Here is a 60,948-nt window from a genome sequence, read left to right as displayed (position 1 = left end):
GACCGTTCCTACTGTAGGTCATTTTTTCACCTACGTTCGCGACCTCTACATTCAGTCTAGCCATGGCTTCGAGTAGTGTCCAGCCTCTCGCGTTAGTCGATCGGCTACCCCACTCAATCGCCCAGGCGTTGAAGTCTCCGCCGATGACCAAGGGACTCAACCCTACTAGCGCGTTTGTTAACGCATCCAGCATTGCTGAGAACTGGTCTATCGGCCACCTGGGTGGGGCATAACAACTACAGTAATACACCCCATTTATCTTCGCTATTGCGAAGCCCTCGTGCAACCTAGAAATTACTTCCTGGATCGGGAAACGACCGGTTGTACAGATCGCTGCTAGCTTAGCCTTATCCGCTACCCAGTTCCCGTTGTCGGGTGGGATGCAGTAGGGGTCAGCTAGCAGGGCGATGTCTGTACTAGACTCCGAGACTGACTGCCACATCAGCTGCTGCGCAGCTTCACAGTGATTCAGGTTTAACTGTGTAACCTGCATTATCGCCTAACACTTCGACCTCCTCGCGTGCCTGGACATTTAGGCCCGCCCGTCATGTGGTCCTTGTTCGCCGTGCAAATCAGGATTTTTGGTGCCGAGTTGCACTCCCTGGCGAAGTGGCCTTCTACTCCGCACCTTCTGCAGAGTTTGCTCCGGTCCGGGCCTTTGCAAGCCCAGGACTTATGTCCTTGCTCGAAGCACTTGAAGCACGCCAGCGGCGGCTCGTGTATGCTGAGCGGACACACTGACCAAGCTAACTTGACGCTGCCGACTGTTACCGCCTTGTTCGCCTCCCCTACGGGGAGTTTGAACGTGGAAATCTGCGTACCAGCCGGACCCTTTCGCATGTGGATCGATGCACTTGGTACATCTACATCGCACTGCTGCTTAAGTACGGCTGCGAGCTCCTCTGCGCAGGCGATTTCGTCCAGGTTTTTACACTGGAGAGTTGCCTCTGCAGTTAGAGCCCTTACCTGTACTTTTTCTCCGAGTACCTCTTGGGCTAGTGCCTTGTAGGATGCGCCTTTCTCGGCCGCATCCTTCTTCAGCACTACCATCATCTCTCCCGTCCTGGTGCGTCGGATGCTTTTAACATCCACGCCCAGCGGTGAGAGACGGTTTTCGCCCCGCATGGCCTTCAGCACCTCGGCGTATGTATCCGCCTCGGCTTTGATGACCAGCGCGTCGCTCCTTCCGCGCTTGCGGGCTGTTTTCCCATTTCTCGGTTTTTTTCTATTTCCAACCGTGATCCAAGGGTTCTCTTTCCCTTGGTCTGGTTGGCTACCACCTCTCTTGGGATTGGCCTTACCACGTGTGCGTTTCGCAACCGGTTTGGCTGCCTGGTTGCTCACGCTGGCCGCACCCTTTACCTCCCTCTTTGGTTCCTCTCCTGCCTCTGCCTGTCGTTGCTTGGGCCGTGGCTTACCGACAGGCTTCGTACGTGCAGCTTGGGTCGTAGGGCGGCTTGACCGCTCCGCTACTGCCCCGGCGAGCTGCATGGTCTCGTGCTGCTTCGTCGCGTTATCCGCAAAGAGGAAGCTGTCCGTCTGCGTGGACCGTTCCTCCTTGCTCGCGTCGGCAGCACATCGCTCCTCTGCCAGGAGATCGAACTCCTTCTTGGCCAGAGCTAGCGATTTTCGCAACTTCAGAAGGCCCTGCTTCAGTTCCTTACTGATGTTGTGACGACCACTCGCGTAGCCGATCAGCTCGTCTAGCTGTTCGGCCACTACCACCATCTTTGGCAACCCGCTTCGGTTGCGGTTCAGCGCCCGCGTGAGGTCTGCACCCGTCATCTGGGTTTCCTCAGGCACTGTACCGCTTTTCCCTGAACTCCCCGCTTTTGGGTCGCTGGTGGATGCACCAGCCCCTCGTGGTGGCGATCTCGCCAAGCCACCACTCGCAAACGGGTTCAGTTCCCCTTCACCTTCAACGCTCACGGTCACTGTTTTGAATTGCTTAGTATTCATTGCTGTTGGGCCCCCCTTAGAGCCGCTATCCCTCGCTGTAAATGAGGTAGTCGCCAAGGATCCTGGTGGTTATCTATGCAAGCAGGGAGGCCACCCGAGGGTTGGCCCAGGCCCTTATGGGGACTGGGCTCAGAGCCGGATCAGCGCTAATCAGGATACTTCAACTGAACCTACTTCCACCCAGTTAGTTGCCTAAGCTGGGCACAGGTCGGGAACGTACTCTAAGGCCATGCCACGGTTTTACGGGGCGGAAGACAGCGTCGACATTAGCCTACCCGCCGTTTCAAGTCAGTGTCACCCGACCTTACTAAGAGGATAGAATGCCGTCACCATCAGCTCACTAGTGCGTAGTTGCCTAAGCGTGTACCATCTCAAACCAATTACTAAGCGTGACCAGTATGCCGTAATCAGGAACTTACTGGCATCGTTCCTGATGTGCCCGAGGCACTCCTAGCTGGGCTGTGACACTTTGGAAGCGGTGTCAAGTCGCTTGTACAGAGCTTGCTTCCGGATGTGTGGGATTTCTGAAGAGGACCAGCAGAGCCCACTGCAGGTCCCCCCCCCCACGCCTAGGCGTACTCCGCTTGAGCAAATCGTATTTCCCGGTGCTCGGTCACCTTCCGGTGCCAAAGGTGGTAATCCACACTGACGTGCGTATATGGTTCGCTTAGGAATAAATCCTAGGCTCCCACCTACACGGCCACCCCGGCCTTAGCCTGACCGGTGTGTGTGTGTGTATCTAGATGCTGCCAATCTAGATATGTGAAGTCTTTATTTTACTTCAAAACAATGAAAAATGGTATACATGCTGAAAAACGGTTTGGTGATAATGGTAAAACGCATTTGAAATTTTGGTGCCTTCGATACCAGCATACGCAAACAAAAAGGCTTAAACTTTTTGACCCAGAGTTCCACTTATTTTATGTGCTGTGGTCCTTCCTCTACATGTGTATAAAAACCGATGTCGAGAATATTGCTCCGTTATTTAAGGACAAACATCTATCAATCCCGCTTCAGCAGTGCATCAGAACTTCAAACGCACAAATCTCAAGAAGCCAGCAGTGTCTGTTCTTGCTCAGTTCTTATAATAAGCTTAAAATAAGAAGAAAACGTGCGCTGGTTTTGTTTACTAAGAAACTTGTGCGCTCGAAATCGTGAGTAGGTTGCAAAGTCGGCCATTGTGGCGGCCATTTTGGGATTTTAACAAGTCTGTCCTTGATGAAAAGTCCAAAACAAAAGAATTGTATCTAGTTTCGAATTAAGTATTTACTTTTTTTCAAAGTTTGTTGTCAAACTATCCAACGCAACAGAAACTACATCATGCCAGTCAAACAAATGTTTTCAACACTATTGGTTTATTTCATTCTTGTATGATTACAGGTTACAAGTATAAATATGAAGTAAAAAGAAGAAAAAAAAATGAATAAATAGTGAATTTGTGTGTCGTAAAGTTAACCTAAACTGCGAACCTATAACTGTTTGTTGCTAAAAGAAGCCCGGTACAGGTGAAGTATAAATACAGTGTAAGTGACATCATAAACGAATATTCATAAAAGCTGGTTACATATTGTTGCGTGTTCTGAAAGTAAACAACTAGATTTTGTGTGACATCTTCAGGTTTGCTTGTTGTTAATTATATTTCATCTTGTCTGTTGGTTTCACGAGGAACATGAAATAAAACGTGGGTGTGACTCAGGGTTCATCAATCTCAGAATGCAAGGATTTTCGCTTTATTAAAATAGATTATTGTTATCATCTTGCGAGAATGTTCACCTTGGTCAAAATTTTCAATGTGAGTCATTGTTTCAGTATTTTTTTTTTGCAATTAGCAATTCTTTATTTTTAATTTGCGTTTCTCGACGTTTGATCTGTCTATTCCTAACGATAAATAATTCTACGCTTTCTCAGCTCGATTTTCTCGAGTCATATGGTGCCAAGGGGAAAACCTTGTGCCTAGTGCCAGTTGAAAAATATCTATAATGCGAATGTCTTACATCCTAAGAGTTATGTTCTTTTCCCTTTTAATTTCAAAAATTTATACATTATAGTAAACGATAACGGTTAAGGTAGGAATTTAAAACAAAAGTATAAGGTAAATTTATTTGTTTCTAAACACTAAAACACGCACACTCTTAGAAGGAAACCACCTTCTTTTGCGTTTTGAATCGGACCATGCCGGTGGTTACTTTGGTTCCTGCCTGCTCGGTGGTGGTGGCCGGGATCAGTTCATCGCATGCCGTTTCGGCGAGCACCTTCTTCAGATGAGCCGCACGGCGGGCGCGGGCTGCTTGCTTCTCCTCGAAATCCATCATATCCTGGTCCAGCTCGGCTAGGCGTGCTTTGGTAGCGCTAGCTCGCTTGGCCGCGAACGACTCCGCCGTTTCGTCCTTCCACTTGAGGGCACTCTTGGCGTTCAGGGCAGAGCTGTTGTCGGTTACTGCTCTAATCTACGGTGGGCAAGGGGGAAAAGGTGTTTCAAGGCGGGCAGGTTCTCGATTTTGGGAAGATCAACAACGTAATCAAGAAAGCCACCGGTTTAGTAGGTTTCCGGAGCTTGCAGATTCTGTAGCACTGATTGGTATTTCAGCTGCAGCGGGACAAATCGGGGGAGAGGGAAGCAGAGTAAGCAAATGGCAGAATAGAGAAGCGTAGAATTAGTGTTATTAGCGGCCAAAGCGCGGAGTCGCAGGCGTTTGAAAATTAGTACGGATTGTTTGATTAGGCCCTTGCTAAGCAGTACTTTACCTTGAGCGTTTTCCTCACGGACTGTTTTTCAGTGGATGCGAGATCGCTGGAGTCGTCGTAGCTGGACAGTTTTTCGGCCAACTTTTTGGCGCTGTGTTCGCTCAGCTTGGATCGGGTTTCACTGCGAACCTGCTCCAGCGTATCATCGCTCTGCAGTTGGTTCAGAATGTTCTTGCTAGCGCGGATTCGGTTCAACGTGGCTTGGACCTGCGAATGTGCGAAAATGGTTTCGAATCAGCTGTGAGTTTAAAAATAAGAGTGCGATTAGGCACGGATGGTTGCTGGTTGACGACGAGGAGGTACTGTTTTAGAATCGAATGTGATTGAACTCTCATTTAGAAATACGGTCTTCTGTGTTGTGATTCGGTTAAACAGTGGCATGAACCAAGAATGCGTGAAAGAATGCACGTACGTGTTAATCGTGATCAAAGCAGGAAGCGGCCCTTCGGCTTAGCGATAATGACGAAGAAAGTGAATGCACATGCTATGTTTTTGATGAACTGAAAACATTTCGGTAATCCAAACCTGGTTTGAGTTACAGTGGGCATAACATGGTCTGATTGAAATTTTGATTGAAAATTCACAGTGAATAATTTTAAAATTTATACGACTTAAAGTTCCAACACTCTGCATTTAGCTAATGAGTAATTCAACTACTAATGGGTAGTACGCTGATCGCGAGAAATTTCTTGGCCTATCTCGATGCGTGGAAAATTCAGGCAAGGAATCGCTCAAGAAATAATAAAGCGTCGCTTTATTCCGGATCCTAGTACGGAGCTTTTTTTTTTTGTTTTTATTTATGTGTATTTTAACTTATGCTAATTCTACACTTTGAGTACGGAGCTGAAAAGAAACGTTAAATCAAATGGGGCTTGCTGTGTTAAATTTCTTGACCATTCCGGTCACGGAAAAATGATGCACTGAACGAAAATTACTTGAGCGATTCCGTTTGAAGTGCATACCTCCCATAAACAAGAAAAAAGAGGCTAAGCGGCTAAAATTAAAGAAAAATACATGAATTTCTCAATTTTCAGCTCACATCCACAATGCAAACTAAACAATAACAAAAATACCATCGTTGGGAGAGAGAATGGGTCAAAAATACATACTTCCACATTAATTGCTCAATAACTTTTGCTTATTTGTATGAAAAAGTGCTTTGATCACTGGAATGTGATATTTACAATTTATAAATGATGAAACAATATTTGAAGCTCATCAACTTTCCTTGAAACTACAAATGTATTCATTCATTCTCACCCCTTCGAAGGGGTGATAATGGGTGAAGGGAACCGAATTTGTTCCACTTTGACAACAAGTTGATAAAGCTCCGGTCATGATTTTACCAATAATATATTATATGATGGATATGACTTTGAGATACTGAAAAGTATCAATCCACCTAAAAGTGTGAAACTTCGAGCCTTAAAAAATGGCATTCTAAAAAAGCCTCATTTTCAAGCTTTTTTGGATGATTAAGCATTAACTCAAGAAACCTATTTTTAGACAGAAACCACTATAATCGAATAGCTGTCTATATATAAGAGAAACACTCCTGAATCATAAAAAAACAACAAATATGTTTAAAGTATTACTTCAATCAAAAGCGCATGAACTAGATAACTTCTATTAATGTGTCTGTCTTAATAACTTGAGAAACAGCAATAACATTAAATAAAAGAGAACCTGGTTCAGAGAAAAGCAATTGAAATGCTAATAATAGCAAACAACAGTTATAGCAGTTTCAGGAAAATATTATGATTCCACAGTATTTTTTCCAATCTTTGACAGGAATCATTCAAAAGTGTAGAATTAGAATTATAAATATAAACAAAAAAAGGAATGATTCAAGCGACAGAAGATATGCAATCTGAAGATCAGATTGGAAGTAAATTGATGGTTGTTTGGTAGGAAGCAGTTCGAATGCTGATTATTCAGCAAAATGTAGGAAAACTTTTGATAGTTTCTGTTTACCGAACAATGTGGTACAAGAAACAAGCTGTGTACACTGTACAGGCATATCTCAATAACGAGCATTTCCAGCCCAAATCAGGAAAAAAATGACTTTTTTGACTCGTTATTTTTCAATTTGAATGAGATGATATTCATGAACTGGATTTTGTGAATCATTTACTTTTGCATCAACACATAACCATTAGCTTGAAATAGTTATTTATGTGACAAGTTGCAAAAAGTTGATTTTTTCAGCACGTGTCCCATACAAAATTTTATGCAACGATTTTTTCATAATGCAACTCATTTGAGTTGCATAATGTTCATAATGCAACTCAAATGAGTTGCATTATGAACATCATGCAACTATTTTCTATTATGCAACTCATTTCAGTTGCATTATGAACCGGTACAGAAAAGTTGGTCATTATGATACTGAAATGAGTAGTATAAAATAGAAATTATAATACTGAATTGCATAAAATACATTTCACTCCTGTACACTTTTTGAGTTCCACTTCGGCACCATATCACCTGTACAAAATTTCAGCTCTATCAGAGGAACTATATTTTAGCGACAGCCATTTTAAGTTTTCATACGATTTACTATTGGGAAAATCACTTTTTCAAAGAAAAACCGCCACAGATTGCCCCTTAACCCCTAAAAATAAATCGATGAATGATTTCTGTTGGAAATTTTACGAGAAACCTACCTTCCGAAGACCGCAAAGCTATATACGGCATGTGGAAAAAGTTATTCACTGACAACCGAATGGCATGCCAACGCTGTTTAACATGTAAGGAAAAACAATAAATAATAAAATCTCCTAATTTTATCGATCGGGTGAGGCTTAATAACTTTTTCCACGAACGTCGCATCGGTTTGCGGTCTTCGGAGGTATGATTCCTCGTGAAGTTTTCTTCAGAAATCATGCTGTTTTTTGTGTTACTTGAGTAGAGATATCAATTGAGATCTATCTTATTTAACCTTCCATTGTTTTTATATTCTAATATATTGCAATTTTCATATAAGGTGGTTTACACACACGGGAGGGTTGGCTAAGGGAGATGAATGAATGCCCGGACTTAAGTTCGTGGAATACAGTGATAGACATTCGTTTAGCCGAGACCAAAAAAAGTGTCAGAAAACCCATACAAAAGATTTTATGATAAAACTTTTTTATCGTACTGATAGTATATCTAGTACTGTTTTATAAAAATGTGATACATCGCACTTACATATACACTGAAACAAAAACGAGGATAAAACCCTTCAAATGTCATTTTTTGCCTAGATATTCGCTTAGCCGAGGTAAATGAAAAATTGGTTTTCAATAGATTTTTTTTGCAATTTCGTGAGTATATTTCGAGAATTTACTCTACGGCATTTAGTTTATGACGTGTTAGCAAGATATTTGACCTTGAAAGTTTATTTATTTGTGAAATTCAGAGAAATATTATAAAAAAATGTCCCGATAAGGAGAAGCGACGATAAACAAATTTATTTAAGAAAAATGATTTCTGTAAACATTCAAACGTAAGCTAGATTAGCAGTTTTGAAAATATGGCACAGAATTATTGTTAGAAATGTTCAAATTATTGCATAAAATGTCATGAAAAAATTAAATATACTAGTTTTTGGTTGTTTAAACTTCAAAATAGGATGGATAAAAGCTTAAATAAATAGTTTTGCATTGAAATAAATCCGTGCCCTAATGCCTGTGAAGTATACCTGTTTGATACTACCATTACTAAATGAGTTAGAAGACTGATAAGTGAATGAACTGCAAGTAGTGTCAGAATTTTTGTACCCTGTTTATTTAAAAGCAGATGCTCATACAAAAATGCAAGATATGGTAAACAATTGGCTTATTTCATTCAATCTGAAGAAATATATTATAAATGAGTCTTAGTTGTGAACCACATTCATTTTTAACATGATTTATTTGAAAAGGATGTCTAAATTATGAAACAAGTAATTCATGCTAGAAATTTGAATACTTTCGATGCCATTTCTCGAAATATGAGCCGTCCAATGTATGTTATTTCAGCCAGAATACAGTCTGAAAGGTATTGGGAGCTATTAGAAGACGTAATAGTAGTAAACGCTGTGATTTATGCAAGTGAAACCATAATATTTCATCAAAACAATACTTAAATACGTGATTTTTTGATGGTTTGCGTTATTTTTTTCTGTTAAAAACATTGTTTTTCGTAAATTTTCAACCCGCTTTGGTCATGAAACTTTCATTGCATTCTTTTGAAACACATCCGATAAAAATAACTACATCAAATCTCAATTTGGAAACATTTACAATATTATGACATATTTATATGAGATGCATGCAAAATTAATATGGCAACACTTCCAAAAATGGCCTAATTCATGATTTACAAGTCGATCTATAATGCAGGTCACCATATAAAATGACTTTGTTGGATATTTTTCGAAATTTGTTAGTTTTTTATTATGGACTTCTAAAAAATGTTCAATTCGGCTAAACGAATGTCTAGGCAAAAAATGACATTTGTAGGGTTTTTACCCTCGTTTTGTTTCAGTGTATATGTAAGTAGGATGTAACACATTTTTATAAAACATTACTAGATATACTATCACTACGATAAAAAAGTTTGATAATAAAATCTTTTGTATAAGTTTCCTGGCACTTTTTTGAAAATTTTTGGGCCTCGGCTAAACGAATGTCTATCACTGTAGCCATACTTTTGTCATAAGTTAGCAACTTTATGTGGACTACCGAAGGAATTCAGCAATTTTAACTCACCCTGCTACAACAAATCATCAGGTAGATCATTCCCTCCCGGAGTGATTCTGCAGAGGACCGCGGGTTCAGAATCGTAGCGCTGCAGGAGGTGTGTTGGACAGGATGTATGGTTTGAGGTATTAATCATACTATGGGGCTGTCCATAAACCACGTGGTCATAAGGGGGGGGGGGGGGGTTTCGGCCAATGACCATTTTGTATGGATAAATAAAAAAAATTGTATGGACTAATGACCACGGGGGGGGGGGGGGGGTGGTGGGGGGTTGAAAAGTCCCAAAAAAATGACCACGTGGTTTATGGACAGCCCCTATCTACCAGAGTTGCGGCAACACACGTGAGCTGGGAACAGCTTTTATAGTGATGGGCGACATGCAGAGGCGCGTGATCGGTTGGTGGCCGATCGACGAAAGAATGTGCAAGGACAAGGACGCATTTTACGCGCAGCTCGAACGCGAGTACGACCGCTGCCCAAACCACGACGTCAAGATCATCATAGGAGACCTAAACGCTTTGGTATGCCAGGAGTGCCAGGAGGAGAAATTCAGACCGACGATTGGAAAACTCAGCGCCCACCGGCTGGCGAACGAAAATGGCCTACGCCTCATCGACTTCGCCGCCTCCAAGAATATGGCCATTTGTAGCTCCTTCTTTCAGCACAGCCTCCCGTATCGTTACACCTGGAGATCACCACAACAAACGGAATCGCAAATCGACCACGTTCTGATTGATGGTCGGCACTTCTCCGACATTATCGAAGTCAGAACCTATCGTGGCGCTAATATCGACTCTGATCACTACCTGGTGATGGTTAAACTGCGCCCAAAACTCTCCGTTATTAACAATGTACAGTACCGGTGGCCGCCCCGGTACGATCTAGAGCGACTGAAGCAAACGGATGTCACCACCACATACGCGCTGAATTTCGAGGCTGCGTTGCCGGACGAGGGTGTGCTCGATGTGGCCCCTCTAGAGGACTGCTGGAGTACAGTCGAAGCAGCCATCAACAACGCAGCCGAGAGCACTATTGGGTACGTAGAACGGAGTCGACGAAACGATTGGTTTGACGAGGAAAGCAGAACGGTTCTGGAGGAGAAGGATGCAGCGCGGGCGGTAATGCTGCAGCATGGAACCCGACAGAATGTGGAGCGATACAGACACAAGCGGAAGCAGCAGACCCGTCTCTCCCGGGAGAAAAAGCGCCGCCTGGAAGAAGCGGAGTGCGAGGAAATGGAACTGCTGTGCCGTTCACAGGCAACACGCAAGTTCTACCAGAAGCTCAACGCATCCCGCAAAGGCTACGTGACGCAAGCCGAAATCTGCAGGGTTAAGGACGGGAGCCTCTTGACGGACAAACGTGAGGTGATCGAAAAGTGGAAGCAGCACTTCGACGAGCATCTGAATAGCGAAGAGAATGTAGGCACGGAGGACCAATGCAGCGGAGGAAATGACTATGTTGGTGCAGCAGAGGACGGGAACGAACCAACTCCCACGCTGAGGGAAGTTAAGGATGCCATCCACCAGCTCAAAAACAACAAAGCGGCTGGTAAGGACGGTATCGCAGCAGAACTCATCAAGATGGGCCCGGAAAAGTTGGCCACCTGTCTGCACCAGTTAGTAGTCAAGATCTGGGAAACCGAACATCTACCGGAGGAGTGGAAGGAAGGGATAATCTGTCCCATCCACAAAAAAGGCGACAAGTTAATGTGTGAGAACTTTCGAGCGATCACCATTTTGGATGCCGCCTGCAAAGTGCTATCCCAGATCATCTTCCGTCGTCTTTCACCTAAAGTAAATGAGTGGGAAGTTACCAAGTCGGTATCATCGAAGGCCGGTGGACAACGGACCAGATCTTTACCGTACGGCGAGTCCTCCACAAATGCCGTGAATACCAGGTCCCAACGCACCACCTGTTCATCGGCTCCAAAGCGGCATACGACAGTATCGACCGCACAGAGCTATGGAGAAATATGGACGAGAACAGCTTTCCCGGGAAGCTTACCAGACTGATAAGAGCAACGATGGACGGTGTGCAGAACAGCGTAAGGATTTCGGGTGAACTATCCAGTTCATTCGAATCTCGATGGGGACTACGAGAAGGTGATGGACTTTCCTGCCTACTATTCAACATCGCCCTGGAAGGTGTTATGCGACGAGCTGGGCTCGACTGCCGGGGTACGATCTTCACGAAATCCAGCCAATTTGTCTGTTTTGCGGATGACATGGATATTATTGCTAGAACATTTGGAATGGTAGCAGAACTGTACACCCGCCTGAAACGTGAAGCAGAAAAAGTCGGACTGGTGGTGAATGCGGCTAAGACAAAGTACATGCTGGTAGGTGGGACTGAGCGAGACAGGAGGACAAGCCTTGGCAGCAATGTTACGATAGACGGGGATACTTTCGAGATGGTAGAAGAATTCGTTTACCTCGGTTCCTTGCTAACGGCTGACAATAACGTGAGCCGTGAAATACATAGGCACATCATCAGTGGAAGTCGTGGTCGTACTATGGACTCCAGAAGAAACTGCGGTCAAAAAAGATTCACCCACGCACCAAATGTACTGTGTACAAGACGCTAATAAGACCGGTGGTTCTCTACGGACACGAGACATGGACGATGCTCGAGGAGGACCTGCAAGCACTCGGAGTTTTCGAGCACCGGGTGCTAAGGAAGATCTTCTGCGGCGTGCAGGAGAACGGTTTGTGGCGGAGAAGGATGAACCACGAGCTCGCTACACTTTACGGCTAAGGGGCTGTCCATAAACCACGTGGTCATTGGGTGGGGGGGAGGTGTTCGGCCAATGACTATTTTGTATGGACAAATTAACAATTTTGTATGGACAAATGACCACGTGGGGGGGATGGTTTGAACAGTCCCAAAAAAAATGACCACGTGGTTTATGGACAGCCCCTAACCCAGCATTCAGAAAGTGGCCAAAGCCGGAAGGATACGATGGGTAGGGCATGTTGCAAGAATGCCGGACAACAACCCTGCAAAGTTGGAGGTTGCTAACCATCCGGTTGGTACAAGAAGGCGTGGAGCGCAGAAAGCACGATAGGCGGACCAGGTGGAGCGTGATCTGGCGAGTGTTGGGCGTGACCGACGTTGGAAAGCTGCAGCTGCAAAACGAGTATTAGGTATGACGGCAAATTGTTGATTCAGTATTATCATGAGTTTGATGTTAACTGAATAAATGAAATGAAAATGAGGTAATCCTTGCGCAGATGGTGGGTACACTTCAATCATCTTTATCATCATCATCACTCTATGAAACGTTACAACTTATTGTGAGAGAAAAAAATGTTGCCAATTCCAAACATTTTGGTGACCCCCTGTATGATCGGTGAAATATCCATGTTTCTTGCATTGGTTTTTCTTGTTTCAAATTTGTGAAAAATTTCACATGAGAAGAGAGGATATTCTTGAAATGTGGGGCCCGGGGTTATGGCCTGTTCACTCCCGCTTGAATCTGGCTTTGATGCTCAAGCAGTGCCATGCAATTATGTTAAAGTAGTGTCAAGTTGTAAATTTTCTGACTATATAGGATCTGAAAAAAAAAACTTGCTTTTGAGTCATCAAATCTATAAGCGCAACTAGTGATCTCTCGCTCGCTGTATGACGAATAAGGTTTACACTCACATATCCAAGTAACCACGACGTTGAAGCCTTATTGAATGCAGATATACGGTGTATCAAGAGCAATCATTATTTTACATGACCACTTAAGGTTGATTTAAAGTGGAAATGGGCAATAATAGAATCAAATTAAGATTATACTGATATAATCTTAGAATAGTCGCATAATTGCCAATTCCACTTTAAATCAACCTTAAGTGTTTATGTAAAGTAATGATTGCTCTAAATACACCGTATTTCAGCATGCAATTAGGCTTCAGCGCCGTGGTTACTTGGGTAGTCGCATACATATATGATTTACCAATTTCCCACTCAAGCTTCTAAGAAACCCCTGCAGTTGAGGCACTCGTAAACTGCTGTTTAGCATTTTTTAAACCCACTGACATCTCTTAAACCGCTTAGATTTGAACACCTTTGAAATGTCTTGAAACCTTTCTTGAAGAAATGTCCCTTAAACCACTGGGAACACCTCTGAACAACCCCTGAAACCTCATGAAAACTCTTGAAACCCACTCACTGAAATGCCTTGAAAGCATTGAAACGCCTCGAGATCATTCTGGCCATTGTAGCTCTTATTACGCCCTCTGAAACCACTGGGTGGGTACACCCTTGAAGCCCCGTAACCCGGGTAGAGGAAAATAGCTCGATAATAGCATATTATGATATTGAGATCAAAATGTGATATTGATTTGATTGATATAAGAGATAAAAGATCTCAAAATAATATCTAAAATTTACTCCTGGAACATCATCATCAGATCATATTTAGATCTTGTACGATCTAACCAATAGCAGCAAGCTATTCGTTTGATCTTGAAATATCACATTTTGATATTGTTCAGATGTTCCAGGAACATTTTTCAGATATTATTTTCTGATCTTTTATCTCTTATATCAATCAAACCAATATCACGTTTTGATCGCCAGTACTTCACCTCTACCCGGGAATCCTATTGAAACGTCATAAAATGTATTTAAACCCTTGTAATTCCTTGAATCTCCCGAAACTGATTTAAATGTCTTGGTGCCTCTCTGAAACCGTTTTGAACCCCCTTCCCCTAAGTATTTTTGTCTGCATTAACGAGATTTTAAGCCCTAGCCTAGTTCATTTTGGGACTCACGCTTTACTTTTCTTCGCCCTAAGTTCTTTTGAACCATAAAGCCCACCAAACGCTCCCTGCAATGCCTTGAAATACATCCGAATACTCCTTGGAACTCTCTTGAAAGTCCCCTTAAGGTGAAGGGCCGCTCGTCCACCTCTTAAATGATGAATTTCGCTGGCGTTTACTCTACCACAAAGCTAGAAATTCCCCTTACGTATCACATACTTAATCCTGGATTGCCTGTTCGGTACGTTTTTGACGAAATTATAAGAGAAGAACTATTTCGGTAGCTACGGTATCAGATGTGTTAAACAATCCATTTTTGCTGTGTTCAGCGGATTTGTCAAACAGTTACCTAACTCGGTACTCAAAATTAATAGGACAGACTTCAATTTTCACAGAATTTTGCGAGTAACTAAGCAACAAGTGGCATTATCATTGTTGTAGGTCTAGTAGAATATCATATTCGTTCTCTCAAAAATTTTAATAAATGTAAGTCGATCATTCTGGCAGCCATCTCTGGTTTCTAACGTCCCTAAATCCGGATAAAGAGAGTTTGACTGTTACAAATATATAGACCTAATAATCGACGGTCTTGGGGAATCGAAACGAAAGTTTTAGATTTATCCCTACGTTTCGATTCGTATTATAGTCTTCTTCATGGGATACTGTAATTACGGAATTGATTATGTGTGAATTACATATTCAGATACTTCATTTACATTCTGACTATTCGTTTTTCGTTTGGAGCAGGGATGCCATATATACAGATTTATCTGTATTATACAGATTTTTGAGCATCCTTACAGATTTCGTTTTATATGAAATACAGATTTTTGAGCTAGAGGGGCTATTTAATTTTTGTATGGGATACAGATTTTTCACCCAAATTTTGTTTGGGATACTGATTTTTGAAAAATTCATCCGGCATCACTGGTTTGGAGTGGCATAGAACTGTCGGTAGCGTTGGCTGTAAGCAGGCATAAACAATGGTTGATTACAAATATTTTCTAAAAGTGAATAAGAGCTGTAAATTTTAAATGAATAAATAAAAAAATAAAAAAAAAATAAAATACCTATGCATTTCGTGACTGATTTACACCAATTTTGCCGTTCAATGACAACTACATTTAATTTTCAACAGCAATCTTATTGATTCTCAATGGATATGTGTCAGCATCATTCGCAAAGCAGACAAATTGGCCGGAACTCGTGAAAACCGTACCCGTTATTCAGCCCGACTCGTTACGTTAGACCTTCTTAATTTATATTGAACAGCAGGTATGAAAATTCACCATGCTGAGCTTCACGATCCCGGTCATCATGTTTTTTGTGACTGATTATGTTAGATGATTTAATGTTTTAGTAGTTAGCTCTCATGGATGTTACATTATTATGCGTGTAAACATACAACAATGGGGACAAGCTACAACCATCTATCTAGATCTGTTTTCAAACAATCAATTTTGATCTAATATGTTTCCTTTTAAATCCATTTGATAACCGAAAAAAAACAAACTTTTTTACTTCTGACTACATCAAAACATTCAACGAAAGTGACACAAACGAAAAGCGCATGCCTGATTTGTGCGTGTGTATGAAAGATTCATGAGGTGCTCAGTGATTGAAACGAAGAATAAAGAAACAAACTGACTGAGACTTTGTGTTTTCTAGAAATATCACATTTTTATTATCATCATTCCTGTAAATATTCCTAAGTTACAATTTGTTGGGTTACATATAAATATTATAGGGTTATTTGGTTAAGTGTATATACTTGATATTTGGTTTGTTATAAAAGATAAATAGTTATCAAAACAGGGTTGAGCACAGAATCCTGTAAAAATCGGTTCTCTGCCACGATTCTATTTGTTTCTGTAGTTTTAATCACATTTCATAGAGAAATTATACCTTAACGCAATGCTTAATATATCCAATTGGTAACAGTAACAAGCGCTTGCTACACTATAATTTTAGTTCGGTATTTAGGCTAAAGCATTTTCGTTCGCGTCTATCTAGAAGGCTATAATATATGTTTCGAGCTCGAAGGATTTGGTATTCCTAACTACAAATATTTCGTGTGTACACACAACAGATCAACATTCCTACAGTATGATACAAAGGAAGTGGCTACAAAATCATGCGAAATATGGAATTTTGAGGTCAGACATTGACTAGCTTTGCAGTTGTTTGATTAATTCAGGAAACATATTGAATCAAAAGTGGAAGAATCGTGATTAGTAAATAGTGGAGGTATATTCAAAACAGGTAGATTATTGGTTAAACGTTGAATTATTATCCATCAATGATTTAGGAGCAACCACAACCGCATCCGGTGCTGTTGAGGTAGTTGTAGTAATTGTAGTAGTCGTAGTAGGATCGTGGGATGTAGTGCGAATCACTCGGCAGTGGGATAACGTAAATGACCGAGTTGTCCCGGTTGACGTCCGAGCGTCTCAAGAGGAAACGTCTGCGGAATCTCACCTGCTCGTCGAAGTCGTTCTCCAGCACGGAGCTGCTGACCGGGGCGAGACTGTGACTGCGGAGCTGCTCCGAGCGCGAGTCGATGATCGACTTCTCGTGGATAACCTTGGAAGCACGGGCACGGGCCATCGACAGGTCCTCATCGAACTCGTCACCGTTGAAGTCAAACAGGGGCTTGCTGGCCAGGGGGGAAGCACGGGACATCGAGGTTTTCTCGCGATCAGCCGAGCTGCGAATATGTGGAAAAAAAAATTGTGGAAGGAATAAGTTAATTAGTTGTTAAAGGTGGAAGGAGCACTACGATGAACACTTAAATGGATTATCAGGATTCGAATTCAGACTTCATCTGCATGGGCTTGCTGCGGGTTCACAGGCACAACTAAATGAACACCAATAGGAAATATTTTCCAATGATTATCATGCAAAAAATATCTCGAAAAAACATTTCAGAACCTGTTCACACTGTGGAATGCACATATGTGATACCACCAGATCAGTGTTTACACAAACGTGACACACCGTACAAACAATGGCGTTCCGAGCAATAAACTCGCACGGCATTAACCTTGATTAATCGAGGTAGTCCCGGCTGGCCGGCCACATTTGGCAATGACCAAGACAAACCCTATGGGCAGCAGGATGAAGCAAATCCACGTCAGTCAAGTCGCTTCATCCACATAATTTTCACGATTTATTTACGTAAACATAGGTTCCATGTCCATCATCTACCACCATTTATATAATCGGGTTCAAGTTTCCTCGAGAACCAACCACATGCACGTCCTCGTCATGGACGGCTAGTTTATGATTATGACAAGATGCCTTGTTATGTCTATTCGTTTTTTTTTTTTTTTCGTTTGGTACTTACGCTGGTCTGCGGCTTCTCTCGAGCCGGGCCATGGCCTCTTTGTAGTTGTTCTCCACCATACCCAGGTTGGAGGCGTAGACGCGGGAACGGAATCCGGGGCGGCGACTCATTTTGGCTGCTGTTGGTGGTGGTGGTGGTCTACGGGTGTTTTTAGTTTGTGGCGAAAGATAAGGGGTTAGTTGAGCTGAAATGAGAAAAAGAAAAAGGTTTTTTGTAAATATAGATTTGAAAAAAAACTTATTTTTTTGGCGAAAAATGCGTTTTGTTCAGTTGCGATTTTTTTCATACATATGCAATATCGTTAGCTCTAAGCTAGTCAATTTTGGACAATTTGGATAGCTGTATATCATTTAAGAAGCGTACTCACAAAATTATTAAAAATGTGTACAACTATCTTTCCTATACACTATTCTATACATATTCGGGAAAACAACGTCGTGGAAAACCGTATTGAGTAATGAGAAAGTTGAAGAACGATTTGAAAAGTTTGTTTAAAATCAGCGTGGTCAAATTTGTAGCAATTAATTGTATAATTTCTTCACATTGCCTTTTTCTGGATTTCAGCTGATTTAAGAATCTGACAAGAATTATCCAATGATCTCTTGTTAGTCTTACATTTCACGTGGTTTGACCGAAATCCTTCTTTATATTTCTGGCAAAACTTCCTGGAAAATACATTTACGTAAAAAAAATCCTGCAGGAAGTCTCCTGGACTTCCATCAAGGATTCCTCGCAGGATTCTTTCAGAGATACCTCCCGGAACTTCTTCATCGTTTTATCCCAGGATTTTACGGTGTTTCTTTTGATTTTTTTCACGGGGTTCTTTAACGATATCTTCCATTGGTCGTATCCAGCTTTACTTTAGAGATTTGTCCAGCGATAGGGGATTTCTCCAGAATTCATCTCGGGAATCCCGTTGAGAATTCCTGCCAACATTTTTTCATTGAACCCTCTCGGGTTTCTTGGAGGATTACTTCCGACATTCCTTCATTGATTTCTCCCGCAATTTTTAAGAGGTTTCTCTCGAGACTCCTCCAGATTTTTTCAGGTTTTTCTCCCGAGAGTCTTCTACGAATTCTTGAATTTAGTTAGTCTTGAATATTTTCGGAGTTTATTTTAGATATTTATTCCAGGATTCCTACATTGATTTCTCATACGATTCCTTTGGGGAATTCTCCCGGGTTTTCTTTAGAAATAAATCTTGAGTTTCTATCACGGATGCCTCCAGGGTTCCCATCATAGATCTCCCTTACCTAGTTCAAAATTGTTACATCGAGTTCGGTGTAACAAAATGTCCTCCATTGCTTTCACAGATTGTCTGCAGTATGGAGCTTGCTTACAATTTTCCGTACAAAAAAAAATAGTTTATGTAAAATCAAATGGAATGAATTGGAAATTTAAATATTCTATAATTTACGTCAAATGTAGTCTTCAAAAATTCTTTCTGTGTAGGAGTCCTTTCGGGATTTTTTCCCAGGATTCTATCAGCGATTTCCCTTCGGATGCTCTCCGGGATTCATTCCTTGATATTTCCCGGGTTTTCATCAAGAACTTTTCCAAAATTGTGTCAAGGATTCCTTTAGAAATTGTTTTTGGAATTCCATCGGCAATTCCTTCCAGAATTCATTTACATATTAATTCCGATATTTTTCCCGCGATTATTTCAGGCAATTCTTCTGGGATTCCTTCAGGAATTTATCCTGAGGTTTCTTAATTGATTGCTTCCAGGTTCCATTTAGAGATTCCTACCGAGATTCATTCAGGGATTCTTTCAAGCCTTCATTGAGTTCCACTGGGATTTCTTCGGGCATTCTTCCAGCTATTAAATCCCAAAGTTATTTCCTATGGGAATTCATCCCAGTGTTCCTTTGAAATTCCTTTCAGAGCCCATTGGGGCTTCTTTTAGGAATTCCTCTCGAGATTCCTTTCGGGATTTCTTCCTGGACTCCAACATTCATTTTCTTGGCATTCCTCTAGAGATTGCTTCAGATTCAGGTATTGTAGGATTCTTTCTTAAAGGATTCGTTCAAGGATTTCTTCCAGGCTTCCTTCATGGATCCTTTCTGAAATTCTATCAAAAACTCTCTTCAGAATTCATTGAGCCTTCCTGGATTTTTTCATTAATGGTTCTTCATAGGTAACCTTTAGAAATTCCTACCGATATTCTCTCTGGGGTTCATTTTAGAATTCTTCCCGCGATTCTTTTAGGGATTTCTAACGGAGTTTCTTGTGGTATTCTTGCAGGTATTCTTATATTCTTTCGTTATATTTAACCAAATTCATTAATAAATTCACCCAATTAATCTCATATCGAGTAATGCTTCTCCTGTTATTTATTACTTCATATCACAAGAGTATAAATATAGTATTCATTGTTTTTTTATCGTTTAGTTTTTGAATCAATATGAGTTATTAAAAAAATCAGAATACCAAACAGTGTTGTCAGATGAAAAATTAGGATGACTTTACCCTGGAACAACACCAATATTACTAAACAATTTCTAGATCGATTTATGACTGGAAGGTAAAATCTTTCAAGAGAAACCAACCACTGCAGTCTCTTCCACATGAGATTTTTGTATGTTTTTTTGCTATAGAGCAAAATCAATACCGTCTTACCCCTCAGGTTCGGCAAGTTTTAATACGACTTTTTTTAATTCATGCCCCGCTTATTCGGCAAAGGCACGGTAAAGGCTGGGTATGCTGCGCAATTCAGATCCCATTGTGATCGACTAGCCTCTGCCCAGCAACTCTTATCCCTACCTCCTCGTGGTACCGGCCAGAAACTATGAGCAACCTTAGGGAACATCGGGTAACCAACCCCGGTGGGAACTTTGGTCGTAGGCTGACAGGGAAGGGGGGGTTTGCCTCGGCAAACCTGAGCGTCTGTTCTCCAGGAGGAGCGGCTCACAACAGCAGCTGATCCCCATGTTAGGGGCGGCTGATTAACGTCCGAATGCCAGGGAAGGACTCAACTGTGCACTATGGTCCTCCGGAAAGTGGTGGATTGGTGTCAGGCCTAACGAGCCAGCCATAAAAAAAACCATTGTAACGGAAAATCAGCAACAGAATAATACGAACCGAGACCAACAGCAACAACCCCAGCGAACAAAAAGGACTTGCGATTGGAAACTCGGTACGTGGAACTGCCGATCTCTCAACTTCATTGGGAGCACCCGCATACTCGCCGATCTACCGAAGGACAGCGAGTTCGACATCGTAGCGTTGCCTGAGGTGTGTTGGACAGGATCCATGGTGCGAACGTTTACAGGTGATCATACCATCTACCAGAGCTGCGGCAACACACGCGACCTGGGAACAGCTTTCATCGTGATGGGTGGTATGCAGAGGCGCGTGATCGGTTGGTGGCCGATCGACGAAAGAATGTGTAGGTTGAGGATCAAGGGTCGATTCTTCAACTTCAGCATAATGAACGTGCACAGCCCACACTCCGGAAGTACTGATGATGACAAGGACGCATTTTACGCGCAGCTCGAACGTGAGTACGATCGCTGCCCAAGCCACGACGTCAAGATCATCATAGGAGATTCAAATGCTCAGGTAGGCCAGGAGGAGGAATTCAGATCGACGATTGGTAAGTTCAGCGCCTACTAGCAGACGAATGAAAACGGCTTACGACTCATTGATTTCGCCGCCTCCAAAAATATGACCATATGTAGCACCTGTTTTCAACACAGTCTCCCTTATCGTTACACCTGGAGATCACTACAGCAGACGGAATCTCAAATCGACCACGTTCTGATTGACGGACGGCACTTCTCCGACTCTATCGACGTCAGGACCTATCGTAGCGCCAACATTGACTCCGACCACTAGTTGGTGGTGGTTAAACTGCGCCCAAAACTCTCCGTCATCTACAATGTACGGTACCGGCGACCGCCACGGTACAACCTAGAGCGACTGAAGCAACCGGATGTCGCCTCAGCATACGCGCAGAATCTCGCGGCCGCGTTGCCAGACGTGGGTGAGCTCGATGAGGCCCCTCTAGGGGATCGCTGAAGAAATGGAACCGCTGTGCCGTTCCCAAGAAACACGGAAGTTCTATCAGAAGCTCAACGCATCCCGCAACGGCTTCGTGCCGCGAGCCGAAATATGCAGGGATAAAGACGGAGGCCTCTTGATGGACGGACGTGAGGTGATCGAAAGGTGGAAGTAGTACTTCGATCAGCACCTGAACGACGTGGAGAACGTAGGCACGGGAGACCACGGCAACGAAGGAAACGACGACGCCAGTGCAGTGGAGTACGGAAATGAACCAACTCCCACGCTGAAGGAAGTTGAGGATGTCATTCATCAGCTCAAAACCAACAAAGCAGCTGGTAAGGATGGTATCGCAGCTGAACTCATCAAGAGATGGGCCCAGAAAAGTTGGCCACTTGTCTGCATCGGCTGATAGTCAGGATCTGGGAAACCGAACAGCTACCGAAGGAGTGAAAGGAAGGGGTAATCTGCCCCATTCACAAGAAAAACGACCATTTGGAATGTGATCAGATCGTCTTCCGTCGTCTGTCACCTAAAACGAATGAGTTCGTGGGAAGTTATCAAGCTGGCTTCATCGACGGTTGGTCGACAACGGATCAGTTCTTAATCGTACGGCAAATCCTCCAGAAATGCCGTGAATTCCAGGTCCAAATCCCTCATCTGTTCATCGACTTCAAGGCGACATACGACAGTATCGACCGCGCAGAGCTATGGAGAATCAAGGACGAAATCGGCTTTCCCAGGAAACTGACTAGACTGATCAAAGCAACGATGGTCGGTGTGCAAAACTGCGTAAGGGTTTCGGGTGAACTATCCGGTTCATTCGAATCTCGCCGGGGACTGCGACTAGGTGATGGACCATCATGCCTACTATTCAACATCGCTCTGGAAGGTGTGATGCGACGAGCCGGGCTCAACAGCCGGAGAACGATTTCCACAAAATACGAACATGGAACATGCTCGAGGAGCACCTACAAGCACTCGGAGTTTTCGAGCGACGCGTGCTAAGAACGATCTTCGGCGGTGTGCAGGAGAACGGTGTGTGGTGGAGACGGATGAATCACGAGCTGCACTTTACGGGGAACCCAGCATCCAGAAGGTGGCCAAAGCCAGAAGGACACGGTGGGCAGGGCATGTTGCAAGAATGCCGGACAACAACCCTGCAAAGCTGGTGTTTGCAACTGATCCGGTTGGCAAAAGAAGGCGTGGAGCGCAGAAAACACGATGGGAGGACCAGTTGGCGTGACCTGGCGAGCATTGGGCGCGACCGAGGATGGAGAGCGGCAGCCACAAACCGAGTATTGTGGCGTACTATTGTTTATTATGTCTTGTCTTAAATGTAAATGTTTATGTGTTGATGCAAAAGCATATGACTCGCGAAATTTAGAGTATTAAAATATCCCATTCAAATTCAAAAGTATCGTTTTAAAAATAGCACATATATTCGCGTTTTGAGAAATGCTCATTGTTGAATGTTTTATGAAAAATAATTTTCAAAATACAGATTTTATTGATTTGTACAATGTACATTTTTTGGGGTACGTGCAATTCTTGCAATCATCACACATATCTCCACATCATAAGCTGCTCTGTAACTCCAGAAAAAAACCTTTCAGCAGCACCAGTGTCATCCGAAGAAAATAAACACGGAAAGAATGCAACCGATCGAGATGCTAACTCCTCATAAATCCGTCAAGTGGATTCTTGAAATTCTTCCAACTTCTGTCAACCTGTCATCGGGGTCGTCATCATTCCGGGAGAACATCTTCTCATTTAATGAACAAACATCCTGTGCAAACAATCCCATCGTCTCATCAAACACATTTTCTCCCGTTCGGGTTGGCACCACGGAACGGGCCCCATTCTCCATATCAATCGTTGACTTCATTGAGCGAAAAATTTGGCGAAAAATAAACATTCTGAGGTGGAATGTTTTTCTTCACGTCGCCCACGCCCAAAAAAAATCCTAGGGGTCGATCTATAGCACGGCACAGTGCGGAAGCTATTTAAAGATCAGCTGGTTTGCTCCCCAGTGATTCGCCCGCGTCGCGGTGGGATATTTACTACACTGCACCGACCGCTGCTGCTGAATTACACAATCGAAAACACCTTTATAGATCTGGTTCCACTTCACCTCTGCCAACAAAGTTCCCAAGCTGAAGGTGCGAAAAAACCGTGCTCTCTGATTAAGTGCTCAATAATGGCCGCTGTTTGGCGGCGCTGCAACTCGTCACGCTTGTCAACCCTTCTATCCTCTCATCGGAATGCCCCCTCCTTTTCATAAACTTGTCACTCATCTAGACTAATTAATTATACTGCTGCTGCAGCATTGGTGTCGGTCCACGGCAAGTGCGTCCTCCCAAGTGCACTTTCGGGCGCGTCGTCTTCATGACAGAATCAAAATAGGACCCAACCGGTTCACATTTGACACGATTTGGGTCGGGAAAACATTTGCCGGTGAGGAATGTTTGGCCTGGCATCTTCTAGGTGATCTCATTTTGATCTGAAAGAACGGTAGGGACAGGGTCGGATCTGGGACTAATTTGAGGTAAAGTTTGACTTGATTTGGAAAATCGACTCTTGTTCTAGCCGGGCCCGGTGGTCATGGGTTCGATTCCAGCCCGCGGCACTTGCAATTTTTCGTCAGTTGCTCTTCCCCCCGAGAGCGGCTGTCACCTGACCCTCTTCTGAGCATATGCTCTAACGGACCCGGAATCATGGATATCGGCTGAACGGCAACTCATAATGGACCCCTAATCGGGCTGGAAAAGGAACGAGAGTCATACATCAACATACTCGTGCTCATCATTCTACCATGGACAGAGTAGAAAAGTGACAGCAGCGCAACGGCAACTAGTTCGATATAGTAGAATTAGAATAGAATACATTTAGGCGTAGTACAAAGTGTAAGTGCAGCTGTCAATTGAAATCGCTCGCGCAGTGCCCTAGTGGACAAAAGAGCTGTAAGTTAGGTTAAGTGGTTAGGAATAAAAAAAATATCTCCAGGAAAGTCAGCAAATGCCTTACAAGGACCCATACAGCTGAAATGAAAAACGCACAGGTATTCAGCTGCTGCTGCTGAGTGTGACAGGAGGTTAGATTCCTGGTCTGTCTAAAATCTTTTGATAATAGCCACACGATATACAAATGCAAAATAGTCATTGGCAGAGAAAGCTCTTGTATGGAAATGCCGGCCCTGACTACGGTTTATATGAGATGAAGACGGACATACTTCACACAGAAACCGTTGGAGATCATCGGGTTTTAATTAATCATCACATCTTGAAGTCATGCATCGCTCCCCCTTTCTACACTGTGTAAACATAATTACCGATTGTAAACCTTGACTTAGTTACAGTTTGGAAAGCCCACCGAAGGGTTTCCCCTGAAGAACAAGATTTACAATGGAAAAATCTTCTTACTCGTCGAGGCTGTCACGTTTCACTCGTAATCGTACCAAAATAGATAACCAAGAGGGATTCGCATGACTTGTACTCGACGGTTGTACCCCGAGGATCAACCGCAGTAGAAAATACCACAGGCAGGCACTTGTCCGTCCGAGACCGGTTGTGATCTATGCCACGCCACGCCACGCCACCGTAATGGGAAAGGGAGCGTACGAATTCTCATTGTGTAATACACTTGAGCGACGACGACGACGACGACGACGATGACATCGACCGTCTTCGTTGGCCGGTGGACCACGGCGGCGCCGCCGGCGCACTTTAAAGCGGAGGATCTGTCGGGAGCGACGTTGGCAGGGATTTGCGTTTCTTGGGATGGGACAGTATGGGACGGCGGTGTGGGACATACATACATTTATACCAAAGGTGCGCTATTATTAGATCGCAGAAATGCCGTCTGTCGAGTGGCGAAAAGGAAAAATCAGAACGGCTGGCATTAGCCAGTGAGCAGAGTAATCTTTGCCGACCGATGCGTCCGCGCCCGACGACGGTGATGAAGTGGCCTGACCCGTTTTGATGGACGATGAATGAAACTGACACAAATCTAAGATCAGTTCTAGATAACATTATTCAATGGTGACTGAGCCGTATTTAACTGGGAAACAGTTTTACGTCTAAACTTTTAGTGTTAGCTATATGCTGTCTTCGAAGAAGATTCTTTATATTTTTTGCATTTTTTTTCAAAGATCACCATATCAACTTTTTGGTTTACTCTAAAAAGCAATGAAATGATCTACAAAGTTGAAGAGCATATGATAGAGCCATGTTTCTATTTTCTTCTTCTTCTTTATGGCTCTACGTCCCCACTGAGAGTTGGCCTGCCTTGCTTCAAGGAGGGGGAGGGGTGTTTCAGCAGAGTTTGACGATTCATACAAAAATTTCAGAGGTCCCATATAAAAAGTGTGACATAGGGGAGAGGGGGGTTGAAAATGACAAATTTTTGCGTGATGTAATTTATGGAAGTTTCCTAAAGAAAAAAGTTTGAAAGACACCTGAACAGAAGGTTTTCTTCCAATAACATTTTACTCACTGATTTTTCACAAAACTTTGTTTCAATGTTCAGCTTTTTTGTCAAAAACTTGCTGTCGGGTGCGTTTAAAGAGAGGTTCACCCAAATGGACAACTTCTGCTGGAAGTTCAAAGATTACGCACATAACCATGCAGCCTGTCGGAGCCTGCCCCATAGCTCGAGCTGCAAGGCCGAATCCTGTCAGAGTGGCGCAGTCTGCTGGGGGGACAACAACCGGATCGTCGAGGAAGCCAGTAACCAGGCTCCTAAGCCGATTACAAAGCGAGCTAGGGGCAAGGAAACCAAGCCCCGAAAGGCCAACGCCCTAAGAAATCCAGGTCCCAACTGGGTCAAGGAGAACTCTTGGATCATGGTAGGCTTCTTGCCTCTTGTCCCTGAGTAAGAAGCGAGGAAAGAAGGCTTAGCCAGCCCGCAAGCGCAAGATGTGCGACGCGTGTCTTCAAGATCGAGGCTGACACGTACGCCAACCTCGAAAGGGCACAAAGGGCGAAAATCGTCTTTCGTCGCTGGGCGCGGTTTTCAAAAGCATAGATAAAAGCACAGACAAACAGACGTATCACTTGGAACAAATTGCGATAAAAATCATCGTCACGAAAACATAATCGCCCAATGCTAACCAGGCTGTGTTACGCAAACCACTCAGTAGGTGGCAGTAAACATCATACAAGAGCAAAAACGATGCGTGCGCCATGACCGAGCGATTTGCGAACTACAAAATATTTGAACTAACCGTTAAAAAGGGTAACGATGATAAGTGAGTAGAGTGAGACGTCTGTTTGTCTGTGATAAAAGGATGATACTGGAGCAGACGAAGAAGGCAGCCAAAAAGGCAACCTCCTACAAAGTACTAGCCCAAAATGTCCTGGGTGAGTAGGTGCAGGTGAGACTTCTAACGGTGGAGGTGACAGTGTAAAAATAACCTTTTTGTAATTGCGTTGCAAATTCCCCTAATTTTCACTCGCGGTTAGGACAATATAATGTCCTACTTTTCTTTACTAATACAAGAGTGCCGAAAAGTACTACTTTTCGGCACTCTTAAGAGTGCTGAAAAGTAGCACTTTTCGGCACTTTTGCCAGCACACACTTTTTCCAGCTATCGCAGCTTCCGTTGATAGCACTGCTGCTTTTACATCCACTGAGCAGCTCGAGTTCGAATCAGGATGGTTTAGAATATGATTCGGACTGCAGATCAGGTGTAGAAACAGTACCTAGAACTACACTTTCACTCTCACGGAAGCTTGAAAATTTGTGACACCCAGCCTACTATAGCCTACCTGATCAAACAAAAACACGCTGGACGCACATGGAGGCGCGCACGTGGTTCCTGCTGATACATGTATGTGTAGCTAGAATGGATTATACTGAATGAGGATTTTTTGCAATTACAAAAAACTTTGTATGCAACGCGTTGCAAAACTCGATTTTTTCAGCACTCGTCGTATTTATCCAACTCGGCAAGCCTCGTTGGATAAATGTACGGCTCGTGCTGAAAAAATCATCATTTTGCAACTTGTTGCATAAATAACTATTATACAATTCAGTATCATAATTTTAATTTTATATAACTCATTTTGGTATCATATTGGCCAACTTTTCCGCACTGGTTCATTATGCAACTGAAATAAGTTGAATAATGAAATATAGTTGCATAATGTTCATAATGCAACTCATTTGAGTTGCATTATGAACATTATGCAACCCAAATGGGTTGTATAATGAAACAATCATTGCATAAAATTTTGTATGTTACTTGTTGCAGAACTCGCTTTTTTCAGCACTCTTCGTATTTATCCAACTCGGCAAGCCTCGTTGGATAAATGTACGACTCGAGCTGAAAAAATCAACTTTTTGCAACTCGTTACATAAATAACTATATCGAGATAACTAACGCCGAGGAGCTCGCACCCGCCTTAAATCAGTAATTTGAGATGGATGTACCAAGTGCATCAATCTGCCTGCGAAAAGGCCCGACAGGCACACAGATCGCGACGGTTAAGCTTCCAGTCCAAGAGGTTAACAAGGAGGCTGCAGTAGGGAATATCAGACCCCGATTGGAGCATACTCTGCAGGAAGTTCGGAGAATAGGGCCACATTGCCACTCGTCAGGGAGTTCAACTCGGCACCAAAATTCCTGATTTGCAAGGCGAGTTTAAATGCTTTGGTACACATGGAGGATAAAACAATCGAAGGGTTCGCTGTACCGCATCCCACCGACAACGGGAATTGGGTTGCAGATAAAGCTAATGCAGGCGACAAAAGATACCTACAGTAGAAATAATGCAGAGTCTATGCATCATGTGACCTTTTGGAGTTCAGATCAAAACCTCAACTCCGACTTGAGGGTAAACCAAGGATCGACAACAGATGAGGATCGTCGATAGCCACCTCACACCTTCACACCAGCTCCACCAGCACTTGTGGAGTGTTTACTCATAGAGGCACAGAAAGAAATTTTGAATATTAATCAGACCGGAATGAAAAATATCATGTAAAGTTGCTTCGTGTAATCAAAAATCGAGCTGAAAAATGTACGTTTTGTCATGCACATGCATCTTTTCTGTAAAAACAATTGAAAAGTACAAAACTATTTCAAGCTCATGTCTTATTTTGCTGAACTTTCATGCTGCGCTTTGAAATTTCAGCCAACGTGGACTGAGATTTACACGAAAGTCGTGTAATCACGGCAGCCGCTGGCGGGCACCACGGTAGCAGCAGTACGCCATATTTCCAAATTTGTGTTTGCTACGCGAGGAATGAGTTCCGAAAAAATCCTTGTATTTCTTCGATTTTGAGCCTTCCAGTGATGCACACTTCGGAAAAAGCTTGTAATATAGTGTCATTTAACGCCGACATATAGCAGCGAGCAAAATGACACAAAAATAAGTAAGACTTTATTTTTACATGAGGCGAAAATTATGCAATGCAGTAATTTTACAGCACCGCCTTTCTCGTTGACATAACCTCAAACTTAAACCCGATATTTTTGACACTTACTTCAAATAAGTATTTCACCCGCGCCGAATCCCCACCCTGTTTCTTTATTAACTGTTAAAATGACGAAATATGTTTTTGATGGTCTTAAAAACATATCAATTTATTTGTTATCACATGTACTATTCTGCGTAAGAGCAGCAGCTGGTGATGAATCTAATTTTTGGTTCAGGAAATCGGGAAACACTTGAAATTCTTCTAAATCTGTCGATGCCTGGTTGCCGCTGGCTGTTTTCCACGATGCACGATAGCAGTCTTTGGTCGTCGATAGCTTTAAACGCACAAATTGGCACAATTTTCACTAGGAAATCAATGTAAATACAAGACCGCTCGCGAGTCACACAAGTTGATGAACTCGTTTGACGTTTCGTCAGCGCATGCACCGTGATTGCGTCGTTTATCGTGTAAATTTCAGTCACATAACAAAGAATGTTGCATGCCAATGCTTGTTGTCAAAATCGCAACAAAAGTAACTCAAAATTGAATCCATATTCAGTTTATGGCATGGTAGATTACGTCTGTTCTTTATTTAAGTCATTCTTAAAATTGAGATTTTTTTGGTGTGTATGGTCAAACCACGAAGCGAACTTGCTCAAGGTAAGTAAGGCACCGGGTTCAGATGGTATTCCGACAGTAGCCATTCGAAGCTTGTCCTGACGTGTTCACAATGCTTATGCAGATGTACCTGGGCAGAGTTGAATTTCCGGAGATGTGGAAAAGACAAAGATTGATTCTGCAGTCCAAACACCTGATGATCTGTCGGCGTACAGATCAATCCGTCTACTTGACGCCGCCTGGGGAACTGTTGGAGCGGATCATTTTGTCAAGGCTGACGGTCTATATTGAGAGGTCAGATGGCTCTGGCCTCTCCGATAATCAGGTCGGCTTTCTAAAGGGTCGATCAAGGATGGACGCAACCAGCATGGCTGAGATAGCGCTCCAAAACATGTGGGTGGAGGTTCTGTACGTGTGTCGCGCTACACGTGAAGAATATGTTCAAAAGTGCCAGTGTCAGCTGGACGATTAGCTATAGCCAGTAAAAAATATCGTTTCCTAACTTTTAGCTTCAGTTGTGTCACAGTTTTTGACGTTTCATGGCCTTGTTGTTTACGATTCGGACCTGGACAAATTTCGTCTGCTTTTGGACTTGAAAAAATCGCCAGCATTTGATGGGCTCATGATTAAATTCAAAACGTGGAGTTCGCAGGAGTGGGAAGGGGTGGTCCTTCTGGGAATTCACAGGAATTCCACCTGTAATTCCTCCAAGAAATCCTTTGCGATTTCTCCACAAATTTGTCCCCTTTACCCCTCCAGGAGTTTCTTCTGAGATGCCCTGGGAGTTCTTGATGAGATTATTCCGGGGGTTTATTGAGATTCCTTCAGAAGTTCCCTCTGGGATTCTTCCAGAAGTTTCTAAAGAGGTTTCGTCTGGGATTCCTTCAAGAGCTTTAGTCCGGATTCCTCTGGGAAGTACTCTCGGGATTCTTCCAGAGATTTTGTCCTGGATTTCTTAAAAAATATCTTCTGAAATTACTTAGGGAGTTCCCGGATTTCTTCAAAGTTCCTTCCGAAAATTCTCTAGAAATTGTTTTCGAGATCCTTCCAGGAATTCCTTCCGAACTTATTGTCCCTTATCCCCTCTTACTCCTTCAGTGATTTCTCAGGGAGCTTTATCTGAGAATTGTTTGGGATTCCTACAGAAGTTCCCACTAAGGTCTTTCCAGGAGTTTCTTCTGAAATACCTTAAAGGTCCCTAATAGTTTTTTTTCTTCGAATGTCTTCAGAAATTTTATTTCGATTTCCAGAAGTCATCCCTGGAAGAATCCTTGTAAATTTTTTTGTACTTCCTAGAAGGATCTCAGAAAGAATCCCTGGAGAAATCCCAGTAAGAACTCCGGGTGGAATTTCACAAGCATTTCCAGGAAGGAATCCATGACAGAATTTTGTACTGAGTTTTTGAAGGAATCGAAGCAATCGAGATAGATCCTGGAGGAATTCCAGAAGAAATCCCGGATGAAATTGCTGGACTTCCCAGGAATATTTTGCAGGAATATTCCAGAACTTATAAAGAAAAAAAAACTTCTGTATAAATTCCAAAAAACTATTAGAAGAATTAAGGATGGAATTTCTGATAATAATGAAATATTCCTGAAGGAATCTCGGAATTAGTTTCTGGAAAAATATCGAAGAGAATTAAAAAAAAAATGAATCTCCTGGAGTAATCTTAGAAGATGTTCCTTAAGAAATCCCAGAAAGAATCTCTGAAAGAATCTCGGGAATACTTCCTAAAAAAAATCTTCTCTTGAAATAATCTCAGAGGGAGTTTCTGTGGAAAATCTAAATATACCCCCGGAAGAATCTCACCAAGAACTCCTTGGGAAATTTGTGGTGAAATCGCGAAATTTTGCGAAATCCCGCATGAAATTCAATTCAAATCATAAATTAGCACATTTCCACGTATGCGAACCCCACAATTTGAATTGAAGGTCGGTAAACATTTTATACGCCCAAAAGCAGACGAAATTTTCTAAGTCGGGTTCGTAAACAACTAGGCCACGAATCGTTAAAGACTTGCAGTGCCCTGTATATTGCTAATTTAGAGAAAACTTTTGGTTTTACGGTAAAACAGTGTAGAATTTAAAGTTACAAATCTACAGCAGCAAAAAAAAAGATACACGAAGAAAGATTGATTTCTGAAACACAGGGAAGCATGGATCGGGTCGATATGCAAAGGTTTTATGCAACTGTCAATGGTGTGTGGTATGAGATTGCACCAGAAGTGCCCACCATGTGCAATAATCGGGAAAACAATTGGCTGACAGATAAAACTATTATGTAGTCAGGTGGAAATAGCATTTTAAAATTTGTTGAATGGTATCAATGAAGGCATACCTACTAACAAAATTAAGCGCTCCAAAATCAAGGAAATGTCCATAACGAAAATTTCCTGGACCGACCGTGATTCAAACGACCTGAAATTAATCAACTTTGCTGCTGCCAGGGGTATGACCATTAGTAGCACCTACATTGCACGCAAAAATATCCGCAAGCACACCTGGAGATACCCAAACGGTGAAGTTTACAATCAAATCGACAATATGCTGGTAGATGACCGACACTTCTCGGAGGTTATTGATGTTAGAACTTTCAGGGGTCCCAACATGGATTCAGACTATCTCGTAGTTTGTGAAATTCGAGCACGGTTATCAACCGTGTCAAACTCTATGAACCGGCGATCAATGCGTTTCAACATCCAGCGTTTTTCAACATACGGTACGATGAGATCAACGAGAACGAAAATCTCAACACACTGTGGGAGTCTATCCACGGAGCGATGAGTACGACAGTACGGGTGGTGATAAACACTGCTCAAAGATGACCTAGGAACGAGTGGTTCGACTAGGAGTGCCAGAGGGTAACAGATGAGAAGAATATTACCAGAAGCTGGATGCTGGTGATGGGAACCCGGCAGAGCTGGGAGCGACATATGGATAAAAGAGTAGCCAAATAACAAATCCACCACAAAAAGGAAAAGACATTTTGAGGCAAATTGGATTGCACAGACGAAGGAGAGTGTGGAACAGAATGATATGTAGAGGTTTCACGAAACTGTCAATGGCGTGCGGAGAAAAACAGCGGCTTCTGTGCAGCGACCGTGATGGAAACAGACAAAACAGGGGAGGCCGCCAGATAGAAAGAGCACTTCGAGGAACTGTTGCATCATGCCAGCCATTAGAGGACTGAAGAACAACAAGGCTGCTGGGAAGAACGAATTCCCGACCGAGATTCTTAAGCATGGTAGTGAGGAGCTGTCTCAACCAGTGAATCAAAATTCGACCATCGCGCAACAATAACGACAATGTCGCAACCTGAATTTGTTGCGACATTCTACTCAATGCGACATAGGTTTGTCCCAACTTGAACAGAATAGGACAAAGATCGTGCACCACGAGTTTGGAGATTGTTAAGGCTTGCATTGTGATTTTCGAGCGGTAACTTCGAGTCGGTAAACACTGCAACGCTGCTGCAGATGTATCATCAAAAAGTTTGGATTTTGGGTTGGTAATAATTGATTATTCACGAGTTGAAAAGTACGCAACAAATTCAGGTTCCGTTTTGTCTGCAACAAAAATTTTCGAGATCCTGTCATTATCTGTTACCAGTTGGGATAAAGAGTAATCGCCGCGTCTTCTTTGTTGCTTGTTTTGTGCCTCTTTTGTCTGACAATTCTCTTCACTGGGCTCAACTCTTATACTGTATTACGTGACGCCTCTTAATCATGCCGAAAATGGTCTGAAACATCCTGAAATGCCTCCAATATCAACCTTAAAACCCCTCGGACCTCATGTAACGCACCTGAGAGGCCCCAACCCCCCCCCCCCCCCCGAAAACTCCTCCGTAACGCTTTCGTAACGCTTCTTAATCCCGCATAAAATGCTCTGAAATGTCCTGTAATGCCTTCAAAATCCCCCTTAAACCCCCTCGGACCCCATGTAACGCACCCGAGAGGCTCCGAACCCCACGAAAACAGCTCGTAACGCTTAAGTAACGCCTCTGCATACCGCTGAAAATGCTCTGAAACGTCTTGAAATGCCTCCGAAATCCCCCTTAAACCCCCTCGGACTCCAAGTAACGCACCTGAGAAGCCCCGAACACTCGAAAACTCCTTCGTAACGCTTCCGTAATGCCGAAAATGGTCTGAAACATCTTGAAATGTCTCAAATAATCCTCCTAAACCAAAACCCCTAAAAACGCCTCCGTAACGCCTCTGAAACCAGCCTAAAATGCTCTGAGACTTCCTGCAATAACTCCGAAACCCCCTTAAGACCCACTCGGACCCCATGTAACGCACATGAGACCTTTGGAAACACCCAAAAACGAACCTGTAACCTTCTTTTACTCTTCTCTGTAAACACCTCTTGGCCGCCGTTGCAATAGTTCCGTCATTATTAAATATTCTTATGCACAATATTGGTTCTGAGTAGCTGTTCCTCTGTTTATGCAGGGCATAAAAAAGGTGCATAAATTCAAAGTGCATAAAAATAACATGCATAAAAAGAGGTTTTAGTGTATATTCAAGGTTTTGAAAGAGGAAAGGAAAAAAAGATCATCGACTGGGTAGCGCGAATTACAGGGAAATTCTGTTCAACAGGCTAAGACCGATTGAGGAGCACTTCATCGGCGAATATCAGGCGGGTTTTAGTAAATGCCGATCAACGACGGATCAGATGTTCACCCTGTGGAAAATTCTCGATTAATTTGGATATTGCAACTTGCAGGTCCATCATCTATTTATTGCCTTTAAAGCAGCGTACGGTTCAGTGAAGAGAAACGAGTTATAGCAGATAATGATCAAACTACATTAACTGGCAATGGCGTCGCTTGAATGTACAGGTAGCGGATGAAATTCCGCCATTTTTCATAACCTTAGGCAGACTGAAGTAGGGCGATGATCACTCGAAGCTACTGTTGAACATGGCACTGGAAGGTGCGAAGATAGCTGGTTTGTAAAGGAATGAAACCATTGTCACGCGGTCGCATCCCAAGTAACACATCTTGTTACATTAATGTATATAATACAAGATCCATACAAACGTACATGTTTTGTTCCACAATAGGGAAATATATTTGTGTACACTTATATCACCGAAAAAGCGCGAAAATTACGGCTTATAAAACATCTTTTAATGTTGCTAAAGATGTTTTTTAATACATTCTTATGACATAAAATTAAGTATCGAATATGTCTTCACTCGACATCAAAAATACTTACTTTTTACTAGCAGAAATCCGCAATTCATGAAACGCACACTGTGCAAATAAATGTGACAGCTATTATATGCTCTTTTCTTGCCTAAAATAATTTTCAAACCTTACATTCTATTTGTAATTTACCAACTCGATGTTTGGTTACTATGAAGAAATTTCATGTGCCATTTGAATTTTGTAGTGCAATAAATATATTTACTTTCTTATAATTCATTCGCTTTTCATCTGAATGAAAACAAGATAAAAGGTAATTTTCATCTCTCTGGTTTGAGTGAAATTTTTGAACGAATTTTCAGACATGCATCATGGTGGTTTCTTGGCACAGTACCTTTGGGATGCTATTTTTAATTATCTTGAATAAATGTTAGGTTTTACGCTGTAGAATTTGTATTTGTAAGCAATAAATAAAACATATTGTTTTAATACATTTTTAGACTGTCAGATAAATTATTATTGAAAAACATATGAAACATAAAAAAACACAAACGGTTGTGCATAAAATTCATAGTGTGAAACTTTTTAGCGGTACTTTAGTTTATCTGTCCTGACAGGAAAAAAATCATAACATGTTAAATAAGTTTAAATTACATATGTTGTACTTCTCAATAACATGTTGGTCGGATACTACTTCATTCTACTAAAATACGTTGAAAAAACATCATTATAACATATTTTAAACATCAGTTTAAATACGTGTTTCGAACATAAGTAAAATAATAACAAAGTTGGAGTGAAGTTGCTGAAAATTTCTTTGTAAAGTTTCGCGAGATACAAAATCATATCGAAACTGTGCTCCAAAAGCTGAACGAATGCTTATTTAACAAAAAGCTTTTCCCCTGGAAATTCATAGCCTGAACGACTAAGAAATATTGAGCCCTTAGCATTTACAAACGCAGAGCATAGAATATTGGAATTGGAAGTTATCATCATCAGCTTTCTATTTTTAAGTACGAAAAACGTTTCATAAAATAATGTTCAAGTATGAGAAGAAACAACGAACTCATAAACATGTTGTTCATCAACGTATTTTATACATAGAAATAACGTATTTGTAACATACATGAAGGGAAAACGATGAGACCCAAATACTGTTTTATCAACGTTAAATTTACGTTCCTCATACTTGTAGTGCAGATGACAAGACTGTTCAGTAGTTTGTTTATAGTCAAACATTAATAAAACAATATTTCAACACCAGTTGTGCAAATATACCATTATAATACTGTACTACAACATCTTTTTTAAATGATATTTCAAAAGATGTTTTCTGTATTACTTGGGAGGTAAACACTTGAGATTTGAGTACGATATCGGCTGTCGAACCTTGGAATAGGCGTTGATAGAGGTAGACTGCGAGGATTGAACTAACGACTAACACCACAAATACCAATTGGCGAAGTGGTAAAGATGAAGAAACGTTTGATATTGTGGACGAATGTGTTTTCTTGATACTCCACTGCACTGTCCTGTGTGGTGAGAAGACGGATAGTAACTTTTAATCGGGCCTTTTAGATCTGCGATTCCAACTGAAGTCCCGTTGGCTGCAAACAAAGCCAAACTGGAGGACCATGAACCATGGACGTTGATAGAAATTGATCGGACAGTCTTTGGAGTCTTCGATCGTAAAGTGCTACAAGCTATACTCGGCGGTAATCTAGAGGACGGTATCTGGGGGTGTCGCATGAACTACCAATTGTACCAAGTATATAAAGATATTGAGCTATTTGGAATACGACCAGAGTTTTGATGAGTTGTCCCTCTGTTATTGACTATTTCCGGTCAAAATTGATTGAAATAGTGAAGCGAGTTAAGTACGGCAGGCTTCGGTGAGCTTAACACGTAGATTGTATGCTGGAGGAACAACAAGGTACGACCATATTTAGCAAAAATAAACAGTAAGGGGTCGTCATCTTCGTGGTAGGACGCGCTCTCGTTGACTTATTGCAGTTGAGGAGGACCTAAGGGCTCTGAATGTTCAGGGCGACTGGGAGCGATTGGCCCGAAACCGAGACCAGCAGAGCCGACTGCTTCATTCGGCGTAGACACACCGTTATGAGTTGTAACCCGTCAAGTATCAAGTAAGTATGATAAAACATCGAGAGAGTGTTCAAAATAATAATTTTAAATTATTGTCCAGTTACTATTCCATTACAAGCAGCTTAATCTTTAAATCTAGTTATGTATTTACAACCACACGCTTCAACCAACGTTGACGATCAAGCACCATGCGTCTCCATCACATCGCTCATCGACTACATGCATGTGGTGCACTCAACGACTTCAAACACTTTCTTCGGAAGTTCAACTGAAACATGATCAGCTAGCCGTTGTCGACAGTCAGTGACACAGGTTCACACCAAAAATAAAAAACATCATCATAAAAAGTTCACTCATACATTGGTTTCACTTCTTCCACTAAACTGTTTATTGCTCCGGAGATGGCGTATTTCCAGGTAATGTTCGCAAATAAAAATGTGATTTCCTTACGCCCACCGCCACCACCATCAAACCGTTTCATCCGCCCGGATCTGTCCATGAATGTCGTCCACCGGAATGGGGGCGATTCCCATCATTTATCGTAATGTATGATGATTGCCGCCAGCCCGCACATGGTGGTGGGTTCAAGCACACTGCTGGGAAAATATTTTCACAGCTGTCGAACATCTTGTTTATTCAAGGTTTCTGCACGCTCGGGTGCCTAATCGTTCCTCGCCCGCACTCACCCACTCACTCATTCACTCTTTTCGTGGCGATGGACTCCCGCCCGATGATGGATTAACTGACGATCAAACTGGACTGATCGTAAATCTGCGGTGGAATCTCAGTTCCCTGAGTGGGTGGAATTAGTTTTACAGTTTTGTGTGAAATTATGACAATTTATTATTTGACAGTATCCGTTTCTCCGTTCACTGGAATGTTACGTAACCGACGGAGGATGCACTTTGATCATCACCACAGAAATTTATGACTTCTTCCTCCGTTTTAATTGGTCATTCGAATCCACAAACACACACTTGAGGCACACTTTATTGCACCGCAGTTCATATTTTCTTCCGATGGAGACGCATGGTTCTTGACAGCACATGGGAAATCCTTTCGTCCGCCCCTCAGAAAAACCAATCAATCAACTTCACCCCATACACTAATCACCAATAAATTGAACCGTCTTGCAACACCTACCTAGTTTAAACACGAACCCTGCGTTCCGGTGGCAAACTATCGATCCTCGACGGAAGAAAAAAAACTGTGCGCGGCGCGAAAAGGCAAAAGTTCAACAGACTCTGAGCTCTTCCCGAACGGTTCTCTTCTCGAGGCAACGGATCGAGTTTTCCTCCCAAACGGTCTACCGAGTGTTTCGATCACTACTGACTGTACGGTTTCGGCAGCAAGACGATTTTATGAATCAAGTGGTTTTCCCAACCGGCTGTTTTCGGCCCACCATGGCACCAATACCAACACACCACGGCGAAGGTGCGATCCTCGAGAGTGCCGGACGGGCGTTTTTCCACATTCTCTCCGTCAGCTAATGGTGAGGTGCGCCCGAGGGATTTGCGCAACGCATTCCACGTCGTGCGTTGATTTTCTTGGGATGTGTTCATGGGGTTTTTGGTGGTTGATTTTCTTTGAAATGGTTAGCTGTGTTGGTGACGAAGGTGTTTTACAGACACTGACGTGTTTGTGTATAGGATTTTCGGTAGCTGGCGCGATGCTCTTGAAACATTTTCCATTTGTGGCAGGCACGCAATGCAATGCATTGCATTGAACTCACGTATTCATATCTAATCAATCATGAGACATGGTGTTGGTTGAATAGAGTAGATGTTGTTTCAGGGCCCATATAGCCGAGGCGGTAAACGCACGGGTATTCAGCATGACCATGCTGAGGGTGACGGGTTCGATTCCCGGTCGGTCCAGGATCTTTTCGTAAAGGAAATTTCCTTGACTTCCTTGGGCATAGAGTATCTTCGTGCCTGCCACACGATATACACATGCAAAATGGTCATTGGCAGAGGAAGCTCTCAGTTAATAACTGTGGAAGTGCTCATAGAACACTAAGCTGAGAAGCAGGCTTTGTCCCAGTGAGGACGTTACGCCAAGAAGAGGAGAGGAGGTTGTTTCATAAAAAGTTGTCTTGATTACATTTTAAAACAAAAATGTTCTGTCGCTTACAAATTTACAAAGCGATCGATACAGACAATCAGTCAAAGAGCTACACCCATCCATGTGTATGTTCTCTTCAGCTGGCATAGGATGGGAAAAACCAAAAAAATTCAATAAAAAAAACTTGGTTTTTGACTAACTGCACAAATCAATAGTTGCTGCTTTGTGATTATATGGAACCGGAGTTTGTATTTATTTATTTTTTTCATTCATTTGGTTCGGCATTAAATTATGATGTAATTGAGTCAACAATTTACTACTATGACACTCGGTTTTCAGCTAAGACTCTCCAACCTCGGCCATATCCAACGGTCACCAGATCTCGCTCCACCTGGTCCGTTTATCGTGCTTTTTACGACCAGCATCAGCTTGTGTCATCCGGATTAGAAGTGAAACCATGCTAACTTTGTTGTAACTGACAATAAGAGCTTTTTCTTGTGACGGGCTATTTGCAACTTTACCGCATTCATCCATCCTTCGACAGCGTTGATTGACTCCGACAAAAGCATTTTCACTTCTTCGATTGTTTCGCTTGATAGTGTTAGGACGTCGTCGTCTGCAAATCCCACGATATTGTCTTCTTCGGGAAGGATTACCCTGGAATCCCTGTCAGGATTCTGGGTCTTGGGTGTGGAAGTCTTAAACCAACGCAAGGGGATACATATAGTCTACTGGAAACTCTGGTGTTGGTTTGTCGGCTGCCACACTTAAGACCTAGTATCCTGACGGGCATCCCAGAGGATTGTCAGACGAATCCTGACAGGGATTCATATGAGGTCTGGCAGAGATTCCAGAGAATTCTGACAGGGATCCCAGAGGGTTGCAAGATGAATGAATCCTGACAGAAATTCCAGAGGAATCCTGACAGGGATTGCAAAGTAATCCTGATAAGGTGTAACGTTCTTTCTCGATCCTAAAGCTGACGGCTTAAGCGCCACCTTCCTCAAAGAAGGACCGTTAGCTCTGCTGAGTTACCCGGAAGAGACCTCCTTACTCAGGGCAGGTCAATGCTTGATCTGAACCGAAGTCACACCCCGACACACACAAACGCAATAGCCAATCAACCAGATTTGTACTTACCGATAGGGACTTTCACAAACAAAACTCGAAATTATAAAAAAAAACTCAATAATCAATCAAAAAAAGAAGAAAAGAACCGCTTAAATCTAAGTAATAACCAATCTGAAATTTCAACATAAACTTTATTACGTGACGTGAGAAAATTGTGAAGGCTTAAACTAAATTTGAAGTACATTTATTTATAAATTCAAAATTGCGACCGCGAATACAAAAAACACGATCGAATTTATCGAGTTTATTAAGGACAAAACTCAAATTAAGATTTTATTGGGAAATTCAGGAAAACCTACTATTTCCTACTTGTGACGTCACGTATCTTAGTCTATTGGTATGTATTTTGATTTATACAATACGGTTTTCTAATTTTAGAGAGCAAAATAATGGACCGGTCTAACCTTTGCGATGGTGTTCTGCAACGAATATCCCGCGTCGAAATTCCCGCGACGTCGGAGTTCCTGCGACGTCCAAGAACGCTATCGAATAACACAGTGGCTCACAACCTACCTCTGGTCGTCACCAGTGAAAAAGTCGAAACCACCCACGTGGCTCGCGCGCTGGCGTGTACTTCGGGGTACAGAGATCCCCTGGTGATGTGGAGTGAAGCCGTTGGATGTCTCTCAGCTACGCCACGCGGCTTATGGACGGGCGAGACTACGCTCAAACTTTTCGAGGGGTTCCACGACACGACTTTCTTTAGGGTAGGCCACTTTAATCGGATCGGTTTGTGTTCTTGATCCCTCGATCCATACACGACTTCGGTCGGAGTCCGACAAAGCTCCGATCAGGACTGGAGGTTGGCCGGATACGGGCCCACACTTGCCGCCCACGTTGCTTGGGCTTCACTGTCCTGCACAACGCGGTTTATATTAACTAATTTGCTCATTTTAGTAATAGAAAGGCTTACCTGAATTCATTTTAGCCGGGACAAATAACGATTAGATTTTCTCTAATTAATTTCAAATTACGCTCGACAAATTCAAACGCTACACACAAATAAAGCACATAAATCTAATTAGAAATATTTAAAACCACTTATAACGACCGAAAACTCACTTCAAAATCTAGTTGAATATTGTTCAAATAAGAATCGATCAATTTTCCAAATCACTCCGACAAAATCGAACTGTTTGTCTCAAAGCACTCCACAATAGTAATCTAACCGACGCGCGATAGATTGGTTTCAACCTAATTCTTGCGACGCAATTTCCTCCCATTGGTCGATTATAGAGAGAGTATCTAACTAAGTCATGATATCTAGTGATTGTGTAACTATTGTACCTGGGTTGATTTTCTACGTCGTAATTTGTTCTCTACTGCGCAAAAATTTTAAATTAATATGGCTTGCTCTATTTCCGCCTTCAATATATAAGTAGCGCAGGAGGGTTTGTGTCTTCGGTTCGCTTTTGAATTCTGACAGCAAATACAAGTACACTGTAGCTGGTAGTTTACCAACTGACAGCCATATGAAATACATGAGAGCTGAGAGCAAATATAATGAGAGTAAAACATAAAATACAAAGAGAAAATCGAACGCTTTAACATGTATTCACAATGTCCTTACAAAGGGTTTCAGAAGAATCCTGTCAAGGATTATGAGGAATCATGAAAGGGATTCCAGAGGGATTCCTGACAGGGATTGCAAAGGAATCCTGATAAGGATTGCAGACGAGTCCTGACAGGGATTGCAGAGGAATCCTGACAGGGATTGCAGAGGATTGTCAGACGAATCCTGACAGGGATTTCAGAGGGAATCCTGACAGGGATTCCAGAGGGAATCCTGACAGGGATTTCAGAGGGAATCCTGACAGAGATTCCAGAGGGAATCCTGACAGGGATTCCAGAGGGAATCCTGACAGGGATTCCAGAGGGAATCCTGATAGGGATTCCAAAAGGAATCCTGACAGGGATTCCAGAGGGAATCCTGACAGAGATTCCAGAGGGAATCCTGACAGGGATTTCAGAGGGAATCCTGACAGGGATTCCAGTGGGAATCCTGACAGGGATTCTACACAGCAAAAAAAAAATTGTGATATCACATCATTTTCGCTGCACATCAGTCGCGTCGTAAAAATGATGTACAAATTACATTCGTTCTACGCAGCAATTCAGCCGCAGCAACTTGAAAGTGGGTCTAGCTATCGCTAGAACCGGAACGATTGGTGAACCATATATAAGTAAAACATTGGCATGGATTCGTACACTGATCCGTTGATTGTGAGGCGTATCCCTTTTCTCTCGGCTATTTCACCGAGTGGGGAGGTAGATGATAAATATGATACTGCTTCTGAGTATTTGCTGAAATTGGTTTGTTGACACTTTCCGGTGCTAACCACGGTGAACATGGTGAGTGTGATAAATGTTGGAAAACGATGTAACCGAATGAAATTACGTTAAAAATGGATACATCGCCAGAAATTACGCGCCTGGATTTTACAAAATCATTTGCTGTGTAGAGGGAATCCTGGCAGGGATTCCAGGGGAATACTGAAGAGGATATAGTCTACTCGAAGCTCTAGCGCTGCGCTGATGGATGCAAAGCATTGCAATGTCGGATTAGTCAGCACATGTCACAACGTCGTTCATGAAACCATAATCGACATAACGTTCCATCGTTGGTGGAAGACACGGGCTGTAGGATGAGTTAGGAACTGAGGAGTATTTCTTAGGGCGGCCCAAACTTTTCATTTTCATTTTCATTTATTTATTTGCTTCATCTGACATCTTGTTTTAATGAAGTGTGATGGAGAAAAGCCTCCTTGAACGAACCAAAAACATTCAATTGGGCTCCTTCAAAAAGGCGTAAAAACTCCATGTCTTTTCAACAACATTACAATTATTTGAAAAACATTCAATGCACGGCTAACATAATTACAACAGTACAGATACATAAAAAATAAATAAAAGTCATATTACTGCAGGTCTTGAACAGTGAAGTTGTCCATCAATCCGTATCCAATGAATCTCGTCGTGAAGTTTGTTGAAAACCGGAAATAAAAAAAAAGGATAGCAAACTACTCAAGCAACAAAGTTTATGGAGCGATACTCACCCGCTCTGTTTCCACTTAGTTCCATTTCATCCATGTCATGGCAGAGAACGGTTGCTCAGCAATCTTTGCTTGAAGGTTGTGGCAGAGGTATTAAAATCGAAAAACTCGTAGACATCATTGAAGCTTTTCGACATGAATCGTAAGGGATCGTGCAATCCGTACTCGGTATTCCTGTGATCCATCCGTAGGAATTCGCGTTGTCGGAGGGTGCGTTCTGGAGCATAGATGATCAGTTGAGACAGAATGGCTGAAGACTCGGTCTCTCCTAGTAAAATCTTGGCGACAAACACAGCTTGCGTAGTTTTTCTTCTATGGCTCAGGGTCTGCATTCCCAAAAGGTTACAGCGATCCTCGTATCGCGGGTCACGTAAGTTGAGCGGGTCACGCCATGGCAGTCCACGCAGAGCGTATCTGACGAATTTCTTCTGAACAGCCTCAATTCTTGCGATCCAGGTGGTTTGAAATGGGCACCATACTACTACATTTGACTCAAGTATTGATCGTACTAATGCACAGTAAAGCGAACGAAGGCAAAAGGGATCACGGAATTCGCTTGCAATCTTGAAAATAAACCCTAATTGCCGATTAGCTCTGCAGATAATGTCATCATGGTGACCGTGAAACGTGAGTGCTGTGTCTAGTGTAACACCGAGATCACGGACTTGTGAAACTCGTGTGAGGACTTGATTGGCGATGGTATAGTCGTAAGTAATTGGATGCAGCTTGCGATGAAATGACATAACACAGCACTTTTGAACTTTTGAGTCAACAAATTTTTGGAGCACCATTCGACGAGGAGGTCAATCAGACGTTGAATAGTCATGCAATCCAGAATACTTTTTATAACCATGTACAACTTAACATCGTCAGCATAAAAAAGGCGACAACCTGGAGGAAGCGCAATGGATAGATCGTTGATGTATATCGTGAATAGTATCGGGCCGAGATTACTTCCTTGTGGCACACCGGACGTATTCCTGAAAACTCTAGACTTATCGGGTCCTATTTTCACTACGAGCTGACGATTCTCTAGGTACGACTCAAACCAATCGATCAGTTCTGAACAGATTTCAAGTTTTCTGAGCCGCGCAAGCAATATCCTATGATCAACTCGGTCGAAGGCGGATTTGAAGTCTGTATACACTGTGTCAACTTGCTTTCCTGCATCCATGCTTCGCAAGCAGAATGAAGTGAACTGAGAAAGGTTCGTACAAGTTGATCGCTTAGGATAGAAACCATGTTGATCTTGAGAAATGTATGCTTTGCAGGATGCAAACAGTGCGTTGTTAATGATGATTTCAAAAATTTTTGAGCAAGCACACAGAGAAGTTATACCTCGATAGTTCGCAACATCTCGTTTGATTTTCTTTTTGTAAACTGGAAACATTTCAGAATACTTCCATTCCGTCGGAAATTTGCATTGCCTAAGCGAGTTGTTAAAGATGACTGTAAGCGGTTGAATCAAGGCATTACGACACTTCTTCAGAATGCACGGCGGAATACCATCAGGACTTGTTGAGGAAGATGATTTTAGCTTTTCGATGGCAGAACTGACTTGCTGAGGTGTAATTTGGAAACATTCTAACGAAAGCACATTGCTTTGGGTATCCCGAACTGCCAGTTCGATCTGAGTCGTAGATGCACGAGAAATGTTAAATGCACTCTCAAAGTGGGCTGCAAAAAGGTTGCACTTAACTTCTATGAAAAGCATAAAATTTTAAAAATGCCAAGTCTTGCCTGCCAAATCAGCTGTTTTGGACTTACAGAAGCTACGTTTATAACTTGATCGAAATAGTTTAATATACTTGAGTAATCACCGCGCAATTATTACGAAATAGGTTAAGTCTAAGGAGGCGCTCAACAAGCTAAAAGTTTGTATGGGAAACTTGGCCAAATGTATGCATAAATCTTAAGTTGTCGATTTTTGCCCCTAGGTAGCGCTGTAAACATTCAATCATGGCATTTAATGATGGCACAGATTTCTCAAATGGATGAGAACGTGCATTTGGAGCACACCTACTGAAGTATTCTTTGGTATTCTTGTAGTTGGCCATATGCTAAACAACTGTGTCAAAGACCGCAAAGTGATACGACGCCTGAGAAAAAGTTATCCTCTGTGTAAAATGAGGTGAAACTTTATTGTTCTTTTTTTCCAATACATGTAAAAGAAATATCAATACTGGAATCCTAATGCTTCGCCTCACTTTACTTAAGGTATAAATTTTTTCACAAGTGTCGGATCACTTTACGGTCAGTGACAAAGTTATTGCGTATATAACTTCCTCTAAAAATTCCAATGGTTTTATGGATTGGACGCTTACAGCGCCACCTGTCGGCATAAATGTTAAGATTTAAACATTTGGTCAAGTTCTCCCATACAAACTTTAAGCTTGTTGAGCGCCACCTAAGATTTAATCGATTTTTTTTAAATTTTAAACGTAGCCTCTGGGAATCTAAAACAACTGATTTAGGAGGAAAGACTTGGTTTTTTTAAATTTTCTGTGAATGTGGACCACCCTAGTATTCCCACATCAACCACCAGGCAATCTTCAAAAAAAAAAAAAATAGGTTAGAGATTTGTTCCGATGGCGATACAAACAATGTGAATTGATAACCGGAGAAAGAATTAAAAGGACTAGGACAAGAAGACTTTTATCCAGTCTAGGCACATCTGCAAAACAGCGATGCAAAAAAATTCGATGCAGGGTGGTTGACCGAAGCGTTAGCAACGGCATGTGTTGAAGGAAGGTTACTTACCACACTGATCAGGATAAGGCCGGGGTGGCCTCTGCTGTACATAGTAGTAGTCTCCATTCCACTCGGTCCATGGCTGTTTGTCTCCAGTTCCGCTCTCTGCGTTGGGTCCGCAGATCGGTTCCGGGTCATTTGGCCGAACGCCTTTTGGCCGAATGCCGTTTGGCCGAGCGCAATTTGGCCGAAAGAGTCATTTGACCGAAAGGATCATTTGGCCGAATGCCACTTGGCCGAATGCCATTTGGCCGAATACCGTTTGGCCGGAAATTAAATGATGAACTTAAGTGACCATGCCACTGTTCTCCGCATCAATATGACTCAAAAAAACAGGGCACTAGGCCAAACGGCGTTCGGCCAAATGGCCGGACACCCAGCAGATCGTCCTCCACTTGGTCGACCCACCTAGCTCGCTGCGCACCACGTCCTCTTGAACCGGTCAGATGACTCTCGAGAACCATTTTAGTCCGGTTGCTATCCGACATCCTGATTACGTGACCCGCCCACCGTATCCTCTCGATTTTCGCGGTATGGACGATGGTTGGTTCTCTCAGCAGCTGATGCAGCTCGTGGCTCATTCGCCTTCTCCAAGTCCCGTCTTCCATCTGCACTCCGCCGTAGATGGTACGCAACACCTTCCGTTCGAAAACTCCAAGGGCGCGTTGGTCCTTTGTACGTAGGGTCCATGTTTCGTGCCCATAGGACGACCGGTCTAATCAGCGTTTTGTAGATGGTTAACTTCGTGTTCCGGTGAACTTTATTCGATCGTAGAGTTCTGAGTCCAAAGTAAGCTTTGGACCATACGTCTCTGAATTTCTCTGCTGGTGTCGTTGTCAGCGGTCTCCAGTGAGCCCAAGTACACGAATTCTTCAACCGCCTCGATTTCATCACCGTCGATATAAATTCGGGGTGGAGGAGACGTACCTCCTCAAACTAGCTGAGGTCAGAAGGACAACAGTGCCCAGGCTTCACTACCAGCTAAGCACACAACTCTTAGCTGGTGGTCTTTGTCATCGCTTGACCCGTGGAAGCATGAGTTAGGAACTTGTGAGGACCAGAGCTATGTTGGAGTTCTACTTAACGAGTCACCGTTTTGCAACCCATTTCATTTCAATAGGTTCATTGAATTTGGATATTTTAAAATGCCTGCCAGATCATATGGCATTTTATCAGAATCACTTTAATTTCATGTTCTTCTTCTTCTTCTTTTTGGCTCTACGTCCCCACTGGGACTTGGCCTGCCTCTCTTCAACTTAGTGTTTTTGAGCACTTCCACAGTTATTAATTGAAGGGCTTCCTTTGCCTGCCATTGCATGAATTTGTATATTTCGAGGCAAGTACAATGATACGACCGGAACGGGAATCGAACCCGCCGTTTCCGGATTGGCGATCCATAGCCTTAACTACTAGGCTAACTGGAGACCCCTTAATTTCATGTAGAATCATCCAATTTAAACTATCTTATTTTATCATGAAGTTCAATTGAAGGGAATTACATACTCATTGCTGAGTCATACAGTTCTCAAACTGTTAGCTGTCGAAAGCAGGTACGCTACAGTAACCGTGCTGTCAGTTTAGTTGGTAGCATTATGAAATATTGCAAATTTATAGTATAGTTTTATAGCAAATTCAAATCGAAACATTTCAAACAACGTAGGGTAAAACTAGAATGTATCACAATAAAATAAGTCAGTAAGAATCGAGAAATGTAGTTCTTTCCTCCAAAAGTCAAATAAAGTGATCCTAAGTGAACAAAAGTAGTAGTTTTTGTGTGGTAAAATCTTGTAGTGGCCAGTTCCGCCGATAGTGACCGGCCCCGGTAGTGTTCTGCCCATGTGTGATCCCAATCCCAGCCGGAAGCCACGATCCTGCCCTATCAAGGGAATTACATACTCATTGCTGAGTCATAAGGCGATTCAATTCAGTCAGATAATCTAAAAACGTGAAAACATTGTTTAAGAAAAAATACACATTCCACTTATAGCTCTTCATCGCAGATGCTAGTGGCAAACAAATAGCTAGCAAGTAGTCATCCTCCCATCATGTAATGAATAACCGCGGTAAGTATTTTTACTCTCCCCGATCAGAAAGGCATAACAAAATTATAACCGACGGAGTTATTTATTTCAGAGATAATTTCATAACAGAATGAGTTATAAAATTAGCCGGTTAGGTGTTAAAATAACAAAAATTAAAACAAAAATTGGTCTACCTATATCATAATTATAACAGGTCTTGATACAATTATAACAAACTTATAACAACGTGAGATATAATAAATCCAGAAATTATATCACACGTTGTTATAAAGTAGATATAAACAGATTGGGTAAAAGTTGAGTAGGGTTAAAATTAATCCATTTTTGGGTAATTGGATAAAAACAACTGACCTTGTTATAATTCTGGTATAATAAAAAGAGGGTTTCATACCAACTCTGCCAAATATATCTAAATATAACGAACGTTGATATATCTATCAACCGTTAATATAATTTTGTTACATTTTTGTTATGCCTTACTGATCGGGTCTCGATGGGTAATGATTTTCCCCCTTCGGAACAAAACGACCTCTGTCCACTCCCATCATCGCATCGTCGTGTTGTGACGTACCCGCTTAGTTATTCGCTGTCGCCGTTGTCGGTTGTTGTTGGTGGCAATATCTGACCGGCGCGTGATGATTTAGAAAAACGAAAATAAAAACCATGAATAATCACCGCCACTCGGTCTTTGCTCGTCGTCTACACACAACTGATTTGAGTCTTCCTCTCGTCCGGATCAATCATCACTCGCTCGAGCGCTTTCCGCAAATGGAAGTTCAGTTTTTTTCCCATTCACCCGATTTACTATTTTAAGAAGAAAAATATCTGTCCACCTTGTAGCGCACCGTGACCCTGCTTGTTGATCCATTTTTTTCTTGTGTGGATTTGGTCACGCTGCGAATGCGTTTCCCGAACTTTTTTGAGTGGTTCAAGTTCTACGATTACCCTGGCAAAAATAGACTGTTCGATACTGGCTGACTGGCCCCCACCACCATGTTTCGGACACGAGATTGTTTGTCTCCCTGGTGCACAAAGTTTCGTTTGACAAGGACCCAGCCGGACAGTATGACTGAGGGTGGACAACAGTGGACATAAAGTATCCGCGTACCGTACTACGATAAGCCTGGTCCACACGACCTTGAAACCAATTCCTCCACTCACTCATTATGGCGAATAGCTATTGCTGGCGTGTGGATCGTGAATGACCGGCATTGACACACGCTTGGCGACGGTGACGGACCGAGCTCGGGAAAACAGATAATATTCTGGCGAGGTTTAAAATTTCTACCGTGGGGACGTACCGTTGTTAATGCGTTCTGGGTATCGCATGGTAGACAACGGCGGAATAGGACGGAACGCGCACCTGAAAATAAATATGCCGCAATATTTTGGGATTTTCGGCACAATTACGACTTGGCAAAGGACAGAGAATTCCTAGCGATTGTGGCATCTGTGAACAATAAAAATGAGCTATAATAGTAGAGTTTCAATTGATGACGTGGAACGGCAGAATCGAAAAGAGTCGCGTTACAGAACTGTGCTAAGATACAGATTCGGAGTATCGACTAAGAACAATGAACTATCTTGAAAGGTGGAAGCCATACTTCTAATCTAATCTAATCTAATCTAATCTAACACATACGCAGCCAGTACAAGAAAGCATCCTGGAAAATAATTGGGTTAGATTACGCCCGATTATCTTTCTTGTCAATATTGATGCTTGCAGCATATCGAAGATATGACACAAGCGTCAAAGCGGCCAGGCCTACTGCGTAGCGTTTACCGCGAAGATGATTCTTTGAAATGATTCGATTTCTTTAAGCTTTTGTTTAAAATCGGATCACTTCTCGAATCTACAGGGGAGGAAGGATGCGTGGACATACCGTACCAAACGCTCCGAGATTTGTTTAATCATATGGTTGTATAAATGATAATATAATATATAATGAAATATTAAATAGAAGCATGGGACGTTCTCACCAAATTAAGTTTGTTCATCCGTGGATCCGTTGATTGAGAAATGATGTTTCTGACGTCCATCTGGTGGCCTTATGCTGACAGCCGGATTCATTTGTGACGTCTTCGTTTCTATGGCGACGTAGTGCTATACGGCTCCCCAAAGACGAGCATGTTAACCCAGCACCGAATTACACAATTCTAGTAACAACCGCCACCTGTGTTACATTAAAATCCATCAATATGCGGATCTTTCACATAAATCTAACTTTATTCTCATAACCGAGGGCGGTAGGCAGAGCACCGACGTAGACACACGATTGGCATGATTGGAGAAAAAAGTTCACATCATAACGAAACTACGGCACTTCCATATGAAACCAGGGATCCACTTTTTACTCGAGTGGCGAAGTGCCGCACGGATCACTGAAGGAATCGCGGATGAAACTTTTCAAAACGGTGCACTTTCTTCCAGATTCTAAATCTGATTTCTTTTTATGGAGTCCATATCCAGCAGACTCCAAAAACCACTCGCGATCAGTTTCCGGATGGCACTATCTCCGTAGAATCCCGAGTATTTTTCGCGATCGTGTACGTGTTATCCAGTTCCGCCGTGACTTATCTGGACCAAAATTCCGGTTTAGAAGTTTGGCTTTGCTTACCTCCAAAGCAGACATTGTTTTTGTGCGGCGCAAGGTGCAGCGATAAGATCGTCGTGAAACGATAAGTGAGCTATCTTTATCTCTCTTACGTGGTTGCTCTGTCCGTCGAAAACAACTCGAGAACAAAATGTCGCTCCGTCGCACTCCTCCTAGCAGTGGCAAATCGTCTAATTCCTCCAAGCGCGTACGATCGGATGATGATGCTGCCACAGTCTCCCAGACCCCGACGTTGCAGGTCGTTATGCAGGCGATGAATGACCAATTCGCAAAAACTATTTCGCGTATCGAGGAGATAAATGCAAATATCAGCGGAAAAATTGACACGGTGAAAGCGGAGTTAGATGCTAAACTGGAATCAGTGTTGCATGATATAAGCACCTTCAAGGCGGACTGCACTGAGAGGCTCATATGCAACGAAAATGCGCTGTGTGCTCTGGACGGAAGAGTGGCTAAAATCTCGCAGGAAGTTTGTAGTCTCGAGAACAGGAATGAGCTGATCGTGAGTGGAATTCCGTACCTGAAGGACGAAAACCTGGTGACGTATTTCAGGGCTATGTGGAAACATGTCGGTTTGCCGGAGGACCCCATTCCATCAGTCGATCTACGTCGGCTAAAATCGAGCGGCAGTTCTGAACGAAAGGGAGATGGTTTAATTGTGTTGCAGTTTGCGCTGAGGAACAACCGAGACGATTTCTACAGCAAATACCTCCAGAAACGGGACCTGAAACTATCTCACCTTGGCATCGACTCTTCTCGCCGAATCTACGTGAACGAAAACCTGTCCATCTCAGCACGTGCGATTAAAGCTGCAGCTCTGCGACTGAAGAAGGCTGGAAAATTATCATCGGTGTTCACGAAGCTAGGGACCGTCTTTGTGAGGCGCTCCGCCGATTAACAGCCTGTACCGATACACTCAGAGGAACTTCTTGCTCAGTTTAGTTAGTTAAGTACTATTGTCATCGTCCACTTGTCGCTTTTTGTTGAAATGTTTTAATACTGTTTTTGTAATATTTGTGAATGTACGAAGATTGTTTAATGTGATAAAATCAAATATGTCAATTACCGTAGTTTATTTACAGCCCCCTAAAAACTGCTTCCCCTTTTTCACGTGATGCCTCCGTTACAAAGCCACACCTCAACAAATATTCCTGGCGCGGTGTTGAATGCCGTCCTACCTTTTGGTAAGCTGAACATATGTCACGCAAATGCCCAGAGTTTATGCGCACGAAAGTCGACCAAGTTAGACGAAGTGAAGGATCTCCTACACAACTCCAAGGTTTCGGTAGCTTGCTTTACTGAATCTTGGTTTTCAACAAAAAACAGTAATCGTAGTGTCGCCATCCCAGGTTTTTGCGTTGTTCGTAACGATAGAACTTATCGTCGTGGAGGTGGCATTGTGGTCTACTACAGGGAACACCTGTCCTGCACTACGATCTTTAGCACACAACTGTCATCCGATTCAGAGGACAAAACTGAGTGCCTTGCACTGGAGCTTCGGTTGGGTGGCGATAAAATCCTGGTTATGACAGTCTACAATCCCCCGGAGAATGATTGTTCTCGTTTTCTTGCCGACAAAATGACCGATTTTGCTACACGCTACAACAACGTTCTGCTTATTGGTGATTTCAACACCGATCTATCCAAGCCAAGTAGAAAACGTGTGCAGTTTGAATCTATGCTGGAGAGTTTCGGTATGTCCTCGGTTGGTGAAGAACCAACATTTTTCCACAGAGGCGGCTGTTCACAACTGGATCTGTTGATTACAAGTTGTCGCGATAAAGTGTTACGTTTCAACCAAGTGGGATTCCCAGGACTATCGCAACATGACCTTATCTTTGGATCTCTGGACTTTGACGCTAGCCTCACTTCAAGAGTAGATACGTATCGTGATTACATCAACTTCAACTCGCGAGTGCTGCGGGACGCCATTCTTTCCGTCCCTTGGAGTGCATTTTATGCAACTCGTGATCCAAATGAGCTGGTCAGTTTTTTCAACACCCACGTAAAGCAGATCCACGATGAATGTATCCCAATACGTACGAGCAAGAACCAAAAATCATCAAATTTGTGGTTCACTAGTGAAATCCGGAAGTTAATGTTGGAACGCGATTTAGCCTACCAAGATTGGATTAGGGCACCAAGAGCGTCAAAGGATCAAGCGCGACGTCGTTATAACGTCCTAAGAAACAGAACGAATACGATGATTGCGAATGCAAAAACAAGCTACTTAAATCGTTTCTTGGATAGCAGAACACCGCCTAGTGTTCTCTGGAAGCGTCTCAAAGGTATCGGAGTGGGCAAGGATAAATCATCCACCGCATGCAACTTTCATCCTGACGATGTTAATCGCACATTTTTATCGAGCTACATCCCAAGTAACCACAACAGGCCGCGAAGGTCATTGACTCCTGACTCACCTCACAGTTTCCGTTTCCGACCAGTACAATGCTGGGAAGTTGTAAATGTTGTATGTAGCATAAAATCTAATGCAACTGGTTTGGATGGGTTACCGATCAAATTTATCAAAATAATCCTACCGTTGGTCGTGCAGCAAATTACCCATATGTTCAACTGTATCATCGAAACATCCTCTTACCCTACCAGCTGGAAGCATGCCAAGATTTTGCCACAACGGAAGAAACCGCACCAGAACACATTGTCTAACCTCAGGCCGATTAGTATCCTTTGTGCATTGTCCAAGGCTTTCGAGAAACTCCTGGAACAGCAAATGTCATCCTTCATCGCGGAGAACAATCTGTTGACGGAATGTCAAGCAGGTTTTCGGAAAGGGCAAAGCATCCAAACTGCAGCAGTCCGTGTTTACGACGACCTAGCAAGCACGATTGATAAGAAAGGATCTGCCATATTGCTCCTGCTCGACTTTTCAAAAGCTTTTGACACTATTCCACACCGTAAACTTTGCTCTAAGTTAGAAACGCAGTTCAACTTCGCTGGCTCTGCCGTAAACCTTATAGAGTCTTACTTGATGGATCGGACTCAAACTGTGTTTTGTGGAGACCAAAAATCAGAAATGGGCTTTTCCACTTCCGGCGTCCCTCAAGGATCGGTGCTAGGACCCTTGCTTTTCTGCTGTCACGTCAATGACTTACCGAGTGTCCTTAGATACTGCTCTATACAACTGTATGCAGATGACGTTCAGCTGTATATTAGCGTGGTTCAAAAAATCGTTTTTGCTCCACACCGCTTATTCGATTCCTATCCAGATTTTATGCCTTCTCCCAAAATTTGAGCTCATTTGGTTGAAAATTGAGACTGCACAAGCCCTTCAAAGTTTGTATGGGAATTACTATGGGAAAACGATATTTTTCATTCGATCCACCGTAGCATTTCCCGAAGTGCCCTAGTGGGTTAGTCGATCCTTGGTAATCCTAGGCTACTCTATCAACTACAACTTTGCCGAAGACCGCATTCAAATCGAACACCTCATTAATTAGTTACCGATTTTTATCCAGAATCGAAATCTTTACTCATGATGGTTGAACTATTCGGTGGGCATCACTGCATTTTGCAGTGAAACATAGTAGCCATGATTTCAGTGTGCTATCTTTGGCGCCATGTGCAGCAATGTTGCCTGCTGGGAAGCTGGATGATCACTGTTAAAGTTTGCCCAGTTGGATACAAATCGATAACTAATTAATGAGGCGTCCGATTTGAATGCGGTCTTCGGCAAAGTTGTAGCTGATAGAGTAGCCTAGGATTACCAAAGGTCGACTAACCCACTAGGGCACTTGGGGAAATGCTACGGTGGATCGAATGAAAAACATCGTTTTCCCATAGTAATTCCCATACAAACTTTGGAGGGCTTGTGCAGTCTCAATTTTCAACCAAATGAGCTCAAATTTTGGGAGAAGGCATATAATCTGGTTAGGAATCGAATAAGCGGTGTGGAGCAAAAACGATTTTTTGAACCACGCTACTGTATATTCGTCGCCTTGGTCCCTGCTCCCGTGAACTTGTATGGATGGTAAATGAAGACCTCAAGAGAATTTTGCAGTGGACTCAACAAAACCAATTATTCGTCAACCAATTGAAGAGCAAGGCAATGTTTGTGCAGGGTCGTCGTCGAAGTCTTGTTCAATCGAATCTTCTTCCTCCTATTACTTTGGATGGTCAGACCATAGAGTGGACAGACAAGCTTAGCTTAGCTTAGACTGACTGCACATATCTATGGTTGCTACTCCGTGATTGACTCGAACCAATGACAGTTGCACAATGAATCAACTGAATAATTGACTGGGAGTGGTCAACATTCTCACTGTGCATGCTTCAGAGGCTCTCTTTAACAGTACAATAACGGCGCCGGCCACGTCCTTGCAGTCAGGTTGGAAGAGTGAAGGAATGTTAATAGCAACCTTTGTTATGTGAAAGTTGGCGTTTACCGCACGTCTCCACCAAAGGCTGCAGGAAGGAGTAATTGTTAGTAGGGCAGGTATCGTTGGGTCAGGATTCACTTCGATAAGTAATATGACCTTTTGGAGTTGCAGTATGCCGTGCAAACTGCAGTGATGTTGTTCGCTTCACGCGGAAAGCAAACAACCAACCACCCTCGTCAGGTGATTGCTCAATATTTACTACAAATGAAGCAACAAAGTGCTATTGTTCGCATCACGCGGAAAGCAAACAATCGACCACCCACGTCAGGTGATCGTTTAATATTTACTATTAAAGACGCGACAACACATACAAACTTAAGCGCTATTGCTCACTCCGCGCGGAAAGTAAACAATCAGCCACCCGCGTCAGGTGGACACTCAAGATTTACAACAAAAGACGTGTCAAAACATGCAATCTGATGCGCTATTGCTCGCTTCACGCGGAAAGCAAACACTTGACCACCCACGTAAGGTGATCGCTCAATATTTATTCATAAAAATACTTGCAACAAATATACATGGACAGATACATAGAAAAATAGTATGTCGTTAAGAGATTGCACAAAAGAAATGAAATGCAATAAAAAGAAGAGATAGTTTGTAAAATGCCATCCCGAACAGTGACAAAGTGGAACAAAAATCCAAGTCGACACTCATGGTGACGAACTATAAAAAGTCAATGAAAAAATATTTGAAAAGAGGATATTATAAATATATGGTATAAAATTGTATTAATATAATAATTGATGTAGAATCCATAGAAAGAGAATAACAAGGAACAAACTCACCGGATAATCGCCTGCCATCAATCGAACCAAAAATGCGAAACGAAAAAAAAAAAAATCGGAGCACCGAAGGCAACGCGCGCGCGAATCCGGCCTCCAGTTGCCGAGCCGTCACTACACACACTGACTGAAGCCGGGTCTTCTTCCTCTGCCATCAACCGTACCAAAAAGCACAAAAAGCAAATGGAAAAAAAAAACTAAATCGGGGTACCGAAGGCAACGCGCGCGCAAATCTGGCCTCCAGCTGCTGAGCCGTCACTACACACACTCTAGACCATAGAGTGGACAGACAAGGCGATGAACCTCGGGTTCATGTTCCAAGCAGACCTCCAATGGGATGGCCTTGTAAATCAACAATGTGGAAAAGTCTACGCAAGCCTTCGATCGCTTCACTCCTCTGCTTCAGCTGCTCCGGTAGCTACTCGTCTGAAACTATTTAAGGCTTTGATCCTTCCTCATTTTGTTTTTGGCGAACTGCTCCACGTTAGACCAAGCGCCAGCGCTATGGATAGGATACGAGTCGCGCTGAATTGCTGTGTACGATTTGTGTATGGGTTGAATCGCTACGACCATGTCAGTCACCTCCAGAAAAATCTATTAGGATGCCCATTGGAAAGCTTTTATGCGTACCGCTCGTGCATGTTTCTGCGCAAACTGATAAAAACGCACTCCCCGCCAGCACTCTTTCAAAAGTTGTTGCCGTTCCAAGGACGTCGCCTGCAGAACTTGATAATTCCTCCTAACAACTCGACTAGCTACTCCAGTTCATTATTCGTTCGAGGTGTGGTAAACTACAATTCACTACCTCCCACAGTTAAACGCTCGACATCAGAAGCAGTTTTTAAGAGGGGCTGTCTAGAGCATTGGAACCGCAGTTAGTTTTAAGAAATTAAGAAATTATGTTTTTAGCCTAAATCAGTACTGTTACTTTTTATGTTTAATGGATAAGATTATGTATATTGTAAATGACTCGGCAAAATCGCAGGTAGCAAGAAAAAAAGGTTCTCCTTTACGCTACTGGAAATAAACAAACAAACAAACAAACAAACAAAGCCGAACTACCACCAAACATTATTCTGGAAACAGTCGTATCCTCAATCTCTTTGGGGCTTGTATAAGATTCGTAATCATGAATTATACCAAATTGCAGCTTTCTGAAGCAGCGGAAAATTTGACCGATTTTTTCACCCATATGGAAATAATATACTTGGGTAAAATATCATGTAGGTACATGAAAGCCACGGGTATCAACTTATGGTAAAATGGTAAATAGTTTGAATTTGCACTAAATTTCATTGAAAAGTTAGAATATTTCTTAACAATGATTTTAATCTTAATTTGAACCAATTTTAATCTAGATTCGAACTTCTGGGGGCAGCAGCTGGAGCAATTCACACAACAGCCAATTTTATGTTAAAAAATCAAAAATCACTTGGATCTGCTCATTCCCATTACCATTTTTCATTAGGCAGTGGAATCTCAACTTAGAATGTTTGAAATTCTTCAGGAATTCGGAAACCAAATTTAGAATTTTCCATCCCCCAGAGAAAACAAAACGATTGCACCAAAAATGTGCTTCCTCTGGGGGAAAATGGGTGAAATCACAGTAATCTTTCAATTGCTTTTTTTCATCAGTGCTGAAAATTTCATTTCGCCGTATTCAACGACATCCAGCTTACATCAGAAGCTTAACCTGAAAATATGACCAATTCTACAAGAACACTGATATATGTGTTGCCCTTTACTGGCATTTACCAGATTAGCTGGTATGTCATAAACATACAGAAAAACTTGTAGTTAGAAGACACAGAATGTTGCTAATTGACAAATTGAGGGATGAATTTTTGAAAAAAATCGCGTTCTGGTGGGATTCGAACCCACGACCCCGTATTCGCTAGACCGGTGCTTTAACCAACTAAGCCACAGAACAGATGATAATTCTGCGGAATAGAAAGCCAAACTGAACCCGAGCCCTCACCATGAACATTCACTTTTTCAAGAACCATCTATCTCTCTTTCGGCTTAGATGTCAATCCACAACACAGCCTCGTTTGTGCCCAACAACTACAAGTGAGAGCGTATTATTTTTATTTGAAGCCGAGACTTACTCTCGCACTCCGCATACCTAGCCACCAAGCAGTCTGTTTGCTGGTGTCTAATTCAGTATGCGTCGAGAGCTCGGCACGGTCTTCCGTATGCTTGGTTTGCCGAAAAGTGCAGCGAGCTCGTGGTTTGTCCTTCGCCGCCACCACAGTTCTCTTGCACACCGCCAAATATGGTCTAAGCACCGGTCGAACACTTCACTGCTAACGTTGTTGTCTGTTATTACAGAGGATCTGAGGTTGATAAAATCCTTCAGCATCTCCGTCTATTGTAACACTGCTGCCTTGGCTTGAATCTGTTGTTTGCGGTTTCTCCAAACAGCATGTACTTCATTTTTGACGCGTTCACAACTAGTCCGACCTATGCTGCTTCATGTTTCAGGGGCGTACAGTACTGCCACCGTTCCAAAAATCGCAAGTATTATTACAGTGCTTTTTCGATTATATCACGAATAAAAAATAAAATCGCGTGATATATTGGAGCGTGATAAAATTGCAACTTTTTTCCGAGTGCATTAATTTACCAGAATACACTGACGCACATAAACAATTTTACAAAAACTCTGGGTTTCGCGGACTAACTCAATTTGCTCTCTCAACGGGAGCCTAAATCGATAGCCAAACATTGCAGGTTGAGGTTATGTTCAACCTGTGTGATCTATTAGAAAGTATTGTAATATATTGGAATTGAAAATATATTTTCAACTTTTTTTAAATAAACTGTATTTCACATATGGTCAAACCATTTTCCATCTCTCATTTTGATCAGAGACACATCCACCGACAAATAATAATACACTAACGTGACCTTTCCGACGGCAACCTTCCACGAAGTACATACCGCATTGCAGCCCGCGTCCACACATTCTAACAAAACAAGTCAGTACTGAAGCTATGTAAATCGTGAATAAGCGATAAAGAATTGCAGAAAACATCCGAATTGTCCTCGAATGTAAACAAACTTTGTTAAAGTCATGTGCACATATTCAAGCTTGAACATGGTTTACCTCTTTTGAGAGAGCGCAGAGAGTAAAATCAGGAGAAAAAAGAAACCCGAATGACAGATGTGACCATAGCAACTTAACACATGAAACGTGTTTCAATATTTGCTTGAAATCAAAAAGAGGTTGAGTCCGCGTTACTCAACAAAAACCGAACAGAAAAGCATTGCCATTTCAAGAGGATGTTACTGGTTTTGAGAATAGTACAATAGTATTCTCTGGAGGCTGCGGACCGAATTTAGTCTTTTCCAAGCAATGTACTGGGTTTGTACCAGTATAGATGGAAAGATAAAACGCAAGTAACCAGTAAGCATTTAAAATAGCATTCTGGTGGCATTTGATGCTAATTAGCCGTATATATACCTAAAGTGCTACCGAACAGCAGGTTTTGGCAAAATAACGGGCTGTCTCAGTGCAACATCTATCAGGAACGTCGTATAAAAATGTCAAAGAAGCATAACGCCTCGTCGAGCAAATGAAAACAAAAATAAATTTACGTCTGCTTCTCGCTCTCTCGACGATCCCGCTTCCTCCACACTCCAGCTGATTTAGGTGGTACTTTTTTGCTTGTTTTGGAGTTACTGGGGTTTGAACTTACAGTCCGGTGATTATTCAATCATGTTTTCTGCTCAAGCTGCTGCTCCACGCTCCAGGATACGCTGCAGTTGGTCCGATGACGTGTGCTAATTTTATCTCCAATATAAAGAATGGTTGGGAAACAACTTCTGTTCCAAAACCCAAAATATGTTTTCAAAGAGAAATTTCATAGTGTGTAAAGCGTTTCCAACCCCTCTTACATCAATTATGATTCCCTCTTGCGAATAATTTTATGATTCGCCAAAGATCTATCTATTTGGTGCACATTTTCCGACAAAATTAGGTGGGGTAATTTCTCGATGGTTATGTTACCAATCCAAACCAGCTGCAGCAATGTTTTCTTCGGAGCTTTTGGATGTATAAGGGAAAAACGAACAAGCTACTCAGATGTCCAAATTTGCCAACAAAGGCATAGACTCTGTAAGAGAGAGGCAGTATGTGCAATCAAATGCACAACACATCTCCCAGCAAAAACACCTGAAGCATTTGAAATGCTAAATAACAGCCGAAAGCTTTTGAATAGCATAGCTTATGCTGATTCAAGGCAGCTATGCATTCGAACTGCTTATGTAAGGCGGCAAGCAGTTCAATTGCTTATTACAGTCTGCTGTACGGCTTATTCAAATGCTTAGTGGTTACCTGGGAATCCTTATGTTTGTTGGAAAGATAAAATCCTTATGACTCCCCAAACGCTTGCTGGCACATTTTAATTGTTCTACATGGAGCAAGGTGACAATAAATTGTGGAGTCGTGAAGCTTAAGTTGGGGAAAAATGCCCTATGCAGCATTTAAAAAAAAAATCTGACTCGTCACAATCTATATATACAGGGTGACTGGTAATTCGTGTTACACCCGAAAGGAGGTGAAAGTAGACCATATTTGCAGCAAAAAATTGTTCTACGGGTAGGTCCGGAAATCACTGCTAAGTGAGTTATTCAAAAATTAGTGTTATTAAATTACTCCATCTTTAAACATCTCTAACTCAGAAACTATGAACCGTATAATCAATCTAAGCGCATGGATAGAAAGTTTAAAGCTTTGTCTTTTAATGCTCTTTGGACAGGTAATTGATAAAAAGTCATTTAAGTGCAGAAATTTTGACTTTTATGTAAAAAGTGCCTAAAAATGTACCCCCTTTTCACCTTTTTTGATAGTTTACTCGTGAAAAACGTGATAAATGTGAGAAATGTTCTTCTACAAAACATTCATTTTTTGATACGCTACCAAACTGTCCTTTGGTGCAACATTGTATCTGTCATAGTTTTGTCACAATCTTGAATTCAAAATTTTGTGAAATAAATCAATGTTTTTATTTCAATACTGTCTGGCAACCCTACACGTTTGCTTGCTGTTGGTCGTCGTGCGCATGGCAACGAAGTCCAGCGTCGCGGCGGCGGTCAACACAACAGAGCCAACAGTGAACGGCAAATTGCGCGCTATGTTTATGAATCAATCTCAAGGCATCCTTTTCTTTGGGTGAAGATTCAATTCGCCTAGATGCCATACACCCAAACCCACTCACTGGTGGAATTTAGCGAGATCATACAGCTGGGTGGCACCGTTTTAAGGGATATTCAAACCTACGG

At 42.5% G+C, this 60,948-nt stretch overlaps 1 protein-coding gene across 1 annotated transcript; it reads right to left on the bottom strand.

Moving 5' to 3' along the window:
* Positions 1-3,770: 3,770 nt before the first annotated feature.
* Positions 3,771-38,179, bottom strand: LOC109404946 (ion-translocating oxidoreductase complex subunit C). Its single transcript, XM_029879140.2, has 5 exons — positions 37,968-38,179; positions 17,532-17,715; positions 16,664-16,892; positions 4,705-4,911; positions 3,771-4,406 (listed from the first exon to the last, which is right to left on the bottom strand). Exons 2-5 carry the CDS (start codon positions 17,639-17,641, stop codon positions 4,092-4,094), a joined length of 861 nt encoding a protein of 286 aa, XP_029735000.1. The 5' UTR covers positions 17,642-17,715; positions 37,968-38,179; the 3' UTR covers positions 3,771-4,091.
* Positions 38,180-60,948: the final 22,769 nt, after the last annotated feature.

The sequence above is a fragment of the Aedes albopictus genome, chromosome 2, assembly GCF_035046485.1.
Source record: "Aedes albopictus strain Foshan chromosome 2, AalbF5, whole genome shotgun sequence".
NCBI classification, from domain to species: domain Eukaryota; kingdom Metazoa; phylum Arthropoda; class Insecta; order Diptera; family Culicidae; genus Aedes; species Aedes albopictus.
The sequence above is the reverse complement of the archived record's forward strand: the minus strand, read 5'-3'. Positions and strand labels throughout refer to the sequence as shown.

Bases quoted from the DNA above. Each gene is read 5' to 3' on its own strand.
- LOC109404946 (XM_029879140.2), bottom strand. From the start codon at position 17,641: ATGAGTCGCCGCCCCGGATTCCGTTCCCGCGTCTACGCCTCCAACCTG. The intron at 16,893-17,531 runs GTAAGTACCAAA...ACATATTCGCAG, and splicing joins GAGAGAAGCCGCAGACCAGC to CTCGGCTGATCGCGAGAAAA. The intron at 4,407-4,704 runs GTAAAGTACTGC...TGCCCACCGTAG, and splicing joins CCGTGAGGAAAACGCTCAAG to ATTAGAGCAGTAACCGACAA.